A 72,089-nucleotide genomic window follows, 5' to 3' on the forward strand; every position below is an offset into this window, starting at 1 on the left:
AAAAAATGAATGGTGCCAGTGTCCATTTCAAACCATCAAGAGTTCATTGCACGCTTTCAAACCACAGGTATTGAGTGATATCTTGCAAAACTTGATAAAATAAAGATTACGACCCCTTCTAATGCCCCCAGGGGTGCTTTCATGAGTACTGAAACAGTCGGAGCAGACAGTAATCCAGACCTGCAGTATCCAGACATCTACAGTGACCTGATCGACTTGTCCTATTCTAGAAAACCTACAAAAGGTCGGAGGGTTACACATGGACGCAATCTGGATTTGGGATTAATAATCCACGTTGGGGTCGACTAGCTAATAATAGCAAGATCTTCGCTAGGAAGGAAATTGTCACTTTAGCTTGCTGAAGTTACTGAATGCGCAGGGCAACGTTCGATACTGAGATAGGAAAACATTTAATCCCCAACCTGAAATCAAGTGACACTGGTTTCACAGCGCCACGTGTGCTTCTGCAGTCATGCAGTTCATCTTTCAGGTGTGAAATGTTCTCCCCTTCGCATGTCCTCGATTGTTGTGGCATCTCAGTGCGCAACAAGTATTCCCTACAGTCAGTTTTAGTAAACGAAGCAGGCGATTAGACAAGTTAGCTGCAAGGATCGTTTGGCTCGCATCGATTTAGTTTCATTTTAGGAGACGGAATATGAAAAACAGGAGACCATAAGCATTTTTTAAGCTATTTTTCATCAGCAATGCGTCTATTGCTCGGATGCAAATTGCCACTGTTCAACAAGCTTTGAATCCTTACAGCAGGGGTGTCCAAACTTTTTTCACTGTGGGCCACATACGAGAAAATATACAAACAGACGGGCCACACAGTGGAGGTGATAGTGTGTTAAAGTTAGCAAAATCAATCAATTGTAGGTTAATTATGCTTGATAATTGAATATGCTTGAAGAAAAGGAAAAAAACACAGCTTCCCACAATGTTTTCTTCATTTATTTTCTTTCGAAAAGGGTTGGCAGCTCATTGTCAAAACAACAGGCTCAGATTGCTCCTTAGTCAGGATGGTGATCCCCTTCACAGCACTGAAGGAAAGGGGGGTAGGGGATGAGGATACTTCAGGCTTGTTATGCAAATAGGTTATTGGGCTTATTAGCACACCAACTAACATTTGTCAGAAAATGTTATCGACTTTAATGAATGAGTACGAATTCATTAGATAATAAGGCTTACTAACATATGAATTATTAATTAATTGACCCTTCCCCCTCTGACGCAGCTACTTCACACATTCCTCATGCAAATCAGGCTGCTGACTGGCAGGCAGAAGTAAAGACAAGCAAACGACAGCATTTAAAACATAGCACAGCCTATTATTTATTGTTTGTCCATGAACACGCATCTGGAACAACTGGATCGGTCACTCATAGCTCCAAGTCTGGGTCCACTCCTGCAAACACTGCTCCATGTCTGCCCGGTCAACCGCAGGTGTCCGAATGTCCGAAGCGGACAGCTGAAGCACCATTTCAGCCTCTTCCTCTGCCGAAAAATCACTTCCTGGCCATCTTTTCTCTCGCTCTGCCGCGTTCACCGGGTTCAACGACTACAGCGCTGCTTGACGCAGCCAAGCTAACTTTACGCACCAAGCCTCCTGTTGTTGCCCGTGAAACCTGATCCCCTCATGCTCAGTACCCGTTTTTTTCGTCTGTTTATTGGCTAAAAGAATATCTACTTTATATTCGGAAAAAATCTCATAGGCTGGTGTCAAGTGTCAATCAAGTGATGCATGGTCCGCTTTGTAAACTGGGTCTGGTTGGGGTTTCAGCCCTGCGGCTCAACAACCCAGGCCCTGATTGGCTCAGCCTGCTATCGATGTGTTCAGCAGACCGTCACCGTGACTGAGAAGGAGTGTCGCAGAGACCAAACCAATACTGGCTGCTGATTGTAGGGAGAGAGAGGGGGAAGCTAGCGAGGCCACTGTGAATGAGGAGTAATGCTAGCACTTTAGTAACTCACTGAAAAAAAAACTGAAAGAATTCTGCAGGGAATACTGTGCCTTTTACTTCTTTGGAGTCTTACGGATTAAGTTAAGTTAAATGCTGATAGTTTGATGGTGATGACGTTGGGAGCACAAAGTCAGTATGTGGGTATTGCTTGCCGGTTGCCTAGCAACATTTTAACTCAATTCCGGCTACAAGTAACTTTATTCATGGTGATTGGGTGTATCTTAATCGTTACACCACCAGGTTTCGAACGAGGTATAACATGATCGGATACATTGTTGCCGCTAAAATCCGTCGTATTCCGACGTTGTTTATGCGCTGTACCGCCACCGCTACAGTGCTGCTTAAGAGGTAAAAGTCAAGTTCCATGTGTGGGCCATATTCCATTATATTTGTAGAATATGCTGCGGGCCAATTAAAATCGGACCGCGGGCCGTAGTTTGGACACCCCTGCCTTACAGCAAATAATGTTTCACATTCTTTCACATTCCCTGCACAAAGAGCTTACACTCGTCAGCTAGTCTGATGGATCACATCTCATCTGCCGTAGTCCTGAGTTGTAGTTCTAGTTTCTCATCACACACTCGAATTTTTATTTGCCTGCCATGGCGAACTATCAGATCAGCTCCTCTCCTCGCCCCCCCCCCCCCCAAAAAAAATACAGCAGCTTGTCCTCCATGTTTTTACCAAAAGCACCAAGGCAAAACAGATTTCTGAGTATGTGCAATGGCAACAGCTGACACAGAAAGGAGGCTGGGATTTGCCTTTGAGAAGACACGCAGACAGATAACCCAGTTTCATGAGAAGACCGTCTTTCCAGAGGCACATTCTCTCTTTAACCCAACCAATAAACCTCTGCCAACCAGATCTAAACAACTTGTAGGTTGTGTAGCTGTGGGGAGTCATACATCAGCCTCCCTACTTGGATGTAGTCCTAGCTGGACAGATAATTTACCAACATTTTCCCTTTGCATTGTGGTGTAAGTCATGGCACGGAAGGGTTAAAGCCTTTGGGAACAGGTCTATAAGCTACAGCCTGATGTTTGCACACGAGTATGCCAGCTTCCTACTCGGATAATTTTTGGACAGAACCCAGAGGAAAAGACGGAAACTTTGTTACTGTCAAAATTCCCTCCATTTATCCCACCCCCCCCCACCCCCCCCAAAAAATGCGGTTCCCATCAAGACCCCTTAGGCTATTGTTTTTTTATTTACTTTTCCATTTGTGATAAAATATCCATGCTATTCACCAAAGGCCTACTGGCCTCAAGTTGAGATGAAATTAGAAATCTATAATTCAGTTCATACTTCAGAAAGTGTGCCCAGCAGAGTAAATGTTTGGTGAGAGAAACGAGAGACACACAGAGGGGGGGATTTAATTTCCTATGTCTCAGCCGATCATGCTGCTTGTGGCACAGTAAAGTCTGCAGAAGAAAACACAAGCCTTGAATAATATACTATACATTCATCGCAATATAGTTGACACGAAAGTTGCAAAATTAAAGAAATAAGAATACACACCTTACAGCGTGCATAGCATAACGCCCGGAGAAGTGGTCAACGCTTGATCTCCTGACATGATTTGCTGAGATTATTGCTGATAGAGGGAACCGTTAAAAACACTGCACACATCCAACTGTTTGGTTTTTTTTTCTCTTTCCCCAAGCTTCTGCCGGTTGATATACTCAATTCAAAGATCCAACTTCGTGGGATGTTATTGAATTTTTGTCGGGGGGCGAAGGAGGGAGAGAGCTGGAAAAGATATTGCTCAAGAGTTTTTCACCCACACTCAGACCAATATCATCAGATATTAACCACGGGGAGAAATCACACCCTTTGAAGAGCAGAGAGAATGAACAAAGACGGGGAAACAGGAGATCTATTCCCTAGGTTGTTGACGGAAGGGCGTGAGGTATTTAAACCAGCTTTGCACAAACCCTATAACTTTTTGTTCGGCGCGTGAGGTTTATATTGTGTTCTGTTGGACTTTTCGTAAAAGATTCACTGCCGGATGAAAGTAAATTGAGCTCCTGTCTTCATAGACACTGTCTGATAATAAATTGTTTTCTTCAAAAAATAATGAGAATCTGATGATGGGCCCGTGGTGTGAGTAGCCTTAGGCGTGTAGGTTTGCAGGGAGAATCAATGTCAGTATGGTGTTTTCTACAGCGTGATGTGTGTGGATGTTTGCAGCTCCTGCCACAACAAAGTGGTATCCATATGTTGCAGGGTGATTGTATGTGCATTGCTGTTCACCGTCTCTTGAGGAGGTTTCCTGTGATCCACTAATTACTTGTCTTGTACTTACACTTGTCTTGTACTTACACTTACTTGTACTTACACATTTGATTTCACGAAGGAGCCATGTTGGTATTCACTCGTTTTCCATCAGCTAACAGCTGATTCTACATTGCTTCATACACCTCAAGGGTATTATATCATCTTGAACCGCTCGGCCACCTCTGAGGACTTCGCCTCTCAGAACAAGGGACTAGTATTCTGGAGGTCCGGTGTGGTCCACGGATGTCCAAGAATTCCTTGTTCCATCCGTTGCTCATTGTTTACTGTCCATAGAGGATCTTGAAACATTTGCATGTCGTTCAAAGACAAAAAAATCAGAACAAATTGTTTCAAAAGGCAACATCAGTTTTGTGAAACCGTCAGCGGACCACAAATCTGTTGGAACTGGACTCCTCAAGGTCAGGCCTTTTCAAAACTTCACATATTGGATAAGAGTACCATCCTGAAGATGAACAAGCTGAGTTTGAGTCATTTTAGTCACTGAGTGGGTACAGGAAGGAAGCCTGCACAGGGATGCAAGGCCCACTCATCACTGCTGGCAGCTTTAATTAGGGCCCAAGCATGAAAGTGCCTGGAGCCAAACTTTTGCCTTGTAACAGGTATGAGCTCTGAGTTTTTTTGTTTTTTTGTAAATGTGTCTAGTAATTCTGACTGTGAATATGAGGGGGGGTGGGGAGGGGGGGTGGGGAGACACCTTTTTGCGGGGTGGGGTGGGGAAAGCTCATGGCTTGGCTTCAAAAACAATGAATACATAAAAATGCTACAAATGTCCTGACATCTCAGTCATGGCTTATACATATTGGACATATAGAATATAGTTCATTACTTTTCCTCAAGGAAGTAAAATTCGAAAAGCCTGCACCAAGAGATCCACCAGGCACGGAGCATCCCTTTAGATTATAGATTGTATTACACCCCTTTATATTCCTTTACAGAGGAAATAATTCACTTCTCTTTATGTGAAGCGGGAGGAAAGAGCAAGCATTATCAAATTGCTCGCTGGAAATTACGAGGTAGAAGAAAACAGCTGTATTCATCAAATGGCAAATGCGAATGTTAAAACTTTTGTCTGTCCTCAAGGACAGAGCCGCAGTGATCATTTTTTCATGTACTGGTTTTCAGCTTAATGATGGAGGACGGTGCGAGAAGCAATTAATTTCTGTATTCAATCACTGGAGACATCACCTCAAGGTTTTTTTTTTTCCTTTTTCAGATATTTATGCTCAAAAAGCTCGTACATTGCACCAAAGCGCCTCACAGTCCTAATTGTTGCTGATGTCTGTCGTTTGTTCAGAGCCTCTCAACGGCCCAAAGAAGCACCGAGGGCAAAAATCTTATCAGTCCGCGTTTCTTGTAGATACATTGGCTTGTGCTCTGTTCTCTTTTATGGCACTCTTCTTCTCTTCCCCTCCCTCTACCAGTCAGGCACCTGAGTGAAATCAACACTCAGGTGGAGGGAGAGGAGGTGATAAGAAGGACAGAATGCAGACACAGGGACACATGCAGGTGGTGAGGAAGAAGACCCCCCCCCCCTTTTCTTTTTGTTCTTCTCATGCAAATCATGTTCCTACATACACATCCAGGCACTGGGGTTTTAGTTTGTTGTGTTAGTTCAGGCTGTAGACAACTGGTGGTGGTGTTATTCATCCCTTTTGTTGCTTTAGGTTCAGTTTGAATTTCGGTTGGGAGTGACAGCCCATCGCGTGCTTGGCACCCTCCCTCCTTTCGTTCATTTCGGCCGGGGTCTGTGGTCCCCTTTCTTCGATCTTTTTCATGGATGATTTTTTTCAGCAGTTTGTTTTGCCAATAAAGCTTGTGGGTTTAATTTCATCTTTGGTCCGGCTTCCTTTCTTCATGTTGCAGCCTCCTCCTCATTGAGTCTTAATTTTTTATTTTTTATTTTTTTAAATATATATGGAGGCCATAACTGTCTGTTATGAGATATGTATCAATGGAAGACTACGTTTATAATTCAGAAGTGAGAGCACAGTGAACGTTCACTTCATATAAGCTCTTAAGCACTTGAACAAATGACAAGCTTCCTACAAAGATTGGGTTCAGACTCTTTCTGAAGCATGAGATGTCTGCCCTTGGCATTTTGATGGACAGTACATTACTGCAGTAAATAAAAGAAGGAAAAAAAAACCCTGTATACCTCAGGATACAGAAGCAGGGAGCCAGAGACAGAGTGGTGAATGGATGAGGTAGTCAGGAAGGGTGGAGGAACAGAGGGAACACGGCTAAGTTTAGAGTCCAAAAAGTGAGGGAACAATTTGTATCTCCATCCATCCATCCATCCATCCACCCATTTTCTATACCGCTTATCCGTTAAGAAGGATTGCAGGGGGACGGGGGCTATCCCAGCTGACATTGACTGAGAAGCAGGGTTCACCCTGGACGGGATGCCAGTCCATCACAGGGCCATCAGAAGCAATTAGGGGCAGTATCTTGCTCAAGGATACCTCGACCTGGTCACCGGGGAAGGGAGAATCAAACCAGACGGCCACTCTAACTCTGAGCCATGCCCCCCCCCCCCCCCCACTAGTTTACCGACGAGTTTTTGGTCCCATTTTTACAAGGTTATTTGGAACCAGAGCGAAATTGACATATAAAGATGTTCATAAGACAGATTTGCAGACATAAAATAAGAACATCAAAGTTGTCAGAAAACCTTAAAAATGATGAAGCTGATGGGTTTGAGTTCACATTAAAATCCATGAATAATCACTAATGGACTGATACCTCACCGTCTCTGATATTAAATTGACATCTAATTCAGCTATTTAAAAGATGAGGTTCCTGGAATCCTTTCATCAAATCTGTGGAGGAACTCTTGAATTATTTAGTCACAAAACTGTACTACCTATTGATATAGAGATTCAGCTACGTATTGTGTTTCCGCGTCTTGCCTTTTGAATTGATCTGCCGTCTCAAAAGACAGTATCAGCAAATTTTAAAACACTCCCCATCAACTTATTGCCAAGAAATAGTGATGTCTTATACTGTTTTAACTTCCTCACTCTTGGTATACGACTATGATTTTAGAAATGTTATTATTTTTGTCCAACCCGCATTGTACAAGTAGTCAGTTGTTTGACCCTACTCCCACTGGGCAAGAGCATGACCATAGGCAATATTAAAGAAAAAAAAAAAAAAAGAAGTTCGGATGGCTCTTAATATCCTCAAGATGTCTGAAGTCAGGTTGGAAACAGGTGTTCAGACCGTGACCGGTCCTCGAACCCCCACACACTGCATAGTGAACGACACCTGATTATGCTGCAATTTGGCTTGACTTCAAAGTGAGTGAATCATTCAAGAAAAAAAACAAATTCAAAATCAAACCAGAAACAGGCTAAAGTCGATGAAGATATCCTTGTTGTGCAGCTCAGAGATTCACTAAGTTGGAGTTCACACTGTGGGTAACTTTGACCGTAAGCTGCCTGCAAAAATGTACTTGATCAAGCACGAAGGTTGAAAAGACAGATGATCCAGATGTGCTGAACCATCTGCTGTAGATCAGACGACAGCCTGAGAGGGTAACATTTTTACCTCTTGGAAATGTTGGTCAAGGTTGTTATCACGCAACTAGCTAACGGTACTGTGCAGAGGAAGCATTCCTTCAGCTAACTGGGATTTCTTTAAAACCTTGAATGTTGGTTGCCAAGTAGCAGCATGAGAATGTACCGGATCACTTTATGAGAGGATCTAGCGAATTCATTCTGAAGAAACTTAGCATTAATGAGGACACTATATTTCACGTATTTCTGCTGGTTTCATTTGTCTGCTCCACTGTCAGTTGGCAGGATTAGACAAAAACAAAAATGCACTGGGGAGATTTTGCCTCAAGTCGGAATTGTCAGGGCTTGGTTGTGAAATCCGGTTGTGATGAGAGAAGGTTATTAGCCACCTGTATTTGAGAGATGCAGTGTGCTTGTTTTGAAAGGTGAGGCCTGTCTTGGATGTGTCAGCTCTTGTGTATGATAAACGTGCAGATGTTTTATGAAAACAAATTTAAAATCTTTTTACAGCTTCCAGGTAAGACGGGAGACTTAAGAACATGGTAACCTTAAAGGAAAAAAGGAACTGTGTGGAAAAAAAACCCCCAAACATTTCTGTGTGCAGGACTGGAGCATTCGCAGAAAGTTAGTTCTTTTGATTTAGTGGCTGAAGAGGTAAACTTTAATGGGATGCTAAGAAATGGAATGGGTAGAGATTGCTGACCGTTAGCTAGATTGCTAAAATAAATGGTAATGGATGGGAAGCAGTAAACACACGGTCACATCCAACTAGTGTTGTATCAACACAAGCGTATTCTAAAAGTACACTAACATTTAAGTTGAATTCACTAAGTAGACACCAGTACAGAGTATGTGACAATTTACTTTAATGTACTTTTGATTTCGTATAGACTACCTGGGATTATTACTCGACCCCACTAAATAATTGCATGTTATCATTCCCTGTAAATTAGAATTTCTAAGTTTCAGTTACTTGAAGAGCAAAATTGTGTACTTGTTAAAACCATGTACATAGATTGCATGGACCCATAAATTATGGGCTTTTAAATTTTTGTTTGTACCGCCCCCTGTAAAACATCAGTTTGGTAATCAAATATACTATGTACAGGAATTTTTTTTTCCAACCGTTAAAACAGAAATTTGAATTTAACAATGAAAATCAAAACACCAAATGCTGACCGAATGTTGCAGTTCCGACTAATCATTAAAGTTAAATGACAGCAAAACACAAAACCGCATTTTAATCAAGGGAAGGTGTTTATTCCATGGACACATCTAGCATTTAATGTCTTTACAATCTGGTACAAAATTTCAATAATTAATCTGTACCGCTGTGAAATATTTCAGTGTCATGCCAACAACATCAGCAACACCGACGCAAGGTAAATTACTCCATTAAAAATCAAAACAAAAACACGTTGTGTCACACAAACCCGAAATATCGGCTGTAAAATTGTCATAACACACACTTCACAAACAACTTAGCCAAGAAATAACAGGCTGACACAACTAAATCACATAATTGCTGTTAAGTGCTTTAAAGTGCTTAAAATGACAGCTCACCCAAATATGAAAATTCATCATCTTCCCACAAATATGCTGAGGGAAGGCTGGGTAAAATTTTGGGGTTCGGGTTAGTGTTTTGATGATTGACCTTTCTTGTTTTCCCCACCTTATGGTCAAAGTAAGACGATGACCGACACTCTCAGTTGATATCTAGCTGTAAATATAAATATTTTCGTGTCAAAATTTAGAACAATACACATCGCAACACAAGGCTCTGTGTACATGAATATTTGTTTCATTTTCATTGAAAGGGAGGGATTCCTCGAATCGGTCACTCAAGGAGAGCACCTTGCTCCTGTCTCTGCGGGTCCTGGAGCGAGAATATTGCTCCTGATCAGTGCCAACAATTTCTGACTGATCAGAGTCCGAACAGATCAACACCTGCTCCACTGTTGGCTGAATAAAACCAACAATAATATGGTCCTGACTGTCTGACTCATTAGTGGGGACTGACAGCTCTTCTGTGGTGTGAGAAGATGGGCTGGTTGTCTCAAAGTCCCACCACCAAGTATCACTGGAGGGAGACCTGTATCCGTGGACCTGAGAGGGTTCCACGTTTAGTTGATTGAGGTACTCATCATCAGACACAGCCGGGCTGTCATAGATAACAATCTCTTCATAACCGCCACTCTGTAAATGCTCCCACAGTTGTGTGTCCAATTTGTTGAGGTTTTCTTCTGCCGTAACCGAATGGTAGATTATATTTAATGGCCGTTTACACAGAGGGCACTCATACTTTTGCTTGGACCATTCGTTAATGAAGGCAAAGCAGAATCTGTGAATGCAGGATTACAAGTAGCCAATGTTGCCCATCATGTCCAAACAGATTGAACATCTGGAAACGGGTGACGTAGACATTGTTACAGAGATTGCCGTCGGTCCCTTCTCTGTCTCTTCCCTGTACCTGAACTCAAGTTTGTCTTTGCGCCTGTCTTCGTGGTTGTGATCTTTCACAAAAAGCAGTGAGTGTTGTTATATACCCTGTCAAAATGTCAAGGAAAAAAAAAACAATCCTGAAATCAACGAGATCAAAAGCAGAGTCCCAAGATCGAAGTGAAAAAGTCTGAGGTCAAAGCCATAATTTAGTCAAAATCATATATACAGCATGAACGTAAACTAAGTTCAAAATCTTGCTAGAAAGTAACTATTCAACAGAAATGTGTACTAGACTTTTCCACTCCCTGTAGAAAATTTGCACCCGCCTGCTGCCTGTGCTCGTCATGCGTCTGTGTTTAGATCAAACCCCTTACGAACAATAAAGAGCGTGATCTGCCCTGTCATTGTCATTTTGAACAACCTGGTGGTGAACTAAGTCCCCCCACCCCCATGTTATGGAGGTGATTTATTGGGCGGTTTCCCAGGTCAAATGCGGAGTCATAGTGGAACTATCCCTTTAGGCTGGGAAAGTTCAGTCGTCACCTACTCACCGTCACCCTGATGGAGGGTTGTGCCGCCATGTTTGTAGCCTCCCTGCTCACTGTTGCCAGGAGCTCCCAGCCATGAACCCATGTTTCTAGGGAGGATAAGAACATGGCTCCAGGGATGTTTCTCTGAACTACTTGGCACTTGGATGACTTCAGACCAGCGGCATGGAGCAAATTGTTTTCAGTATGCATTCTTTTACGTGTGAACAATTGCCACCATGACTGAAAAACCCTTTTTGTTGTTGTTGTTGCTGTTTTTTGTTTTGTGAAACTCCAGCAGTGTTTTGTGAACTAAAAAAAGGTTCCATCAGCACTAGGGTGAGTAGATAATGACAGAATTTTTGTTTTTGGGTGAATTTTCCCATTTTCTCTTGTGACTTCATCCAGTAAGCCTCACAGTAAGACAGAGTAATGGCTCTTGCAGCACATCGAACATGAATGACTGACTTTACACTCACAATCTCAAGCCATAGCGGTCCTCCCCTCTCCCAAGCCCTGCATCACTCTTTGAATGAAGTTGAATGTGTTCCTCACTGATTTTGGGTGGTCTTGGTGTAATCTGAAGAGCCCAATCTGGAGGGTTTGAGGCAACTCCTCAAAACTGTCCGTCACAATACCCAAAGATTTGAAGAGCGAGGCGCATCTTCATCGATCACCGTCAGCTTCCTGCTGAAACATGTTCCCACTCATTTTCATAGTCCTGTGCAGAGCCCTCCATCTATTTGCCCTCAGCACTTTCTCTGAAAAGAAAAAGATTTTGTTAATCATACAGAAGGTTCGCTTATCCAGGTTCTACATTAAACTGCAGGTCCATTTATCACTATCATGTTATTCCATTGTGCATTTGAGATCAGGTGGGTCTGCCGCCTTCCGAGGTTTACATGCAGGTGTTTTGTCATGTTGATTTGAATTTTTCTTCCTGAAGTTTTGGATCAACTGCTAACATAGATGTAATCTAATCTGGTCCAGTGCACACACAAAGCTGTTCAGTTATAATAACTTGTGTTAACTTCGCACATCGTGCGTTCCATCTGGTGAGTGTCATCAGCTCAAGATAAAGATCTATCATCTGTTCAGCGGGGTTGTCGCCGTTATCATTTTGCCATCTGTTTGTGTTGTCCGTGTTTCAGGATAATATTCGTTCAACTTAAACTACAGTATATAACCACTCATGAATTGAGAATTCTTTTATTGACCTTTATTGAAAATAAAGGTTCATCAAATAATACAGGATAGACTGTTGTTTTGAAGATATTTTAAGTAAAAGCCAGGCAGGAAGTCCCCACGTGAACAGCACAGTTAATCGGGTCAATTTTCAAAATAAAAGACCGTGGGTAGACTCCCAATTGAAGAAACAGACAGAAAAGTACACATTGAAACCATGCATGCTATGCTAACGTGATGGAAACACAGGGGCAACCACAAAATCAACAGAATCTCATCAAGTTCACAAAACCGGTCAAAAACGCAACGTGTCTGGACTGTAACAACTGCATCGCCAAACATGACGGAAACAGACTGGATGGAAACCCCTGGTAATCCCTGGTCTGTCACAGGAGGTAAAAGTTTGTTTCAGGTGCACACACAACCCCCATCCCCAAAGGAAACCCCGTTTTATATTTGGGACAATATCTTTAACCTACCAGATGTCTGGTGTACGCTAAATGAAGGGTTAAGCCGTTTTCGACGCAAGCTTCTTTGAGTTGTTTCGTGACCTCCCTCATACATCTGTGAACGGAGGCTGCCATTTTAACAAAAATAGCCCCTATGCAAGTGCGTCAAGATGGAGGACAAGCGCGGAAAGGACTGAGCAACAAATCAATCGGTTCGTCATTTATAAGGAACAGTACTTATTTTGGCGGATTTATGAAAAGGATAAATCCAGATGTTTCATATGAATTCCATCACTCTGCATTAAAATAAAATTCCAACCCGTTTAGCATTTTTAGTTCGAATGAGGCGCTTATGTGGAAGGTTTTTGAATGCTGGATCCATTGTCACTAGGAATTTCGGAATTTCATGAAATTAAAAAATACCCAACCTTGCAGCCGGCGCCCATTCAGTTTGATTACTTGGGGAATTATAAATTTATAATATATTATATACAATATTTTTAACAATTAATAGACTTAACCGTTCGGAACTGTTGAAGTGGTTTTCCAATTATCTGGCAGGGGGTTCGAAAACTGCCAAAACACATCTGAAAAAAAGTTGTCCCCATGATCAGGCAGTTCATAACTCGGCTAACACTGAACAAAGGCAAACTAACGCTGAAGTAGCGGAAACACCTGTAAGATTTCTTACCTTAATGTTCCACAAATAAAATGACGCTGAGGGAATACAGCCGAGCAGCTTCCACGCGTTTGTCTGCATCGCCCAACTTCTGATGGCGAGACTTTTCAGGCGAGCACCCACTTGAATGACAATGACTTAAAAAGAAGTCGTCAACTGGAAAAACAATTGAGTTGTACCCCCCCCCCCCCCGCAAATCACTGGTCGTCACTCTGAGCATGTTAAGAGACCTTACAAAGTTCTCTTCTCTCGCTCAACTAAAAGTTAATTTGTACTAAATCACCTTTGCAATTAAACGGTACTTAATGGAACCCAGGAAGAGGAACATTTCGTTGATGACTGAGTCATGACAGCTATTACATTTTACAGCGTAGCTTGGGTTCGGGTGCTTGGTTTGTCCAGAGGTAATCCTCCTCATTCTCCCACGTAAAAAATGAGCGTGTGTGCCTGTGTTTACAAGAAGCACGCAACAGATAAAGGAGTGGCTAACAGCCGTCTATATTCGCCCCCTGTCTGTAAGACTGAAACGAGGGATAAGAGAAAGAACAACTTTGTGCTCGAGAACATTTCAAGAATGCATGCCAACATTATTCTGTGCAGTTGCTCTGCCATGTCTTCCATCTGGGGAGAGCATCAGATAAAATCTAATAATCTCTGCCTCTTTCCCCACCCCATGTACCACATGTTCAACCAGTGATAAATCAGATTTGAATCTGGAAGCCGTGTAACATCATACTATGAAAGCGAGCAAGGCTGTTCAATAAGCTGTCTAATGTGATTGAGCTCCTCATTTGTACAGCCTTTGAGAACCTTTATAAGGCAAACGCGACGTTATATTACAAGTGCGAGGCACCAATTGTGACAATTTGTCTTTCAATTGTGATTATGTGCGTCATTTGAAATGCTGTGGATCAAAATGTTACATGACAAGGAGGCTAAGTGAACAATGGGGAAATCTGATTCAGAACGATATCAAACTATCAACAAAGTGCATTTGTTATTAGGTTTCTGTGAAATGTGTGGCTTGCTTCCCACAGCATGTCACATTGTCTTTTAGCCGTACATCCAATAGCTTCCCCCTTTCACCGGAGAGTTAGCGATCTTTTCAAGGACTGTCATTTGTGGTCACTCTTGTCAATAGCAGGCTCAAGGTCTGCACACATGGCTGGATATGCAAGTACACCACAATGTCAGCGGCCGTTATTGATACAGTCAAGCACTCATGTACTTGGTCTTTGTGCAGGCCCACACGGCTCTCTCAGCTTTTTTATATCTCTGAAAGCATAAAGGTATCATGTGTTTGGATTGCCTGGCTGTCCCATTTCTTCTTCTTTTCTTTTTTTTGTCGATGCGATATACTTCGAATACCTCGGAGGAATTTTTCCCATGTGACCCCCCACCCAAATGTCTCTGATGTTCAAAGGTCAAGGTTACTGTCACCACGTCAACGCAATCTCACCGGGAGGATTGAAGGGAATTTCCCCAAATACGCCACAAAGATCCACCGGGATTTAAGGATGAGTTTAAAAGACACTTCGTGGCCAAAGGTCACTGTCATCTCAATGCAATATTCTTTTTTGACGTAATCCCAGGAACCCCTTGAGGAAATCGCCACAAATATGCAACCAGCATCCACTGGAACTCAAGGATGAACCAAAAATATTTCGGTGGTCAAAGGTCACTGAAACGATCTCCCGTGCACTTTGGGGAAATTTCTCCAAACTTGGCTCAAAAATCCACTGGGACACAAGGATGAACTGGAAAGATTTTGGTGGTCAAAGGGCACAGTTTCATATTTCTAGTTTCTTTCAAATCCATCCTGCCAGCGGGGCAACGTAAAAAAAAAAATCAGTTCCGAGCCCTCGCAAACATCTGGCAGTGCTGCGTTTACAGATGCACAAACAACTGCTACACACTTAACAGCTATCCCTCGGCTACGCCTCGCCATCCCGAACCCTGTGCTAACTTTTCCCAGCAACACCAGTTGATGTTTGAAACGATGAGAAGCGGCTGTTATCACATGCCAACCACGGTGCCGTCGCCAGTAGCGCAGCCGTGTTAAAAGCCTCTGTTCAATGTCACAATTACACGTTACAGTGATCTGTGCAAGTTTTTCACAGATTAAATAGCATTCCCTCCGTAGCTGACTGATTTTTTTTTTTAAATGTTATTTATTGTCGCCATCTTTCCCTAAAAGCCACTTCTATTGGGGAAAGACGTTCTTGCAGAACTGCTTTTACAAAACGGATCTCAAGAGGTGAGCTCCCTGATAACGGCCAGTTTCCGGGTGGATAAATAAGGTTGGAAAAGATTCAATATGCAGATTTTCTTATCTCGCTCACACACTTTAAGCACGAGGTTGAGTGGAGAAAACAAAATAACCTTCTTCCCTCTATGAAAGTGTCATGAAGGGACAAATAGCTTTGACAGTAGACCGTACACGAGACTGATTCAGCCAAGCCTGACCTCATTTACATAACCACGGATGATTGGCATGTGACAGTCTGATAATTATGCAGCTGTAAGTAAAGGATGATTTCTAATGCAGCTGCGGCACCACAGGTGCTCATTTTGTATTCGAAGAACGCACAGGGTGGAGGACTTTCGCACGTTTGATAATTTTTTTTTTTTTTTTTTTAAGATTAAACTGGCAGGTAATACACAGAGAATGACCTTCATGGAACGCTACCTGCAAAAGAAAAGTTAAATAAGTTAAAACTGCTGTTCAATTCAGCTCTTCGAAAGCAGAGCGTATGCCTTTTCTTCTCGAGTAAGCCTCTGACACTGAGTCACAAACATGGGCTGCAACCGTGGAGTTCGACAGAATTAACCTCGACGTCAACATCCCAGGGAAAGTCGGTGATGTCATCATCAGTAGACTAATTTTAACACCATTTTCTGTGTGTGGGTGTTAAATTTCTTACCTGAATGTCTACACATACAGACAAATATGTCATTCCAATTGATTTCATTCAACTTACTCCAGGCGCACGCGTCTATCACAGCATCCGGTGTCTTGTTTATTCAATGAAGGGCCTGTAATGGATTATCCAGCACTGTGAGTGGGCATAAAGCAGCACTCCAGCGCTCTTTTATGTCAACTGCAGATGAAATGACAGAATATAATCCCGATAACCTCAATGCGGTGACACATGAAAGAGTTTCACTGAAAGATTTGCCCACGATGAGGTTAATGTTCGCCCGCATGATCTAAAATAAATCTTTTTTCTTTTTTTTTTTAAATCTAAAAACACCATTAATCACAGTTTATTTGATCTTCCCTCTGTACGGTAACTGTTGATTAGAAAAGTCATCGGAGTGATGGGACGACAGTCAGTTGGGTTTATCTGGATGTATATTTTTGTTTTCCTGGTTTTTCTTGTTTCAAAAACAAGTAACCCCCAACCCCCACACTCTCTCTCTCTCTCTCTCTCTCTCTCACACACACACACACAAAACAAGAAAAACAATCACAAAACCATCATGTCATGGATGCGCCTTAATTCGGGAAAACATGCAAGTCGTGAGTTAACTTTGTCAAAGGTAGAGGCTTGAATAATTAGTCTGTTAATTCAGAAACTTTAGCATCATTTTGCAACCTGGTATGAAGGCTCATGAGTTAACAGCACCGTGGTTTATCGTGCAACAACGCTGGAATTACGAGTTCCAAGGCAGTCCAAAAAGGAACGTGTACTATAGCAACGTCTTGCAAAATGAGGCTACACTGCAATACTGCAATAATTCTACTATGCTGTTTTTATTTGAATAATTGATGCAGTTCTAACATTAGACCCTTGCTAAGTATATACTCAGACCTTTTCGCTACGACTGCCTCCTGCATTTCTAAATACATTTAAGACAATCAGCCGTCGTGATTCATTTGATGGTCATGCGTATCGGTGCTCACATCATAGTGTGGCAGCGTACATGTCACGGAAACACAATGTGGTGGACAGTACCTACGCACCCTAGAGGTGGTGTCATGTAAACAACATGCCAGGGAGACTCAACTGGGTGTCACATGCAGGGGTCGCTGGCTTTATTCAAAGGGTGGAGCTAAATTTTGTGTTCAGGAAAGCCTTTTGCGCAAACATTATGTGAATTTGGGGAAAATATCTGGAATCGCTGCTCTTTCTGAATTAAAAAAAAACAAACAATTTCTTTGTTAGAGAAAGGATCTACTTTTGGTGCGTATGCGCTATCAGCTATATCTGATATTTTTTCAATCCAATTAAATCTGATGTCACGTGACTTTGATGTCATCGAGCAAAATTCGACACGATTCTACACAAAAACCAAACCATGGAAGTTATTAATTTGGGAGACAGCGAGGTGTCAGACCTCTTCAATGTTTGTGGCGACGCTTCAATCAAAGTAAAAGATGAAGCCTCATCTCGTAACTGTTACTTCTGCGAGACTTTTTCCTCCCCTTGAGGGTCGACTGGTGGTTGGCATTACTGCCCCCATCTGGACTGGATCTTCTACAGGACAGAGTGCAGCGTATGACTTTGTTCATGTTCATCTGCGTATGCGGGTCATTTTAGACCGTGACCAGTTCGCAGTGGAATCCGTCATGCGCAATGTTCAGGGGGTAAACGTGAAAAGAAAGAAGAAAAATTAAAGCTGCAAGCAGCGTTGTTAGGGCCTGAGCCCCCGCGCGGCCTACGGCCGCGTCCTTCACACCGGCCCCAATCCAACGGTGTAATCGGCAAATCCCTAGGCCTTGTAGTTTAGGAGATACGAGCCTCAGTGCGCTGCACAGTGTGACTGCAGAGCTGAGAGCCGGCCCTTTAAGAGCCCCTCCCTTCTCTGCTCGCTCTCTGCCATCTCTGTCAGAGCTGAGAGCAGAGCTGAGAGCAGAGCTGCCAGCTGGCCCTTTAAGAACCCCTCCCCCGCTGCACTGTGTCTGATCTGTGCTGGAGTGGAGAGAGTGGAGGATTAAGAGAAATATAGTGTGTAAAAGCTGAATAAGTCGTCATACGTTGGTCAAAAGTCACACAAAATACCATATTTTTGTAGGGATTTTTGTCAGGAATACAGTGTTGTGTTTTTAAAAGCTGTGGAATGTATGGTGTAGATGTGAGAAGCATTTGTTTGAGAGTATGTACCCTGAGAGGACACGCTCTCCCCATAGACTTCCATTGTAAGGCGAAAAGTGTCTCCCCCACTTTGACGGCTCATAAAATCCAAACCGAGCGCGTAGTATATTAGCCTTTAAAGATTTTTGAAGAGCAGTGTTGGGAGAGTAATGTGTGAAAGTTTGGAAGCCCTGGCATTTACGGTTCAGGAGGAGATAGATTTTGTTCGGGGCGCAAAATTGTCCAAAATTAGACATTCGTGTCCAAATTGTGGACATCCTGTTACAGTTAGGTCAGGGGTGTGAGTGTATGATTTATCCGTCTTGATGAGACGAGTTCAATGGTGTTTGTCCCATGTCTGTAGGACATTCCTACAGTCTGTGGCGTGGTTTTTTGTGTATGTAGGTGGCGCTATTGAGTAGAGCGCCTCTTTTTTTTTTAATTATCGAATTTTTCGCCGCACCTGATGTGCTTACCAAATTTGGTGAGTTTTCATGCATGTTTAGGGGGTCAAATTTACTTTTGAAGTGGCGAGTGTGACTTCGAAACATAATAGGGTCTTCGCCAGGGACTGGCTCAGGCCCTAATTTTTGCCACCATAGGTTTCAATGGGAGACCTCACCCCCCGTCCCCCCCCGGACCCTCCTGTGATGTTTTTAGAGGCCTGTGATGCTCCTAAGTGTGTGTTTTTACTGCTTTTAGCGCTGACTTCGTGTCTCTCTGACTTCGAAACATAATAGGGTCTTCGCCCAGAAGTACCTTCTGGCTCAGGCCCTAATTAAAGCTGCAAGCAGCGTTGTTAGGGCCTGAGCCCCCGCCTAACCGCGGCCGGATCGCCGGCCCGAATCCAACGGTGTAATCGGCAAATCCCTAGGCCTTGTAGTTTAGGAGATACGAGCCTCAGTGCACTGCACAGTGTGAGTGCAGAGCTGAGAGCTGGCCCTTTAAGAACCCCTCCCTTCTCTGCTCGCTCTCTGCCATCTCTGTCAGAGTGGAGAGCAGAGGAGGATTTGGCAGTTTTACTGACAAACACAGTCATAACTCTGCATATGTTGGTCAAAAGTGTAATGTAAAGACATCAGTTCGTAGAGTTTTTTCTCAGGAATTCAATGGTGTGTTTTCTGAAGGTGTGAGTGTTTTAATTTAGAAGCGACAAGTGTTTGTTTGAGAGTATGTACATGAGGGCAGAGAAGTGCCAATTGTGGTTTCCATGACTACAGTAAACAAATCTCTGCCATCTCTGTCAGAGCTGAGAGCAGAGCTGAGAGCAGAGCTGCCAGCTGGCTCATTAAGAACCCCTCCCCCGCTGCACTTTCTTTGATCTGTGCTAGAGTGGAGAGAGTGGAGGATTCAGAGAAATGTAGTGTGTAAAAGCTGAATAACTCGGCCTACGTTGGTGGAAAGTAACACAAAATACCATATTTTTGTAGGGATTTTTGTCAGGAATACAGTGATATGTTTTTAAAAGCTGTGCGATGTATGGTATAGACGTGAGAAGCATTTGTTCGAGAGTATGTACCATGAGAGGACACGGCCTCCCCATTGACTTCCATTGTAAGCGTGAAACGTGTCTCCCCCACTTTGAGGGCTTATAAAATCCAAACCGAGCGCGTAGTATATTAGCCTTTAAAGATTTTTGAAGAGCACAGTTGGGAGAGTAATGTGTGAAAGTTTGGAAGCCCTGGCATTTACGGTTTAGGAGGAGATAGATTTTGTTCGGGGAGTAAAAAAAGTCCTGATTTTGACAGTTTTGTCCAATTTGTGGACATTCTGTTGGAGATAGGTGAGGGGTCAGAGTGTAAGAATTGTTCGTCTTGATGAGACGAGTCCAACGGTGTTGGTCCCATGTCTGTGGGAGTTTTGTGTGAGGAGTTATAGCGCGCGAAATTAAAAAAAATTATCTTTTTTTTGTGTGGCTCCCTAGGTGGCGCTATAGACTTTTGTGGCGTTTTTGTTTTTGATTAGTGAATGTTGAGACATACCGAACGATTGTGCGGAAATTCAGCGAATTTCATGCATGTTCAGGGGGTCAAATTAGATTATGCGCGTTATGCGCATTATGCGCATTATGCGCATATAGCGCGCACTCATTGAGAGCAAGAACAGTATAATACCAGGTTTTGAATGGGTGTGTATGTGAAAACTGGCTCCGGGCCGTCTGGCCCTGTTGCCTCATGGGTGTTGGGGGGGCCTGGGACACTGTTTAGTGTGTGTTTTTAGTGTTTTTAGTGCTGCTAATGTGTTGCTCTGCCGAGCAAACATAATAGGGTCTTCGCCAGAAGTACCTTCTGGCTCAGGCCCTAAAAAAACCTAATTTGAGCAAAAATCTGAATTTAGCATAACGTCTTGTACTGCGAACCCAACTTTATTTGCATGTGATGTCCAGACATCCCTTAAACTATGGACAAGAAATAACTTATCCGCTTATCCGTTCGGGGGTGGGGTTGGGGGGCATCGACATTGGGTGAGAGGCGGGGTTCACCCTGGATGGGTAGCCAGTCCGTCGCAGGGCCATCAGAAGCAATTAGGTGCTCAGTATCTCGCTCAAGCACCCTTCCACAAGGTCACTGATGGAAGTGAGGATCGAAAAATACATTTTTTTTTTTGGTAAAATCAGTCTTTAGTGAACGATAGGATACTGGGGGGGGATCGGACAAATTCTTCGTCTTGGGTTTAAGAATGAAGTCTTTTTGATGTTGCATGATTGATAATGAAAGGCTTCATCCGGGTGTCAAAATAGAACACAACATGACATTCATGACTTATAGGTGTGGAGGGAGGGTTAGGCAAAAAAAAACTGACACAAAAAAAAAAATCACAAAAATCAACCGTACACAAATGCAGTGAAATGCACATTAAAAAAAAAAAATCATGAATTTCAAAATAACATCATGTAATCCAAATCGTTTTTTCCTTCATAAAATCTGCTTCAAAATTCATGTTCATATATCAGACGAAATTTTAATCGTTCTCATCCTGTGTGCCTGTGATTGTTTCCTTTGGGGTTTTGTTTTTTTTTCATCTTATTTGGCGCGCTTTAGATTGTTTTTATTGTGATTGAAAATCTGCTTTACACATAAATTTTGTTTCACCAGAATTTAAAACAAAACAAAACAAACGAACAAGAAAAGGGGAACTAACGATGCTGATATATCCCGTAATCCAATAATTTAGATTGACACAAGTATTGCTTTTGTATTTAATACAGGCTGAGCTCGTTTTGACCTTCTCGGAATCTTCCAACCAAAACACAGTGTCAGCCGTGTACAATTAAAGGCTTTTTAATGTAAGTATCAAGACTCAAAGCACCTTTCGCTGGCATGCAAGTACCAAAGGGAAATTTTTAATTAAAAGGCACCGGACTGCTCTTTCCTATTAGTAAATGCCATCGAGTCAGCAGGGGCACAAAAGAATAAGTGTGAAATCTTTATGAAAAATATACCTTGCATCAGCCTTTCCAGAGCCACAATGGCTGTAAGTTGCAGGATGATGTTTGTTTCACTCAGCAAGATACACACACACACACACACACACACACACACACACACACACACACACACAAAAGAAAAAAAAGAAATTCTCTCAAAATGGAAAACATGAAATTAAAGTGCAGTGAACATGAAGTTTCTAGTTAATGCCAGGTTGAGTCCGCCAGTTTAGATGATTTAGTTTATTAGGTTCCCCGTCAGTCATTAACCAAAGCTGCTCTTCCTGGGGTTCAACAAAAACACGTACGGTACAGAAAATATATAACAGAAAAGAACGCGAAAATAATTATAACGTTAACGTTACAAAAATCATAAAAAATAATGATTAAAAAAACAACAATGCAAGTAAAACTTAGCGCCATCTCTGACCCTTCCATCAGGAGGCTAACTCAGGTTAGCAACCCCAGCCACAGATCACTATGAAAAACTACAGAAACATGGAAGCAATAAAATGTCTGTTTTACTGTCCTATGGCAATACGATTATTCATGAAACAATCACTGCAACCTTATTTCAACCATCTTTACCTTCATTCACCTCTTTAGGAAGCTCATTTTTTACTAGCAAGCTAATTACAAAGATTTAATTTTAGCTCTTTTTAAAGTGCAGTCTGTGACCACTTTTTTTTTATTACTGCGGCATGAAAGGAGTTCATTTATCTTTTTAGTTACCAACTATGCCATTAGTAAGCTATTGCTAAATACCAAGATGTACTTGAAGTAGTTTTTGAAAATGCATTCTGGGATCACATTTTTATGATTGCAGTGAGTGCCGATTATATTGTTATTTTTTTTTAGTAAGCCATTGTATTATTAGGAAGCTACTGACAAACAAACAAAAAAGACAAAAGTGAAACCAGTCTTGTCCTTGAGGCCATTAAAGCTCGATGCTAAAACCTGACTGTAGCAACTAAGGCTAAGCTGGAGGAAAGAAGCCAGTTTCAATGTTATTCTCCGCTACACTGCCACCACAACAAAAATGATGATGAATGGTTAAGATACTTTCCTTTATAGTGGGAGCCCATATCGCATTATAAACTTATTTGTTGTGCATGTATGGGAAATTTCAGCATAAAAAAATGTATAAAGCGGAGTTGCAGCTCAGGTGGCATTCCATTCAGCTGAGGAATGATTTGCGTGCACCTGCGTGACCTCCTGAGAATCAAACCTACGCCACATAGACCCAAAGCAGACAAGAGAAATGTAAGCCGGGCTAGACGGTAACATACCTGCTACAGTATACTGCATCAACTCCCATTCTGACCATCTTTTTTTGCAAACTTAGGACCTCTCTTCAAATAGGATGTATGAGCAAAGACCTTGGTTATCCTGAGTCTGCAGCATATGCAGACCTTTGGCATAGCGGACACGCTAATGTATCTTTTTAATGGCTTCACCCGAAGTACACCTATTGCATAATTGCGGTTCCACTTTTTGGACCAAGCAGGGTACTTCAAAAAAGAGCTTATAGGGTTACTAAACAAGTGCCAGTGTGTGTGTGTGTGATTGCTGGGGTACAGCAATGGTTGCTCCAAATCCATACTGATGCCCTCAATTTGACTCACATATCATTTGGAGCAGACTCGTTCAGTATTCTCGACACGCTACTGTCTCACTATCACACTAATCTTAAGTTTCTTTCCATACAGGATTCCATACTGGTCTTTTTTTTTTTTTTTTTTAACCAATTATTTTTAATATGTTCAACATTTCATTTTGCATTGTCTTTTGTTTGTGTGTTTACCTGAATATGACGTACAAGGATGAAGACACAGCCACGTAAACAGCATTTCCTCATAACCTAAACCAGATAATATTCCTACGCCAGGAAACTCATCCTACAAAAACCTTCAATGTGAAAGATTTTTAAAAAAAACCTGAAAATATGACAGACTCCCACACACACTGTAGTTCCTATAGTGCATGGTGTGCAATGAGATGATGTATTCCATCCAAGAATCAGAATCTCGACCCTCAAAACTTGAAATCTCGTACGGTCAAATGCGAAGTTAAACGAGGCTAGCTGTTAGCGTCCATTTCGGTTGCAATTTTCGGTCCAACTCCTCTCCTTGTCAGGTTGATTGTTTTTGAGGACACGCCGTTTGAACGGTCTCTTCCACAAATCAATCGAGTTAGTCCTCCATTTCAGAGGCCATCGTTGTCTTGTCATGTCAATATTTGTTGTACTTCCGTCGTCAGTTACCGCTTTTCCCCAATTATTTTTGTTCCGACCCACGTGACGGTCGGCCGTCCTTGTGGCTCCCTCCCCCACAAAAGATTTCTGATCGTTAATGTTGAACATATCAAATACTGACTCTCTCACATCAGGGCAGTCCCGATCGTCCTCTCAGAAGATCGGAGAAGGTACAGTCACTTTTTATATTCAGATCATTTTGCTAACTTTGGTGAGGATCGAGGGAGGAATCGGGCCAAAAGTCGGCCTGATTATCCTGTAACGTGTACGCTGCTTTAATAATATCATCTTACCGATAATAAACTCTGACGACTGCAGTTCTTGTAAACATCGCCGCGTATCACTTATGTTAACGTCACTGTTGAAATTAACACCAACTGAATTAGCGGCGTTGTTGTTTTGGCTCTTGAATTTTAATACAAACCTGCTTCCTCCAGGATCAGTGAGTCTACCTTGGGGAGCCTGTGTGATGATGTCACTGGGTTCAAGAATTCCCTGCACAGAGCAATTTGGCTCAGATTACACATCATGTCAACATTTTCTTGTAAGGCATATCGGTAATTTCATCTCATTAAACCGCTATTAACAATGCTTGGTCAACTGTGAGTTATGAATGTGCAAATGAATGAGAAAATAACTGGGCTGGAAAACACATTTTCCCATATTGCTCCCTTTTCAACTCTGAGCTCATGTAAGGGAGAACATGTTCTCTAAATGTGCACCAGGCTGTCTTTAATGAGTCAAAGAGACAGAGGGAAACTTTGAAACGGGGAGGAACATCCGATATGTGACAGAAAGCACAATTCAGTTTGTCTAATTGGTGTGTCCGCGTCTCCAGCTAAACACAGTCTCTGCTTTTTAAACTAACGTCAATACGGTGACTTAAAATCGTGGTTCCTAACAGTTTAGAGTGTTCTTACAGTGAGAATATTCCAACTGAGGTACGGCATTCTGAAAGGAAGTAGTTCCTTTGAGAATTTTTCAGTGACAGATTCCAAAATACCTGTCCAATTACAATCAATCATTTCTTTAGGATCCACAAGGACCTCCAATTCCGGACGAATTGACGGATTGATAGCAATGTATGTAAAGGGTTAAAGCCCGGCCCCAGAATAAAATCTCAGTTGTGATTAGTTATTTAGCTAAAAGATTAAAAATGCGCTCTTACCAAACATTGCTACATGTCCCATTTAGGTCAGGATAAATAAGAAACCATCATTTCTCTTCATGTTGGCATTTACTGATGAAAACTAGAGCCGGGGCTAAGAGGGCGTGGAAAAAAAATATTGAAAAGGAAGAGTTTCTGATTCGGCAAGTTGAGAATGAGGGCAAAACATCAAGGAAACAATAAACAAATACGATTTCAAATCATCAAAATGCGAAGGGTAAACACTCCCTTTCATTCAACAAACAAAAAGAAACCAACCCCAACTTTGCCTCATTTTCTTTCTGCAATAATACTCAGATATTTTCAATCCCAAGAGAGCTTTTTAATTCTGTGGCATAGAAATGAGGGTTAGATCTTTGGCATATTTAAAAATCATTAAGCTAGCGTGACTTCCATGTGCACGCGATCTTTGCCCTGAAATAGCTGTGCAGGACTTTAAATTACAGACTTTCTCTTATGGCTGACAGTGTGTTTGCCCTGGAGGCTGCGGAGTCAGTCAGGCCACCATGAGGTTCCAGCTTTGGGACTTTTGAACGATTTAGCTTCTGTTCTCAATCATGAACCTTAGGAGATATGATCTCTGAGGACGGGGACGGGGTGGGGGGTGGGGGGGCACTTCAGTCCGATATAATTGTCCGTGACAAGCGAGTTCACAGTTGTACTTGCCACCCTCCCAAACTCGGCTGTCAGCACGAGATTTTTTTTATTTATTTATCGGAATGAAAAAAACAACAACAACAACACAAAGGGATTTGTTTTAGAATGGAAGATAGCCAACTTACCTCAGGCGAGGCCTTCATGAGGTTACCTCTCCAATCTAAAGGGAGCTAATGATAGCATCGGGGGGGGGGGGGGTATACACCCCTGACTTTTCCTTTCCTGCCTCCTACTCTTTATCCTTTACACAATACACTCACTCATTCATCTCAAAATTATAGATCAACATGAGTCAAAACACATTTGAAGCAAGCTGGCATTTTGGAAGTGGTCAGATGAATTAACAGAAAAATAAAAATATGCAAATCTGTTTAGCCCCATAATCCAACAGTGATGACAAGTGGCACTCGAGTGGTGGAGTCATGGAACTACCCCTCTCGAAATGGGTATGAACAAGAGAACATACCAAATGCTTCCAGTCTCAATACAGTGACTCATAAATATCACCTTACTTCTGTGTGAACCAAAGTGAATATCAGATAGAAAGCAGCACAGATTCACCCACTCGACTTTTATTTATATTGCATACTTGGCAGACGTCCAGCTATATTTTTACCCTTTCTAATACTGAATAAAAATAAGGCTTAAAGAGTGGGATCACATTTTCTACATCCTCTCCCAATTTCACGACGTTTCTGCCGTCTCTTTGGTAATACTACACGGGTTACGCTGAATTTTTTTTGCAAACCGAACGAGTGCGTTCAATTTATTTGTCTCAAAATATAACCGCAAAGATGTCAAAAGTAAAAAAAAAAAAAAGAACCCACAAAATTGATGTCCATTTCCTGAAACTCGTTACAAAGCTGTGGATCGAGTGACTCTGGATGGTTATTAAGTGTTCACAAGTCACCACACATACACAAAAGGTCAAATGCACTTTTGTAATGCAGCACACTTTCAACCATCTCACACAACCGATCAATAAGGAAGCGAGGTCAATTGCCATACTGCCATACAGTCTGAAAATATAATAATTTAATATGTAACACATGTCTGTACATATTTCTGTGCACATTCTCATTCGTCCGGGTCACAGGTGTCACAAGGAATTGGATCAGGTCAAATGGATGTAGTTATATGCCTGGAAGCCGTTTCGCCCCTTGTTCAAGTGGCTTCATTGGTTCATGCTGTTACCACAGACCAGCCGCCGAGTCCAACTAGATGGTGACGAGCTCAGGTACTTCAACCTAAGTGGGTGTACCACCCAAATGTGGCTCGTTAGTGCTCCGTAGAGTTTTGACAACCGTCAGGCCATGCGTTTGCTCAGTGGTTGTTTGGTTTCACCATCGTAAAGATCATTGCATTGTTCGCTGCATTGCACGGCATACACTAGGTTATTTTCTCAGTTCGTGGTGTGCGGTCCTTGGGATGTACCAATTTTTGTCTGAGAGTGTTGCTGGGTTTGAAACTTCCAGGGTTGTGGTGATGGTTATTGAAAATTCTTCTGAGTTTCTCAGGTACCCCAGCCACATATGGGATGGTGATGTTCCTGTGTTTGTTATCCGCAAGAACATTTCCATCCCGTCATGCAGTACAATGCAGCGAACAGTCAACATGAAGCTAAGAAGATGTAAATACCCTTTGACCCCTGTTTTGGGGGCAAACCTTGTCTCTGCTTTAAGTCAACTACCTTCTTTATGTTTTGTTTTGTTTTTTTCCCCCTTCAGGGCACATCATGATGATAGAAGAAAATCCTGTTAGTATGCAGTCAGCTATCTTGACCTTGAAACACATGTTGATGCATCACATCACATGTAAGATGGTCCATTTTAAGAAATGGATGATAAATGGACTGTATTTATCTCGCAGTTTTCTCCAAAGATAACATTTTTGCCTCAGTCACACTAATATTAGAGACTGGTATGCAAGGTGACAACATATGGAGCAATTATGGTTTGGAATCTTGCTCAGGGACACTTCTGAACAATCTCGGGGATCAATCCAGTAAAGTTTGAGTTACTTGAAAACTAATCTAACTTCTGCATCATGTAAATGTTGTTAAATATCTCCTGAGTAAAGGCTGCTTGTGAACTAGATATATATATATATATATATATATATATATATATATATATATATATATATATATATGTATATATATGCAACCACTCCCCATACAGACTCCCTTGAAACTTCCAAAATAGGTTCAATAAACTTGATCCTCATCATTTTTGCTGCTGCTGCTGCTAACCTTCTGTGGCAGCCATATTGGATTATTATTGGATCATGTCTCTGCCATGCATTGATTTTTGTACGCTATGACATTTTATTGTTTCCCTTTTTGTTTTTACTCCCCTGGCACTTGCCGGCAAATGACCATTCTAATTTGTCTTGCATGAATGTTGATTAACAGATTCTGCTTATCATTTATATACAGAGCCTGTAGGCAAAGGAGAAAATGTTGGGACAGGGAAGCTTCTGGTTTCCGTTTGAGTAGCTTTCATCGATCATGTTGACTGGGCTTCGGTTGCGTCCAAGTGAAACGTTTTTGCGGAGTGTAAAAAGGGACAGAACGCACTGGGCGAAATGCTAAGTGAAATAAAACAACTTTAGTCTGAGGATTCAACAAAACTGTTGTCGTGGTTTGAAACTGTTAACTTAGTTTAAATTGGCTACTTTTGAAACCACACACTTGTAATCTTCATGCCATGCAGACGTCTCAATTTGCTGTACTTCCTGTAAACAATGAGTGGTGGACAGAACAGACCCGAGCGACATGGCACACCCTAAAATACTGGTCCTTTTTCCCAGAGGCAAGTCATCAGACACAGCCGATGGGTTCCAAGATTGGCCTTGCATGGATGAGCAAAATGCTATGAAAAACATGCTCTTAAAAAAAAAAGGGATTATGTATGTTCATCATCCTATTTTACTACTTTTGTTCTGGACGTATTTCTTTGCATTCTAAAATACTATGCCAAATGATTCTGATCTTGACATTGCTGGTTATTTTTTTGTTGTCCTCTTTTAAAACACATAATGAGTGTAATCTTGCTATTTGCACCGAGTTCCCTCGATAGCCGACATGAGCAGGACAAAGGAGTCTTTAAAATGTGCTCAGCTCAGATGTGTTTACTGTGGCCGACGCCTCTTCAACTCATGTTGATATCAAAGCCCCTGCGCGCAGACCTTTAGTTTTGGAATACAGGCCCAGCATTCAAAGACTCACCCATGAGCGAAAAGAATTCTCTGCTGCACGTTAAGACCACACAACAGCAGAACTGGAAACTGCAATGTTGTCCTCCTGAGCAATGTCCAACGCACACACGGTTGGCAGCTGTACAGAAGATGATGGATGGAACATGTGTCCGAACATTCAGTCCAGCAACTGTGCCGAGGAGTCGTTGATTCTCCCCGCAGACTTGTATACCTTCAGGGAAGCAAGAGCTTGTGTTCATTGCCCCACAAGGACTCTCGGTGGACAATTACTCCCAAAATAGTACAAATATTGCTGTAAAAGCTCTGCAACATTCAAGGATGCTTCGAGTAGTTTTCATGCAACGCTTTTTGTTTATTTTTCCCGATGAGACTTTTAACGATCCGCTGACATTGCTATTTGATCGCTGGTTCGGTTGCCCTGTCCGGTTTCAGGTCTGAGGTAAATCTGTCCGAAACCCATCTGTGAACCCAGATTTTGGTTTAAAGTATGCATTCATGTTGAGGTACCAGTTCTGGAACAGCTGGTGTGAGATTCTTTACGCTCTAACAGGTTTTGTTGCCACTCGAAAAGTGGGTTGAAACATTTCGAGCCTTAAAAAAAAAACCCAAAACCTGCATTACAGAGCCAATCCTAAAACCTCGGGCAGCACTTTCAGTTAGGACTATTACACGCAAAAGACGTGTAGTCTTACCAGCAACATAGACATGAACGACGGATTTTGAGACTGTCCTTAGCGACATTAGATACACCAAGTCAAATCACCAAATGTTATGTCAGCAAGGTAGACTGAGTGTCTACATAGAGCAGGGGTCGCCAACATGGTTTCCCCCGGGCACCAGGTCGACAGCAAGGACCACATGAGTCGCCCGCGGGCCTGTTCTAAAAATAGCTCACCATAGCGCCACTCAGCAGTTAGCTGCATCTAATTTTTTTTGTTTCTATTTCGTAATCACACTTGCAAATGACAATTTGAAAATGACAATAGGCCTGTCCCAGATTTATCGATATATTAAACGGGTTTTTATATATACAGTGGTCCCTCGCTATAGCGCGGTTCATCTTTCGCGGCCTTGCAGTTTTGCTGATTTTTTTAAGTGGAATTTTGCATTTTTTTTTTTTTTACAGCCCATTGTGTTCTGTGTCCTGATTGGCTGTAGACCATAGTCAATCAATCTCCTCCCTGCCGTGTCTCCTGTACAGAACAGAATGCGTTCAGCTTGCCAAACGTACATAAATCTTCGATCGCTAGCAGTGTGACTCTGAAGCGTTGTCCAGCAGGTTTGCAAGTTTTCTCCCCAACAAACCCCACAATGTTGATGAAACGTTCTGCGCCGTCAAAGGCACCTGCGGTAGCACCCAGAAGGCAGAGGAAGATGCAAACCATCGCACAAAAAGTTGGACTTCTGGACATGCTAAAGGAAGGTAGAAGTTACGCAGCTATAATAATTGTAAGAAATAAAGCTGACTACTTCGCGGATTTCACCTATTGGTGGTTATTTTTAGAATGTAACTCCCGCGATTAACGAGGGACCACTGTGGATAAAAAAACAAATTTTGTATATATACTATATATATATATATATATATGCGCGTCAAACTGGTAGCCCTTTGCATGAATTGGTACCCAAGAAGTCGCTCTCAGCTTCAAAAGGGTTGGTGACCCCTGATATGGAGTATAGAGTTCTACGAGGACCACGTTGTCACACATTAAGGAACAAACTGACGTAGTACCGGATTCCACACAAAATAGATGTGTATTTTTCGCACGCCTGCAAAAACCATTTCTTTGCTCACGTCACGCATCATGGTTGGACCTGCTGTTTTTTTTGGCCTTATGTCTATCGATTTATGTGTATTGAGTTTCCACGAGGTCATCCTTGACAAATAAAAGTGTCATGGTTTTGGTGGCGTTTGTTGTCAACGCTGCTCAAGCAGCTACCTTTTTAGGAATCCTGAGACTTCGGTGGGCGGAGATCTGTGACATCTGATGTCAGATTCCGATCGAGGGCCATTTCAAACATTGAACTCTTGTTTAATATGATAATCCACATTTTCCAAAGATCTACAGCAGAATTCTTATGAGATGCCTACAAGTGTTGCGTGAAAATCATTGCGCACAAGCAACATTCAGGTCGAAGATAGACTGGTAACTGGGAATTGCATGAGGTCACTAACCTTGACGTACAAGTAGGAATGATAAAGGTGAGACATGTCCTGCCCTGACAGTTGTAACAAGGCAAACAAGAATGTGGGAAGATGTCAATCAGTCTGTACATGTTCACAAAGTCCTGAGGAAAAAAAAAAAAAAATCGAATCAGTCAAACACGAAAACACACCTGCTGTGTACCACATAGCTTTTCAAATATTTACAGCGACTCCAATATGTCCGCAGATGTATTTCTCGAGAAATGTATTTTCCATGTCGAGCCATCAGTCTGGCACCTCAGTCACACCTGAGTTACAACTCGCTGGGTGGCAGCTGTTGCCACAATGCTGGCTCAAAACTGTGATAGATAGAAAAAGTATATATTTGAACATTTATTGTACACTAGTGAGGCAGTTTATTTTGTAACAGTAATAATACATTCTAACTTTTTTTTTTTTTACATAAAACTGTAGAAGTTGAGAAAGGCTGTACTTCTATTTTTTTAAGGCTGTTATTTTGTGATAACGATTTGATTTGTCTCATTATCAGAAGATTACAAAGCTTGACATCTTGAGGTTACAAGATAATAACATTATAATTATCTATTTATCTTCAGGTAACGTGTTAAACGTCCCATTATCTCACATCAACGACAACATAACTATTTTCTTCACTTAAAATACAATTCTTTTGTTGTAATGAGTTATTATCTCATTAACCGTAAGATAAGTATTAAATTATTAGGATGATTAGTATTAAAATATTAGAGAAGTAATTATATGTACTGGGGGGTTTCTAAAAAAAGAAGGGTCGTGGGTTTGATCCTCACATCCCTCGTTAAGCAAGATACTGAACCCCTAACTGCTCCTGATGCCGACCCGTCCAGATTGAACCCCACCTCCTGCCCAATGTAAGCTGCGATACCCCCCCCCCCCCCCCCCCCCCACTGTGACCCATGATGGAGAAGCGGTATAGAAATTCGATGGATGGATGGATGGAATTACACGTATAGCGTTTTAAAGCTCCTTAAAAAAAACATGATAACCTTTTTAAAGCAACACACATTGTTAAAGTTTTACGCTGTCTATTTCGGGGAATAAATGCTCAAATAATCAGAAATGTATATTTTTAAGCGCCCATTTATGTTTTCTTTGAATATCATGATTTTCTTTATGACCTTTCTTATTAAAATGACTAGCATGTGAATATTATATTGAATTTTCTATTTTGACTTCATCCAACTTTAAGATGTTTAAAAACAGCTAATTTCCGCATCATCTGTTGCTGTAAATTCTACCTCTGGGACTGTGGTGATGATTCCCATAAGTGAGAACGTGAAGGGATTCAAACAAACCCAGCGTCTTGGCTCGGGCACGGGGTCTTTCTGTGTGGACTGCATGTTCTCCCTTTGCCTGCGTGGGTTCCCTCCGGCTTCCACCCAAACAATTTCCCGATTATTTACATTTAAGTCATCTGGCTGACCAACCATGAAAGGATCTCTGAGGCCCTGAGCCAATGTAAACATGTAAATATCATGTGTTATCTATGTGTTGTCACCGACTGCAGGGACTCGGAAGTTGCCGGTTGTTGGATTGACCAGAGAAATGGCTCAGAAACGTAAAGGTTCATTGCAGTATCCCTCTCAAATACAATCAGACCAACATACCGGTTCATCTCTGCAGTGGTCTAAGCTGAAAGACAAAAAGTAACTAAAAAGCCATGCTAAGGTTGCCACTTTTCTGCTGGACAGGGAAGCTAACGTATGCTAACGTCGTTAGCCTCTAAAAGGTCATGAAATGTATCGCGTTGAGACAGTTGAATTGTCTGTCACATGAGCCCTAATCCAAGTCTGATCATATGTGGTTAGTTCCCTTCGACTGGCAACTAGTAGAATAAAACATTGAGGCTAGAGTGAGTGCAATCAGCTGCTGACTGGGAGGTGTCTATTCAAGTGACCCAGTGTGAGAGTGAGCTAGCATGAGCACAATACCCGGACTGAATCAGCTAAATGAAATTCAGGGTTATTTATTTCATTATTTACACTCCGTGCGACATGTCATAATGTTCTCTTGACAAAACATCCATGATAGCTTCACCCCAGCTGACTCTTATTATTTATGATGGGACTTTAATTTCCTCCAAACCCCTTACAACTCCATGCTATGACTCATACAGTCACCAGGTGCAAGTACAGAAATAGTTGGCCTCCACCTCAAGTCTGATTAACTTGACATTTGACACACATCTAATGGGCTCAATAAAAAAAAAAAGCCTCACGGACAATGAAAGCCACCATAATGGACTTTTTTTTCTCTCTTTTTAAACAAGTGTGCAGTTTCTTGTTGGATTTCCAAGCTCATATTTTATCCAAAAATCAATGGTCTAAATACATGGCCACTTGATTAATATAAATTTTAAACAAAGGGGGGGGGGGGTGGTGCTAAGCAGGGAATTATCTATAAATCAACTGTTTTCGGCACAACACGTTTAAAAAATAAATAAATAAATGCCACAAAAATGAAAAAATAAAGTATCGTGAGGAAAAAGACTCCATTGATTTTCATTGGAATTGTTGTCAGGGTGTCGGTGGTATGTAATGTGGTTAAAAACGGGTTCAGGACAGTGGTTTTTCATTTATTATGAGTGTGATCGCACTGGAATTCCTGCACTTCAAGGAAACTTGTGTTCTTCATATCTGATCAAGAATGAGCAAATATAAGCTCATCAGCTTGTCAATATTTTGGGGGGGGGGGGGGGGGGGTTCACCCTGGACGGGTCGCAAGTCCGTCTCAGGGCCATCAGGAGCAATTAGGGGTTCAGTATCTTGCTCAAGGACACTTCGACATGGTCACCAGGAGAAGTGAGGATCGAACCAGAGACCCTTCAGTTGCCAGACGGTCAATTTATATCTCGAGTTCTCAAAATATCTTAAATGAGGGAACACCTTACATCTCATGGTCTCCAAATATCTTAACTGAGGGAACAACTTATATCTCATGGTCTCAAAATATCTTTACTGAGGAAACAACTTACATCTCATGGTCTCAAAATATCTTCATGAGGGAACACCTTACATCTCATGGTCTCAAAATATCTTAACTGAGGGAACATCTCACATCTCATGGTCTCAAAATATCTGGGGAACAACTTACATCTCATAGTCTCAAAATATCTGGGGAACAACTTACATTTCATGGTCTCAAAATACCTCAACTGAGGGAACAACTCATCTCATGGTCTCAAAATACCTCAACTGAGGGAACAACTTACATCTCATGGTCTCAAAATATCTGGGGAACAACTTACATCTCATAGTCTCAAAATATCTGGGGAACAACTCACATCTCATGGTCTCAAAATACCTCAACTGAGGGAACAACTCACATCTCATGGTCTCAAAATACCTCAACTGAGGGAACCACTCACATCTCATGGTCTCAAAATATCTTAACTAGGGGAACAACTTACAGCTCATGGTCTGAAAATATCTTCTCATGGTCTCAAAATATCTTAACTGAGGGAATACCTTACATCTCATGGTCTCAAAATATCTTAACTGACGGAACAACTTACATTTCGTGGCCCAAAAATCAAAGTCAAGAAGATTTAGGGAGCAAATTCTATCTTGTAGCCTCGATTGAAAAAACAAACAAACAAGGCAACAACTCATATCTCGTCCCCTCAAAACAACTAAATTGAATGAACAAGTTACAACTTATGGCCTTAGTATAACAAAATTTTGGGAAATATATGTATATTTTTACGGTGCAATTTTCTTTCTTTCACTCTTGTCCCTGCAGGCCACCGTAGTTTAGTGCAGTAATATTAGTCTGTAATTATTTCAACCATATATATATATATATATATTAATGTACGATATCAACATGAGATAAAGTTGTCACGGTGTGAAATCATCCCCCGCGGCTGCTCCTCTATCTGGCCATCATGCGGCTGGACGGTGAAGTGCAGCAAGGAGAGCAGCATCTCATGTCTCCAGCCTCTTCCTTTCCTCCCTCCCTCGTTGCCGGGAGCAGCGTGTATATATATGTGTGTGTGTGTGTGTGTGTGTGTGTGTGTGTGTGTGTGTGTGAGAGAGAGAGAGAGAGAGAGAGAGAGAGAGAGAGAGAGAGCGAGCGGGAAGGAGAGAGTGTGTGCTGGTATTATCTGACAGCAGGCAGGAGCTGCGTTTCCTAAAGAAAGCTCCGCTCTCTCAGTTTTCCGCCCGTCTCTCTTCCTTCTTTTTAAATTTTGTTTTGGTTTTTTGTTTTGTTTTTGGGAGGGTGGGGGTTGCAGCGCTCATTGGCTTTGTCGACAGCGATAAAGCGAGCAGGTACCATCCTTCAATTCCGTTTAAAATTTACTGCGAGTTGCTCATTTTTTGTTGCTGTTTTGCTGCCACTGATGTTGTGTCAACACTTTTTTTTTGAGGGGGGGTGGGTCGTGGTGGAGGGGTGGGTGTGGAGGAGAGGAAGGTGGGGGACCTCCCGGTTCTAATGGAATTTGTTCTTTTTGGTCTCTTTCAGTTCAACCGGGGGGCCTGTTTTTGGAATAAGAAAATCATTGCTGTTTTCTGACTTGGAGGGAAGAAAGAAGGAACTCCTCTGGAATTTCCTCAGGAATTTACTCGAAAAGCCCCGGTAAGTGGACATTGCTTCCTTTCTTTATTCTGTTTTATTATTATTATTATTATTTTATTTTATTTTTTTTTAATCAAGAACGGCTACTTATCGTTATAATGGAATGATCCGACACGAGCGCATCCTTAATTATACAATTCCTCTCTTTTAATTACAGTTCCCGGGGCTTTGCACTCAACCGCCTGGGTTTATAGTAAGTAGACTTTTTTTTCCCCCCTCCGCCTGCACCTAATTCTCCTCTTCACAGTGGGCTGTATGTGTGTGTGTGTGTGTCTGTGTGTGTGTGCGTGTGTGCGTGTGTGCAATCAAGTCTTGATTTGGGCTCTAAGTTGTGTGTCGTGCCGCGTCTAGCGAGGAGGTGCCCAGGACGCAGATTTCTGCATCTCTCTGCGCTGCGCTACGGAGAGAATGTAACGCACACACACGCGCACACAAAACGTGCCGTTCCCCCAGATGGCGGCGAGATATTGACAGAATGTTTTGTTACCGTCACGCTCATAAGAGAAAATAGACCCGTCCTTTCACGGCAGTCCGGGGAGTTAAATGATGATTTGATTTGATGCGTTGGTTGTTGAGAAAGTTTGATGTTTTGGATGCTTTGACTCGGGTGTGTGGATGGTGGGTGGGCTGTGACTCACCCAGTTTACCAGCGTTTTTTGTTTTTTCCTTGTTGCTTTTTGGCTGCTGTCATCTGACAGGCTTTGATGTCAGATTTGACTGGTGATTGACAATGTGTTCATGTGCAGGAGTTTGTCAAGGATTGGACCACCCGCCTCCACCACCACCACCCCCCCCCCACCACCACCCCCACTGCTTCCTTTTTTAAATCCATCCATTTACACAACTCCCTTTGCCTGTGTTATTTGTCAGGACTACTCCAGACAAGTGATTGTATGTAGCCAATTACCCGTGATTTGCAGTCACACTTTGCGGTTCCAGAGGGGAGTGTGTTTGTGTGTGTGTGTGTGTGTGTGTGTGTGTGGGGGGGGGGGTTAAAAAAAAGTGGAAAAGAAGCTCGAAAATGCAAGATAATGAACCGAAAAGTTTGTGTGCCTCAGTGCTGTGTAGCAAGCCATTTCAAGAAGGGGTGGGGTGGGGGGTGGGGGAGCAAATGAGGACGAAGACAGCAGAAAAATGTGTCTTCCCCGGCTGGCTTGGAGTGACAAAGGGCTCAATGAGCACGGCCACTGAGGAGAGGTCATATCATGACCATGTGCCACAGATAGGTTACTGGTGTATGACCAAGAGAACCGAGCGGGAAACACGCTGGACGGAACAGGAGTTGGATGTAACGCATGTGGCACAATGACACGCTACTTGGCTTTTTTCCACGTGCATCTTCCACTTTTACTTGGGGGGGGGGGGGGGGTAAACAGCTACCCTGCTTTAAATGTCTTTATTTGCACAAGAAATGACAAGAAATATTGAAAGATGAGCTCAGGTACCTTCATGTGCGAGTGCAGCAGAGTGGATATTTTATCATTCGCTGTCAGCAAGTGAATTTATCGTATCATTTTTAAGGATTAGTCCCAGGTAAGAACAGTCTTCTTCCATCTTGAGTCATAGTCCCACAACAACTAGCCCCCCCCCCCCCCACACACACACACACACACACACAATCCATCAATGACTGACTGAGAGGATTCGAACGCCAGTGAGAAAAGACAGGTCTTCTTGCTCATGTTGCTCAGGTTACGCAACTTCTGCAAATCTTCCTGGCATTAATTATGCACCGACATAGGTTTGTTGTAGTGTGGCTGTGCTGACAACACACACCCACTTTTCCTCCGCCTGCTTGCTTTGCCTTGCCTCCTCGCTGCACCTCCCTGGAGAGTATCAGTAGTGAGCTGTAATTATGGTTTATAAACTTCAATCCGAGTGACATAATCGGGGCATGGCGGAGATGGTAAGGGGGCTGTCAAAACAGCTGCTAATAACATGTATTGCTGGTTTTGCCTTGCACCTTTCTTCTTTTCTTCTTTTCTTTTTTTTGGGAGACGGTGCAACGCTGTTGGTACAGTTTTCTTGAGTCTCCCTAATTCCAACGCGCAGAAATGAAATTACGGCTGAGTTTTTGGATGAAAAGCACCTACTGTATGGAAAAGCCGCAGCCATAGCATCCCTGGGTTTCCACAGTTAGGAACACCTTGATTGTGGTCTAAGGCTCGGCAAGCTGACTAGCCGTCTCCCAGGGGCCGGTTTATAATGAGGATGCGCTGTCAGATAATTAGATACACCTGGCGCAGGCGTTTTCAGGATTTTTTTTTTTGGATTCATCCAAAAATAAAATGCCTGTGCCTGCCAACATGAAAGAAGAAGAAAAAAAAAATCCGCTATCACATTGCTTCGCCTCTCACGGTGGCAATGTTTTATTTATTTATCCACATCTTAATGCTCTTTGGATGATGCAGGATTCATTTGTGCTCGCCTGTGCATTTTGCTGCCAAACTTTTCTCATCTCTCGCAGAGCGAGCCAGTCTCTCTCATAAGGGTGCCAGTGTCCCTCCATGGACACAGACTCTCTGAGACTGGATGTTCCGGCGCCTAAATTTAACGACTCCCATTGCTGCGTGGCACGAGACAACACAGCCTTGTTCGGATGGGGAGAAAGACAGCGGCGTGACAGTACAGATCACACCTGAAATAGCCTTAGATTGCTAGTCACGCCTCTGAGAACGGTACAGATGTGCATTTAAGAGTACTCATTCATTTTTTCATTCTGGGCTGACATTAATTTATTCAAAGTTGTAGGATTTTAAATTTCTATGGAGCCACATGGGAGCTAATCAGCTCTTTTCATGTACATATTGTATGGTGCAAGCGGTGAATGATTTAGTGAACTCAGTCCAACTCCCACACAGACATTTACACACAGTCGCGCACACCATCTTAAATACCTCTCTCTTTCCAAGCTGCGGATTAGAAAATGCAGCGTGACGTCAAAATCCCGCTCACCTGTGCTGCTTATTTACTAGGCTGCGTAGTTTCCTTCATAACTTGGGACAGGAGTTAAGTTGTTCCCACACCACTCTCTGTCTTCCGCAGCAGACGTCGACGCTATTAAGTCTGATACATGCGATACAGTCGGAAAGTGAACTGTTGCAGGCCGTTCATGTTTTCCAGTTATAAGGTTCTCGGATTTTTTATTTTTTTTCTAAATTTCAATGCTGATGTTCGAGGCTGTGCCAGCTATAAGATTATTAATAAGATGTAAACACTGAAGACTGAAAAGCCTTCTGGGTTCAGGGTAAATAAACACTACACTATACACTGTAAAACCCCATAGATAACTTCAACTTCTGGTTCCCTCGTCTTGAAATCGATGGGTTAAATTTGTGAGGTTCACACCAGCTGAAGATATTTTCTGTTTTTCTTGAAACAGGCGAGTAAATATGACACTGGGAATTTTTTTTTTATTTATTTATTTTTTGCGCCGATGTATCTTAAAAGTGGTGTTGAAATCACACCGAAAAACAGACGCAGCGCAAAGTACGGTAGTTGTGTCATCCGTGGGCAGTCCAGTTCGTTCGCAGCCCGCCGTTAGCTCTTTACCTAGCGACTGCATTTCCTCTTCAAAATCAAACAGGCTGGGAACGTTCATCGAGGTTATTGTGCAAAACAAAACTTGCAAGTCTCATAAACATTTATTCACCACTGATAATGTTGTTTTTTTTGGGTTAATAATCAAGTATCCAGTTAGCTTTTGCTAGTGGGTGTTGCCAACTTCTTGGTTGGCCTACAAAAATGCTGTAGTACTCTAAAGGCTAGCATACAGTCAATGGCAAGCTGAATGTTTTCAGCATCGCCCCAATACAAGTCTAGAATGACAGGATCCCGTGATTATCGCTGAAAGACTACTATTTTATTCCGGAGGTACTGCCGTCACAATGTGTGGAATGGTTTTGCTAGTACAGACAATTTTTAAAATATGTTTCTACAGCAAATAAGAAACAAAAACTTCAATTTCAAAGATTGAAAGTCAGTTCTCGGCATGAAACTATGGTCGACAAAAACACAACGCTAAGCTCTGGCTTCTCCTGAACGTCATCCTATCATCCAATCTTCCTCTGCAGATGGAGCTGTCAAATTTCCATATGCCATTACGACAATTTCACCTGCGGAGGAAGACTGGGAACAAGAATACCAATGGCGCTATACCTCGTCGGTTGCTATTTTTACAGTTGGGGATGAACTTTTAAAGTATATTCTCTGAAAACATCCAGCTTAAGTAATTATGTGGATAAATGAGGGGGAAAAAAAGCTTCAAAAAGAATCCTAAGTTGTTTGTATTTTACCTTTAACTGCTTCATTTGGACTGAATGTTTTAACTGCCACCGCATTTTGGTTCAAAGGCTGCTAAACGCACTGATTTATGACCTTTATCTACCACTCAGTGAGAAAAGTGAGGACAACGGAAAAAAAAACAAACAGAAAACTGTATGCGCATGTAAGATTCCATCACTGAGGAAAGAAGCTGCGGAAATAGATTTCAGGGCCTTTTAAAGAAACATAATTAGATGTCAAGAGGAAAAGTGCTGGTGCTGGTTGAAGTCATGAAGAGAAAAAAGACTTCCTGAAGTTCGATTCATAGAACAACACGCATCTCAGGTGCAGCAGAAGCTGTGGTTTTTTCTGTTGGTCTGTCAGCGAATGCAATGTCAGGTTATAGGATTCGATCTGGAGCATATTATTTGCTTGTGAGCCCAACAGTCAACTCTTCCCCGCATCACCAGTGATGCACAAAAAAACAACAACCTTAGAGTGACTGACATAATACTTCACGATCCGTAATTGTGCGTTCTACACCGGCGTAAGCGCGACACTTGGACACAGAATTCAAGAACACCTCCTGACATTTGCGCGCACACAATAATTGTCGGGACCGCTGTGTTTTTATTTCATCCGACGCGGAAATATTGCACAATGATGAAAATAGGCACGTTGTCATCGTGTGGTTTGGAGCGAATAAACCAAGCAATGCATGTTTCTGTCAGGAGATGGTGACAGAGGGAATCAACCAGCAAAAAAAACAAAACAAAACAAAAAAAATGACGAGAGGGAAATAAGTGTGTTCTTTCCCGCAAGTTAGTGGCGCGTTGCACGCTGTTTGAGGAGGAAGCTCATGCTCTTTCTAAGATGACCAACAAACAAAACAAAACACGATTGTCTTTTTTGACAGAATGGCACAATTTCTTTCGGAATTTTTTTTTCCCCCCATCAAACGAAGCCTTGCGTTCGTTTGCGCCGGCCATTGAAGTCATACGCCACAGTCAGCTTTTCTAATCAGTCACACGCCAACCGCAGCCATTCATTCAACAAGGCGGTCCATTCCAAAAAAAACCCCCAAAAGGCTCCCTCTGAAACACACACACATACGTCGCAGCCTATATTCGATGAGGTGAGGAAACAATCTCACCCATAATCCAAAATATGTAAAACGGCAAATTCCAAAAGGAAGATGAAGTGATTAGAGACCGAAAACATGGGGAATGGAGTGAGGGTGTGGAGTTGTACCTTCTTTTGCGGGGACTCTACAGCGGCAGCACATGACTGCGCTACCAGGTTTAGCTTAGCACGCCAACGCAAGTAGCATCAAAGAACGACTGCATTTGCATTCGTTGCAATAAAGGATACAGGCTTGAATGTTTTCTCATGGAATGCTTAGATATACATTATCGGAAAACAAACTAAAAAAAACCCAAAACAGCAACATATAGAATCAGGCACATCTCTGCCAGCCCAGGGATTAGCAGACACCTTACCTCCTGAGCCACAACTGCCTTCAAGTAGACTGGAATGCCAATACTCATCAAACCAGGGCCCTATTATTATCTCCCATTGCCTCACTTTTCTCCCAGGGTAGCAGGACATCAAACCTCGTCAGCAATACCTGATTTGAAATTCATCCCGGCGCTGCAGATGCCAACCCCCCCATCCCCCCTTCGCTCTGCTCGACTTGCCATATTGTTGTTGCCCAGAGAAAGTTTCTCTGCGGCCCAACATGACAGGAACTCAGAAAACGGATGAAGATGAGGAGGTGGAGAATGTGATGAAAATATGTGCACCGAGGAACACATTTATGATATTATATCATATTACAGTATATCATATCAGCTCTCGGGCTGGCCTGTTGACTATTGGCGTTGCAGTCGACTGGGATATGGAAGCAAAGAGGAAAACAGAAAGGAACAATGCAAGAAGCTTGGTGCCGGGCTCCTCTGTACTGTTCGATGCTGCTGAAGCCGGCATGAACAAGAGAAATCAATTAGACCTCCTCGTTTGCGATCCGAGGGAATTCCATCATGGGAAGGCAAATCAAAGTATTTGGAAGAAAAAGAAGACAGGAGAAACTTGAGTGGCATTTGTGTCGTAAACCTCGTCAGATTAGCAGCCTCCCACCTGAGATCACGTTCACTCAGTCATCCAAGGCGCGCTTATAATTCCAGGCGTAACTCGGATGCAAAGCACTTTGTGTCCTTTGAAGCCCGCCGTGAGAAAGTAGCCAGCCGAAAACATCCCTTATATCAAATCAAAATATGCTCAACTTACCTTTTGTTGTACCTTCATCCCTTAAAGGCATTTTAACAGCCACACAGAAGTCACCTTTCCATCCAGTATCGCAGATTTCTGAAAATAATAGAGCGGGAAGTTGGATTTTGTTTGGAAAACTATTTAGTTTTACAGAGGCAATCTGTATCGTCTCATAGGACTTAAAAATATTCTTCTTATCAAATATGAAAGAGTCTGACTATTGTGGATCAGAGAGGATAGTATCCACAGCATATCATTTATTAATAGTATTTTCACAGCCAGATAAAGTAAAGTCTCGCTATAATTTAAAAATATATGCAGTGCCAACATCAATGTAGATATCCCCTGAATCCTATATGTCCAAACATTGAAAATCGACATGTAGACTTCCTGAAGATCATGAGAAAATTATTTTGCATAACTGGCAGAGATGAACGAAAGAGACGAGGGAATACACGCCATGCATATTTCATTAAACGTGCCTCAACTATACAGTGTGTAAAAAAAATGAATACAAAAAATACAGGGGTTGAGAGAGTGCACAGCGTGGATTTCAGCAGACCGATGGGTCTCATCATCTTTGATCAGAGAGAAAGAGGACACCTTTGGAGCGAGCCCAACCTTGGACATTTAAATCAAACCCCTGACAGGCCCAGCGACTGGGAGGCTGCTGGGAGATAAGGTGTAATCTCTTGGAGAAAGTGGACACCCGTGGAAGTGTGCTCGACTCTATTATATTGTACATTCTGAAATCTCCCCCCCCCCCTGTTGATGAATATCTAGCGATTCGGGAGTTATTCTAGTGAGTGGAAATTCAATTTGACAAAAGACAACCCGTCTCTCTTTTAAATGCTTTTGAAAGCATCTGTACGGGTTCATGAACGAGAATCCAGAGGTTTTTGTTGTTGTTGTTGTTGTTGTTGTCTTTAGCTAAATAATCTGCAATGACAGAGATGTTTTCAGTGAGACAGATTCCGTGTGATTACGTGCTGATGAAATAATGACATTTTTAACAGCTTAGAAAACTGCAATCCTTCCATAATCCTGTGTGTACAGTTAGCTCAGTCCCCTGACAGAGCACACATGTAAACACAGTAACCCCACCTCCCACTCAGCCCTGCTGTAGGTTTGGCTGAGGGTGCTCAGCAGATCCCTCGGCATCATCGGAGAATAACAATGAGGGTTTTGGGAGGGATCAGCTCTCTAGCACAGAGCCATACTGGGTAGGGTTTATGTAAGACCCTGGCTTCCTGAGCTCTCCGCCAGTTTAAGACGACAAACAAATGGAGCCAAGGACTTGCCAAAGAGATGGGTGGTGTGTGTGTGGGGGGGTATGGGGGGTGGGGGGTTTGCATCCCCCTCACGTTACCTCCACTGCTTCCCTCTCTCCTCTTCATACTGGTTTTGTGTCGTGTGATATCGTGTCTCATGCGTACCCATGCGAGTTGATGTGTGTTTTTAAAACCTTTTTTTGGCTCAGCAGCTCTGCCGCCTACTTTGAAGCCACCCCCTTCCCTTATCCTCCTCTTCCTCCCTTTGTTTTCCCTTTTATACGTTCCAACGAAGGAAGGCTGGGATCTGTCAAAACCCATCCTTTCTTCTGTCTGACTTGTCAACTTTTTTTTTTTTTCTCCTGCAAGTGGGCTGGCTAGGAAATTCACTCAGCCCTTACACCCCAGTGGTTCTTAAAATGTCAAAACAGGTACAGACTGATGTGTTTGCCTCTTGAGTGATAAAATTTATGTGTCAGCTTTTCACATCATGACATGGCTCCGCTGATGATGACAATCGTTTCGCAGCAAAATCGCAGCTTGTTTTAAATCTTGATTTTCTGACATTTCTTTTGAGGCTTAAAAAAAAAAATAATTACAATTTTCCAATATTTGAAAACTCCCCCCCAAAAAATGAATGAGTTTAAGTCACTTTCCCCATCTTCCCCTTATTTTTAACGCCAACGCAAGGTTTGTGTTGTGTTTTTCAGCAGCAAACTTTAAAGTGCATAAGATATTAAAAGCCTCAAGTCAATGATGAAATGTGTATTAATACAATGAATAACAGTCAGTACAAATAAAGGAATGAAATCCAGAAGGAAAATCTTCTTACGGAGTTAACAACCCCTCTGAATCGCAAAATATTTACAATGAGAAGCATTGAAGTTCATGCTAAGAGAAGGAAGCTAAATACCAACCGCTAACGAAAGCAACCTAGCGATTCCAGTAGTTTCTAAACTTGACCAGCTGTAGTTAACAGTAATAAAGGAGTGAAAAAATGACACATTATTCATGTAATTTGTTGTTCGGTGACAATATGTCGCGTTAATACATCCTCCTGTCGTTCCAAATGTGTAGTGTCAGGAATGGAAGCGGAGTAATTGGAGGTGCTAAGCTGGGACAAGTAAGCAAGCTAACTGCTAACCAAAACAACCTTGGGATTCCCTCATTTTTCCTACACTTGGCCTGTTTCTTTCTTTTCTTTTTTTTTTTCTTCGCTGATAACTGCAGTTTAAACTTCACACTCACTGCTTCGGTTATGTTCTCTTTCTATTCAGGTCTTTGTATGATATTTAAATAGAGTCATGCACATCCTGTATTCCAGCAGAAAAATCGCAGTGAGATCCATCTGAACTGCATTCCAACTGTTGCAGAACTCTTTTTTTTTTTCCCTTCCTATTCCATTCAAAATTCCAGCTGGATTTTAGATACCATGCACAAACATCTCCAGATAAGATAAAGCTTGCAATCCCTCAGCGCATTTTTAGAAGTAAGTGTCTATCAACCTGCGTGTGTGCTGTCTAAATCTTGCAACCGAAGGGGGAGACGAGAGGACGCATGAATAAATACATTTCTACTGGTGAGGGTTATCATACTTGAAGAAAAAAAAAAACCCCAAACCCTAAGATCAAGTCAACCCAACAAATGCTGTTGAAAGGTGAATGTTGGAATATACAGCACCAACGAGCTGACGTGAAGAAAAGGGTATTTTCTCAATCATCTCCTCCCCCGGATAGTAAAGGAAGAAATACTGCATACTGTGTCTTCTGACATGTAGAAGTCAAGCAAAGCAAGCTCTCCTGTTATTCCTGCACCGCACATAAATACACCATAGATAACATTAGGATTCACTGAATTGGCAGTAAGGGGAAAATCGATGTAAGGTGAAAATTAAATTTGGCCCAAAGAGCCTTTAGGCAAAGTGCAATTTGAAACACACATCTTTTATTTCCCCCTGGGCATGTGATAGTGCTTGGCGGGAGATGGACGGTGGATCTAACCATCATGGAAAAAAGGCAGAGGTATGCTATGAGGGAAGGGAAACACCCTCATTTCACTCCCAATGTGCCTCTCCCCTTTGATTGTCTAATATGGTTAGGGCCATGCGTCCCTTATCGGATCATATCAAAGGTCAGAGGCGTCCTGTAGACAAATCAATCTCGCCGTCTGAGAAAGTGCAGAGGAAGCATGGATTGAGGGAGAGACGATCCATCTAGTGGGCCTAGAATGAAGGTGGATGCGGAGAAAAGGGGTGGGGGGGATGGGGTTGAGGGCGAGTAAAATTATGGCATCTGCTGCTCTGAGAGAAGTGGGCGAGGAAGGTGAGATTGAACTGTTGACTTGGGGAATGTGATATGCCCAGAGAGTTTGCATTATTGCTTACAAGATAAGTCTTCGAGAAGATCTGGTTGTATTCTGGCCTCCCCCATTGCCTGTTTTGCCAGATAGTCATCAATGGTTAGCCTTAGCTGGACCAGAGCAAATTTACACAATATCTTGTACCGAAACCAATTCCAGCTTCAGTGTAGGACTGGAAAAGTGATGACAGGCTTCTTCTCCTTCTTCAAGTGTGGTTTTGTCTTTAAAAGAAAGACAAAATAACACTCTCTCGGCTCACCGCTGACACCATAAGCTATGTGTATGAGTGAAGATAATCCTGGCTTTGTTATTCTATGCAGTCACTTCATACTATTAGACGACAGCGATTCTTTCTTTTTTGTATTGAGCTGTCTCGCCAGGTTTTGCGAGGTAAGCTACCTCGGATCCACAAGGTCACAATAAGTTCTGAATTAATTCATTCATATAATCGTTTACAGAGCGAGGCAAACCTACAATGTTCTCAAATAGCGGTGTTTTAAGCATGTACAATTCACATTGCCTTTTTGTTTGACTGTTCGGAATGTTGTTTTCTTAGAATTAGGATAAGAGAGGGTCCTATTCCTGTTCCTTACTGTCTTCCTGAGAAGTAGCTGCAAGTGACAGAACTGCGCAATGTCCTGTGTAGGCAGCATAGTGGCAAAAAAACCTGGATAAGATTTCCAGGACATATAGTCAGCATTTTGGGGACTTATACAGTATATTAATATTACATGGCATAGGATTTTACATACAGTGTACTCACAAACTTGCTGATACCAGATTCTATATTTCAGGCTGCGTAGGGGGCACGTCCAATAGGAATCATCACAACTTGGATGGCAAAAGGCAGCAAAATTGCCAGAATATTATGTTGGCATTGCTGTTGTTTTTTTCTAACCAAGAAAATATTTAAAATGTCAACATATGTGACAAGAGCAAAGGCAGATGTGATGGTGTGTATGTATATAGAACGAGAAATTCTGCAAATAGAGGCTGTTTTTTTGGTTTTGTTTGTTTTTTTGGTGGTTAAAAGTACTGCAAACACTAGATTTTTAACTTTTTTACAATGTGAGGGGGCATTTCCACTCCAGCTCCCTTTTCAAATCCGTTGTGTTCCACCAGATTTTCGCTAATTAAACAGAAACTACAATGTTTCCCAAACATAATCGAGCGATTTGTTTTGTTTTTTTCTGCCTGGATTTAACCAGACCTGTACCTTAAACCTTGCTGTGTTGTTGTCAAAAAAAAAAAAGATGTATTGTCCAAACGTGACATTAAAAGTCTGATATTAAGAAAGGCGCCAATAGTTTGCAATACGTTGACAGTTAAGTATTGAAGATATTGAAGCTTAAACAGTTCTCCATTCAGCTTAGAAATCTCTATTCATCACCTGTATTAACATAAAAAAATAAATAAACAGTGAATAATAATCATGAGCCTCAGCCTGCGAGTGATCATCTGACGTCTGTGGGTTCCATTAAATGCCTTTCGTGATAACCACCTCCATTTATCATTGCTCTGCTTCATCACATTGAATAGCTTTAACGATTATTATTGACCTCTTAGAATGTCCATTAACAAATAAGCAAAGTTAAGCAAACGATGTACGGATGCATGAGGGTCGGGCATCAGTCCTGGGCAAAGTTTATAGGTGAGTATAAATCATCCGCGGTTTAATGCCAACAAGCTGTTTCATTTGGTCCCTGTGAGTGAGTAATTAGTTAAATTAGCCTTAATCATGCTCATGCAGAATGGCGAGTTGCCCTGTGGTCTCTCTGCGTTGAAAGGCAACAGTATATTTACCCCTGTAAGACTCAAACACACTGTTTAATAACTCACCCGAGCCTTCCCTCCAGACACCGCTGCAAAGGTTCGGTGTGAGATAATGTTTGCTCAAGCAACCCTCAATGAGATTCAGCGCTCCAGTGACACCATTACTCTAAGCTCATTGCCGAGTCGGGTTGGGTGGGTCTACCCTGCCTCACAAAGTCGAAGCGTACAGCCGCCAGAAGAGAGAGCACCTCTCGAGACAGATTACATGTCTGTGGACAAGCGTATAAGCTTGCACTTCACCTCTGCCTCAGACAAGCGCGTTATTATCTTTTTCTGTTTTTGTTTTTGTTTTTTCATCCTCTTGCCACTCATGCAAGGAATCCAGGGCAAGTTACTTGCTTGGCAGCTGGAGAAGGTGGACGACAAGGCAGCTTACACATATTTTGCTAATTGGAGGCAGTCAGTGAAATGATATCTGAAATGAAGATGATGGCACAAGCCTGCAGAGGAAGGCAAAGCAGCCTAGGCCTGAGCCAAAGTGTTTTAAATGGATTACACCAGTGTGTCATTGCGATTACACGCTCCTTGCAGGGACCGCGACAAGATGAATTGTATTTTATGGCTTTACAGCAGATCTTTTTCTTTCTATTCTGCTCCAGCTTGAATGCATTTTTTCTCTCTCCCCCTCCACGATGTAGCGTGGTCTGAATGTGGGATTGTTTTTGTCTTTGAAACACCTCACAAACAGTTTATCTGCTGGTTTTTCCTTCAGGGGACATTTTCGGTTTATCTCAGATTGGAGTGGCTGAATGGGAAAACACAGATATGTATACATTTTGGGGGTTTGTAAATTATCTCTCAGAGTTGTGTTGGCTTGATTCATGTGGTTAGAACTGTAAAAGTTTGCAATGAGCTTCAAAATGTTTCTCAGTAGCAAACCTCAGAGGACATCAGTAAACATATACAACAGTTTTTCCCTTTCCTTACTTGATATGAGACCAACTCCGCTTACTTCTTACATAAAGTACATGTCATAACACTGATAAAACTGATTCCACAGCGCCTGCAAAAATCAGCGGAAAGGAAAGGTGTGTGTTACGTACCAGAGGAACCCATTACTTGTGGAAAGGGGCATGGGGTTAAATGCATGACAACTCCCAACGTGATTCACATAAACATTTGTCTGCGCGCAATCTCATTCCACCTAATTTTCTGTGTTAGATGTATCACTTATCATCACCGCAACCTCATCACTCTTGTAAGCAGCTTTGTCCTCCCTGTGAGTGACACTTGTTGAGCGTTGTCAGCTCGTGTGTTACATTTGGGAAATGTGGACTGGACATATCTCCTCGTACGGCCCAGTCACACACTGTGCAGCCAACAGACATAAATGTGTTGGAAACAGGCTGGAAGATACACGCCAACAAGGGGCCTGCTGACAATGGATGGTCCGTCGTTTGCGGAAGCACGTTTGTCAAGGTTACCTGGTCTTGTCTGCCGTAAGAGAAAATTGTCATGGATGAAATCTATATTAAAATGAACACCAAAGTCTGGTTAGTTTGACTTGTCACCTGATTACCCAGACTTGGTACGCATTCTTGGCTCTGTAGCCAACTGGAACAACTTCAGCACGGGACAGCTGCACAAGCACTGTGCGTGAACGGCGCCTGCCTTGTGTGTTTCAGCTGTACATACAACAAGCAAGTGAACTCCGGGAGAAGGAGCACGAAAAAAATTCTCCCAACAATACAGCCTGCGATTTCGCAGCATGATGGATGTTTAAACAAGAGAAGTTACACTGGCGCTATGCAATTAATCCGAATTTAATCAGAATTGTAAGAGGACCTACTGCAATTATCTAATTGGAGGAAGGTGCGATCTTTGTTTTTAAGGCTGATTGTGTTTTTAAAATTCAATTGTAATTCTTCAGCAACATTGCTCCTGCTGCAAATAAATCAGCGGCAGTCCTGACCACATGTACAGCGAAGTGACGACACATGTCCAGAGCATTTCACGGACAGACAGTCATGCTTTAGCATGGTACAAGCGCACCGGTTCAAGTTCGCGTATCCGTTTCATGTACTGTCCTTTTAAACCTTTTTAAAGCATTTGATGATAAACGTAAAATTCGGGGAAGGTTTTTTTTTCGTCACAAAAAGAAGACAAACAACAAATATGAAGTTACTTCTATGTATATTTATGCTGTTCAAACTGAACTGTAGTTTAAAAAAAAATAATCGACAGAACGCCCAAGTCACAACCAGTCGAAGTAGTCAGGCACTGGTTGGTTGCAGGGACATTTTGGTGAGAAACAAGATCGACTGCTGCATACTGAAGTTCTTCTACTTTGACTTTACCTGTATTTTTTTCCAAGTTTATAATTTGTCATGTATACATGCACCACTGAGGTCCCATGACATAACAGACTCGTTGAGCCATTCGCATTTGGGTCACTTCTATCAAGCACCTGCCTCCTGCACTGTACCCATACACATAGGTCTACGTATAAGCACGCTAATGCTCCTTCTGCTTGCGCGCTAAATCTAAAATTAATTTAAAATTATTCAAAGGCAGGTGTATTGTCCAAGGTCAGCGTTTATCCATGATCTGCTCGGGTGCTGAATCCAAAAACTGAGCTTGGTACGTTACCTGTGGCTCTACAACGCAACAAGTAAAACTGCCGCCTCCTTCTGTCGAGAATGCCCTGCTGTGCTTCTTAATTGATGACTTTAAGATGTGGGTAATATTCTGAGTGGATAGTAAGACAGCCAGAGAGTTAAGAGGTGGTACTTGCGCTTCTCCATGCTGTAATGATACCCTACAAGGACAGCGTTTAGTGGTTCCATGTTAAGAAAACAAGTGGCTGAAGCAGTAATTGAGCGTCTTCGTTAAAATCATCCACCGACGACCCACTGATGTTTTTCGCAGGGATGCTCCTTTGCTGCCCTCGAACTGCACCAATCTCTCCTCCTCAAGTGCTTAAAGGCCTTAATGCTCTTACTGGGTTTTATATCAGTGAATACACTTGTTCTTTAAGCTAATCATCGGACTAGCATCAATAAAATTTGATCTGCCTGAAAAATAACCATTGTACACTCCTATCGAGTACCATATAAATGAGCCCCTGCGCTGGTGGCCAGTGGGACAATGTATTCTGCTGCCTTATCACATCTTGCCTCAGGCTACTATTAATCTTGTGGACTGTATGGGATGAATTAATACACTGAGGGATTTGTAAGGCTATGGATATGGATTACATTGTCTAACAGTATATTTGAATTAGTCTCTGTATGTAATTCCAGCGGACTGAGATTAAATTCAGCCGATAAGGGTCTGCTGTAACAAACCACATTATTATTGCTCTTGTCATTCTGCTCTGCAAAATGAAGCTCTCATAATCCAGCTCATCTTCAAGAGTTCTGATTGATTTTCATAGGGACAGTTGATGGTGGATTGGATATCTTGCAACTTTGCCAGGCTTTGTGATAGTGAATAGACGAGTCATAAAACAGAAAGAATTAAATCCAGGATAGTTTCTGTGCCTGGAAGGACGGGGATATTTTAACCATGTCGAAAACCGCCTGAGGAAAACTCAGGAACGTCAGGCACTTTAAAAGTGATTGTTGCTGCTTATGTCCGAGGCGTTGATTACAGGGAGGTGCCTTGGTGCACGTCATAGCGTGGAGACAGCCCGCTTAAAAGTCCTCCTCACTTTTTTTTTCGTCTCGCGACAACATGGTGTGTGTCGGCATTTACTGGTTTGACAAGGAATTTCATCTGGCATCCTTTGTTTTTCACTTTCTCAGGCTTGTTCTCATGATTTGTCTGTTCGAATAAGAGCCGATCCGACGCAGGGCCTTGACTTAGGTCTGGTAGTGAACCTGCAGGTGTCTTCAATGAGTTCTTTGTCAATCCTAACTTTGTCGCTAGAACACCTCCTGATAGTGAAGCCGACACACAAAATGCCAGCGTTGTCGACATGAGTAACTGTGTTCGGACTACGTGACGGTCACACCTGTGCGTAATGTTCCGATGAGGTATTTCTGATCGTACCCAACGATACAAGTATGACTGTATATGAGGGAAGGAGATCGGGGAGTTGACTTGACCTCATCTCACAACCTTGTTCATCTGTAATGGAAATCCATTAGTATGTGTGTTGTAAGATTCCAGTGTAGCCATCTCTGAGTCTCCAGCCTGTTTCTTTTGTCTGACGAATTCCTTCATCACACAAAATTCCTCTTGCGCTTGAATACAATTTGGGAAATAATGGCTCTGTCTTTAAAATAATTCACCTCGAAAATAGGTTTCAATCATTGGTTCCAGAGTTATGTGTTCAATTAGAATTCTCAAAATTTGGAGGAGTGCTGCGTTGTAATGCTCAGGGTGCTCGGACACAAACAGTACGAACTCTCCCATTTCTGTTTTCACCCCTGCTATCCACTTTGCCCATCCCCTTCAATTTGATTGGCTGCCTGCAGCAATCCTGACACAGAGAAGTCTGAGCGGCAAAACAAAATCTGTGCAAGTTCACGTGGGCAGCAACCAACATTTGGTTCTCCTGCTTTGGTCGGAACTGCTTCCCCTCTGCTGCCCTTCCTTCATTGAAATGACTGGATTTAGAGCGTTACTACACAGCAGTGCGAAAAGACCTTTAGACCATCCAGAGAAACATTCAAGCAGGCTACCCACAGGCAAAGATAACCTTTCTCACACTATGTTTCACCCATTTCAACTGAAACTGCCCCAGTCCTCCCAAAGGGCCACTAACAGCCAAGAACGTCTCGCTTCGCAGACATGTGCAACGCAGCCCTGACACATGCAAGACGGTGTGGGCTTTAGTGCTGCCACACACGAATGTAAAAACAAAACAACAAAACAAATATATTGTCCACGCATGCAGACAGCAGGCTCCTTGTAATTCTCAATAGAGATTAAGAGTCTCCAAGTATTTTCCTGAGGTTATGAGGGTTGACATGAGCTGTCCATGGTGCTGAAAGAGCTTGCGGCACATTTTTTTTGTGAATTTGCAGTGGTTCCAGACACGTTGGTCACTAAAGTGAGTTGAAGTAACAAATTATGCAAATGTTGGTGAAGATTCCCAGTCATCCGGGTCATGGTATCTCTTCAAGTGCTGTGTCATAGTCAGCTGGACTTTTGCACTTTCTTTTAAGCGGTTTCACCTTTCATCCCAGAGGCTTCATCAGTTCTGAATCCTCTCCTTTTTTTTGGCGGGGGTGGCGTGGGGGTGGGTGGGTGGATGGGGACGCTTGAAACCAGCCCTGAGATTATCTTGCTGCTGCATGACATAAATGACCAGATTATACGGCAATTTCTCTTAATTGTCTCCGCACTCTAAAATCACCGCTACACTCTCTGACACACTCACAACCCTAAAGTGATTTTATTTCGCCTCATAATTGAAAGATGATGCTCTTTAACGACTCATTATTGTGAACATTTTCTCCCACACACCTCTTGTTTATCTGACATACACATTCAGAGAGGTTAATGTGTCGTTTGTATTTCCAAGCATCTCTTCTCAGCCGAGGCGATTTTTAAACCCTTTTTTTTTTTCCCTCTCCCAGACTGGAAAAATCGACACCTTGGGTTTCGACGGGTGAACAAAGCTTCCACCTCTGCAATCAGTGGATGTAATTCTGGCATGTCCCTTTCACCCATGCTAGTGCAGGCACGACAACAAGCTCGTAGCTTCTTCTGGCCTGCAAGTGTGAATTACCAGCTATGATGATTTTCAAGCCAGGCAAGATGAGAAAATAAATTAGCATTCAGCTCCAGGCTGTGCCACAATCACAGTGGAGTGTCTCCACAGAAGAACACTAGCATCCACATTTAAACTTGCATATTAATAAAGTGTAGTAGTGATTCACCGACGACACTTCCTTTTCTCCCTTGCACCACCGTCTTCCTACTTTGGAAGTAAATCGTTTGCTCAAACACATGAGAAACGGTTGTTGTCATGACATAAGGGGAAACAAGAATCAAGCATTCGACATTAAGCTTGCGATTCGCCCCACTGAGCCAATGAATTTTTTATAAACTGTCCCCCTGAGGTTCATAAACATTGAGAGACAGAGAGAGAGAGAGAGAGAGGGAGGGAGGGAGAGAGAGAGAGTGTGACAGATACAAACATGGCGGGGTGGAAGGGGGTCCCGCTTCTGGGTTCTAACAAGATGTTTTGTTACACCAAGCATGGCCAGACACCTGCTGTAGCTGAATTTTACAGATAGGGGGTAGCACTTGCTCTCCAGCAGCTATAAACAAGACTGCATCATTTAGAGTTGACCCCCGCCATCCATTTAGCTCTGCTTTATGATTACCATAAACGCCTGGATTGCCTGCATAAAAACCTGGAGTGGAGACGAGAGCCTCCGCTTCCATTAGTGGCCTCCTTTTACGGGAAGGGCCAAGTGCGTCCCCTGGGTAAGGCCAAAACTCTCACTGTCATCTACAGTCTGTTAGACGGACTCTGTAATCAAGGACTGTGCTGCTAAGTGGATGACTGCACTGATGGCAATGTTTATAAAATGATTATTCATAGAGAATACACGGAGTGTGCGTTAGAGAGGTAATATGAGGCCAGAGTGTTTCCTCACAGACAGATCGGGGCTGGAATATTAAAACCCAATCAATGAAAAACGTTCGGGCGGTGCTATTGTTTGAAATATTGTGACGCCGTTCGAGATTCGGAGCTGCTGACAAAAAAGAAGATTCGTTGACGTGATATTTCGCTTACGCATCACCGCCTTCGTCAATATCTAAATTATCATCAGCATACCGACAGAAGCAGTAACTCAATCCATCCTAGAAATATGTGAAATGGCCACAACCTTTTAACACTGCGTAACATGACATGGCAGTGGTACTATTTTGTGTATTTAAATTGAAATGCTATCTATATGTTTATGTGTAGATGACATGGAAAAAAAAAATCTATATTAGCATTGTAGCCCCACAGGAATGCTGGCGGGAAAAAAACCCTCTAAAAACATGGAGAATCTAGGGATCTGTTTAAAAGCTATTTTATGTATAGGCTTTAGACAAAAGTATGTATGTTTGTCTTCGTGTTTTTATCGGTTTAAGTTTTAGATTTGTTCCGGTGAAGTAAAATTACTTTTTTGCCAACATTAAGCCACATTAGAAAGTTCACGGCAAAGCTGCAAAAGCAGCACTCTGTACAGTAGATTTCGAGTTTTTGTTTTTCTCGATGATATACGTTTGCTTTTATTCAGCCATGAGAGCCGTCCATTTCACTTTGTCAATGCCTCACTTTGGTACACCCGTCTTCCACTGGTGACTGAACCACATTAACCTTGTTTGGAAAAGGTCATTTTCTCTTATTGTTCTTTGATATAGGCAAGTAAACAAAAAAACGCATTAAGATGTTGATTTTTTAATTCTCCGGCAAAGCATCTGCACTTTTTTCAATGATATAAAACTAATGAAGGGAATTATATTGAAGTACAACTCTGTCCTCTACAGTATAGGCACATGGTCCACTCTAATACCCCGCTCATAGATTTTTCAGGTCATTTAATCACTTGGGAGTATCAGTCCAATTCAGTTTTAATATCAGCAATTGTGCAGAAATCTCCAGGTGGTGCATTGGGTTTTAAGGTCCTACTGAGGCAGTACATAAAATTAGATTGGTTTGTCTTATTCAGGGATTTGAGATCCAATTTGATCTCATCCTGTTTGTTTAGAGAAAGCAACTTTTTCTCGAGATAAATCTCAGTGAGGAAGAAATATATGGAAATCCAAAGAATAATTCCGTGGCACAGCATACAAATTCATAACCATCTGAAAACACATTCAAACTAGCAGGGCAGCAGCCATTGTGATTAGCAGAACGGCGCATTTGCCTTTTCGTAAAGTGGAAAGATTAAAATGTGAAAGCAACTCCCACAGGGGAGCAGCGTAATATATGCATGGTGGTGGGATGGGGTGGTTGTGGGGGTCTATTATGAGGATGATGACAAGAGATCAATGTTGCCTCTTATTCCCAGTGACAGTCTGAAACTAATACACTCATTAGCGTTAATGCCACCATGATATAAATTGAACGGGATTAATTCCTAATAGTCCTGATACTGTCTGGATTGGGTGAAGGCTGGTATCGAGTGAGACAGATCCGTCATATGCCCTCAGGTATTTGCGCGGGGATTCATGCTACGCCTCCCCTCTTGAAATGTAACTTTATTTCGCTCTACGTCCTCACTTTGAATTATTGTTGGTGGATGGAAAGAAAGCGTTGGGAGACAATTTTATAGCAGTTTTGATGGGCAACAGCGGCACCTGTTGATACCAAGTGGTTTCATACAGGACGTTTTAACCTGTGTGAATCGGTAGAGTCCTACGCTGGCGGAACATCCGAAGTGAAACCGCTTAATGTTGGCAAGATTAGGACTGAGAGAACATACCTTCGCACGAGGTTCTACCATGACCTGTTTTTGTGCTCATGATACAACCACATCCCTTGTGGGGTTGGGTATTAGCAAGGGCCTCACCATACAATACTTATCACGACACTTGACATACTGATGTATTGTGATGTATCAGAATATATCAGTATACCACGATACATTGTGGAATATCACAATATATCAGTATATATTGTGATATTCCACAGGCAGAGGTGCGTTGTCTTGTCTGTAGGTGAGTCGGCAAGTTGGTTGTGTTCCTTGAATATCGAATGGTGCCGAGGCAAGGTTTGCAAATTGCAGGTGTATAAAAATATAAATATACAATATCAAATATGTGTTATCCAAATTATTAAAATGTGCGCTTCTTACTTCTTTAAGACCAAAATTGTGCCTTTGAAAGACCAAATAAACATTCATCAAAACTGTACCTTCAAGCAATGAAGGAACTGATGTGCAGAGGTCAGGCGGAGGATTTTTATTTTTTTTTTTAATTTACAATTAACTCATTTACTGGTTTTCCTTCTAGACGTTGTTTCCGGTAATGGTAAAAGCAAATTTATGCGGTTATATATGAGCAAATGAGTCTCTTAAACAAAGCTGCATGCAAAGTGCGAGCTTTACAGGTCCCCTCAGAGAAGCTCGGTTTACTATCCTTGCAATAATCAGGCTTAAAACACCTTTCCTTGTGGCAAGAGCTCAGTAGCTTCAGGCCTTATACATAAATTACCGGTCCTGGTTGGATAATTCCGCCTCTTCTCTCACACACTGTTACTTTTGTTCAAAATAATCCAGCGATGCAACTTGACAAACAAATTAATAATTTCTAACATACAGCTGTTGTTTTTTAGGATGATTTGTGGATGCTAATCTCCTCAAGACTTTTGCAACGTGGGATCAAATGTCAATTGTTACATTATTGATCCTTGTCGAGTGGGGGGGGGGGGGGGTGCGGCAGCTGGAACAAGAAAGTTCAACTGATGATGATCATTGCTGCTTCTGCTGAAAAAAACCAGAGCAAACAAAAATGTTCCAGATACTCATGATGTAACTGTCGATTGTATCAGCTGTCAGGTTTGTTCTGCTTTCGCTTTCCAGCCTTTTTGACGCGTTCCTCTCAATCATTCGTCATTTTCAGTTTTAAACTGGCACATGAACACAGGACGCACACAAAGGCGATGAACCCGTTACGTCTGATCAACCTTTATTTTTACATTCTACCGATTCTTCATAGTAGCAAATAATTATATACTCGAGAAACTTTCCAAACCAAACAACCATGAGTGACTGCTGGGGCCTGTAACCCCTGCTGCCAGCCCAAGACAAATAATCTATAGTCACACCTTCCGACATGTGACTAGAATCCACTGCCGGCTCAGTTACTCTAAGCCTGTTTCCAGATCGATAAGAGTCCACCACTGCCTCAGCCCAGTGCTGCATCCTCTCTCACAAAGCTATGCACCCACTCTCTAATTACACATGAATTCTTTGTTTCCTCACTGTCCATTTCTGGGCAACGAGCTTATAACCAGGGCTAAAAATGCTTTTTAGTCCCCCCCGTTTTACTCAACGCTAAATGACATTATGAAATATTAATTCAGTCGCGGCAAGAATGCCAAGTTTTGAATGTGACAATATAGAAATGAAGGGGGTTGTGTGATGGTATGCTGTGGGGAGCTTCCTGCTTCATCATGAAGTGCTCGTGTCCGACAAACGGTACCTGAGCTGGTGCGGGTAGATGTGGAGAGAAATTAGGAACAAAAGGAAGATGGAGGGCGCGTGAGAGGAGACAAAAAGGGAACAAAGAGAAGACAAGAAAGAAGGAGGAGGAGGAGGATACTGTATTTATGTGGTGATGAATTATTCAAATGTCTAGAGGAGTATGCAAGCAGATGATTGGTGCTTTTATATTCTAAATTTTGACTTATTTCCCCTGATTTGTGACTTGTGATAATGGAACCTAAAAAAAAAAAAGGTTATCTTCGCAGGAGATCAAAGGAAGGAAGACAAGTTGAGATCTAACATCAGAAAACCTCGTGGAGGAGATTTGTCATGAACTTTAGCCGTCATTTAAACTCTGCTTCACCTTGAAAACTGTAATGTGATCATATTGGGGCTCTCTCACAAGCGTTTTTCAAGTGCTCTGTGTTAGCGCTCGAAAAACGATCACAAGTTTGGTTGATGATAATCTTCTTTGACGTCGTTTTACAAACAAAATACTGGGTTGTGCAGAGCTGTTAAATTTCTTTAAAGGACCCAAATATGCCCCTTTTTTCGTGTAGTGAGAGAAAAAAAATATCAGCGGACACATTGCGTGTTTTGGAGCAAACGCACATTGAGCTATACCTTAGCAGCAGGGGGTTTTATTTGGCTGTAAAAACAGTCACTTCAGCTCCTGTCATCACCTTTAAAAGCAGCTTTCCCAAAGAGCCCAGAGGCCATTCAAGATTGGCTCCTGCTGAATTAAAAGTCATCTCTCGACTGGGATTCGCAAAGTGAGCCTCCGGGGCACATACATATATAGTACAGCCCGGCATGCAGGACCACATGCTCCGTATACTGTATGTCATGTTGTACATTCAGCTGATGATTTGCGTAGTGAACTTGAGAAATATTTCGGGTACAGCTCGGTTGAGGCTCAACGTGGGACAATTTATTGACTGCAAAAGCCGGTGGATTCCTCACTTTAATTCCTGAACGCCTGAATCATTTCACCTCTTTTGGTGCACCTCCCAGCAACCTCCACAGAGGGCGCTACCCCGATGAGAGCTTACATTTAAGCCATATTTGTAAGCGGGGGGGAGTATCGGCAAGGACCTACGATACGTACCGCGATACTTGGGTCACGATACCACAGGTAGAGGTAATATTACTGGCAAATTCCTTGACTGCTTCACTCACTTCTACAGTAAATGGTGCAAAATGTCGGAGCTGGAACGCGACACCTACCAAAGCAGAGGTGTGGAAGTCTGTTGTCTGAAACATGAATCATAACTTGTGAAAGTGCCTCATTTTTTTCCAACCCAAGAGGAACCGCACACACTGGCGGTGCATCTGCAAAAGCCCCACCCTCAGGCCTATTCTGCCCCCGATTGGCTCGTATTTGTTGACTACTTTTTATGTGTGCAAATCGAGATCCCATCACAATAAGAGAAGGGGCACTCATTTACCTTTGATGAAGGATTGCGAGAGGATGCTCCAGATTTTTTTGAAGTATCCCCTGATCCAACTGTGCGGACAAATCCACCAATGCTGACAAAAACTCACGCCGTTCACCTTGATGACATCGTTTAGCTGAAGGTTCTGATGCCACATTCACAAGCTGCTACGGGCGGCGCTAACATTAGCTCGATGCTGCAGCTTTGCCGTTAGCCCTCGTGCTTGTGGCTATTTTGTACATACAACTTATGATATTTAAATTTCTGAATACATTCTTAATAATCATATATATTCATAATATTGAAAACGACAGCTTTACAGCTGCATAAAATGTACATTGCGTCATGTAGCTACCCCTTAAATGTGTTTACAGTGTCTGGGACTGTACCCATAATGTTTTACAGGTGTGTGTGTTAATCATGTGAACCCTGTCTGGAGTTCAGTTTGGAGGGGTTCAGGGCGACGGGTGTGTGTGTTTGTGTGTGTGTGTGTGTGTGTGTATGTGGGGGGGGGGGCTTAGATCTGGAAAGTGTCTTGAGCTGAGCTAGAAAAGAGCAAAGCAGAGCTGGAAATAGCTGATTCTTCCATATCATTTGGCAAAGCTGAGAAATTGGGCCAATGAAAGTGAGGAGAGAAGTAGGGAGGGAAGGAGAGAGAGAACATGGAGTGAGGCGCACGCACGCACGCACACACACACACACCCTCCAAACAAGATTTTAATATTCACTATATAAGGCCTCGTAAATTTTACAGCTGGAAAGCATCCCAGGTGCCAGAAAAACGGATGTTCCTGCAAACCGCAGATACGTCGAATCTGAACTAAAAATATGTTTCATTTTTAAATTCCTGACAAGAGGGAAAAGCAGTTATGTCCAAACAGTGGATAGAACCCACAAAATTCACAAGTTCAACCTGAACTTTGTGGGTTTTTTGTGTGTAATCAAACTTTAATCTGCGTGTATTTCCTTTTTCAGCGGTGGAGTAACACACCCTCTCTTCATATAGATTATGGGTTTGCGGACTGCATGTACCTGTACCGCATCAAGAATAATAATGGCACAGTGGAAGAAAGATTAAGATTTTCTTTACATACCACCTCCTGGCAAACTCTCTGCAAGTTTGGGAGTTTCTTATAAAAATTTGGGAATACTTGAAGGAAGTTTCTCCTCTCCCTGTCTATTTTTGTCCGAACGCTGAATTATTTCCTCCCTTCTCGCCTCTCTGATGTAGCACAAATCTATCTAATTTATCGCCTCGGAATCTGTCAACACAGCGACTCGGTGTACCCACAGCTCACTCAAACGCGTTGCTATAATTTTCACCCGCTGCTTAATCTCTCCGGTGCTTTCTGTCCTCCGTGCTGTCACCTTCGAGTGAGGTAAAAAAGATGGGGATGGGAAGGAGGAGGAGGTGGAACAGGAGGGGAGGGAACGAGGTGGTGGTGGTGGGGAGGGTTGCTGAAAAGGTCAATGCCACGCCATTAACTATGGTGGGTGATTAATAAAGAAATAGATAAATAAAAATAGGCCCAGGTAGTTAGCGGTGTAATGAGACAGCTGCAGCCATCAGCAATCGATGAGCTCCAGAGACAGTAATCACTACAGCTTCCTTAACCGTGCTTTTAATTGGGCGTCAGTCATTCATACCACTGTCGTGACCATCTAAATGCACCTTTGTGCGGTATATGTTTATTATTAATGTGTCCTTTGCTTTTGTGTACACTCCTTTAGCAGTCATTAGCATTGATTTTTTCCAGCAGGGGGCTCTGTGTTGACACTCCCCGCCTATTGCTTGCAAATAGCTATAATTTTTTTGCTCTCATGGTGTTGGACACCGGAAACTCAGACCTCCTGCGGCGTAAAAAATGGCAGTCATTGATCGGGGGCATCCGGACACCTGCTCCACAAAATACCGCCCCCACCCCCCTCCCACCCCACACGCACATGCACACGCGCACGCACGCACACACACACACACACACACACACACACACACACACACACACACACACACACACACACACAAACCCACCCCGTGAAGGATATGTCTGTCAATTGTAATTTCAGGTAAGTTACGAGCACGTCTGCACAGCGTCCAATTAACTACCGGATTCGATGCCGCACAGCCAGCCGCTGCCTCTTTTCCCTCCTTGTGCATTTGTCAGCATCGAACTCCAAGCTCGCTTTTGGATTAAAAAAAACAAACAAACAAACAACTGGACGAGGAGAGAGAGAGTATTTGTGTATGTACAGTCAGTTACAAAACACCTTTTCACCGTGAATTGTCACTCACAAGCATCACGACTGAGTAAAAATAAAAACAACCCGCAAAAGTATCGGCTGGCTTCTTTCTAAGAATCATAAATGCACAGCCTGTTGCTCAGCACGTGACCGCTCAGGAGAAATCGGACTCAAAAGTAATCTCACCTAGACCAATTCCGCAAAGTCACTGGGTGGAAGGAATAATGCTTAATGTGATTGTCCCTGCTGAGCACAAATCCCAGTTTCACTTTCTGTGCTGAACGACAATGCAATTATTAGAAGTCTGTGTTGATTAAATATTGAATGACATGCTGTATTAAATCAAATCCATTGTGTTAAGCAGTAACTCGTAGCCAGTCTGTGTTTTTTTTTTTTCCTGACATTGAACATTTGTACTCACAACTGTAGCTTCACCTCAGCCAATCAGATCGCTAATAAAGCCAAGAATAATTCAAACCTGTCTCCCGACAGAGAATATTTGCATTTATGCATATTAAAACAGGCTTTGTATGCAGTCGTAAGGAGGAATTATCAGGCAAAGACAACAAACAGCGGATCAAAGAATGATTTTAAAGAAAAAAAGCGCCACAGCCGTGTGACAATGAATATTCCGAGACCAGGCTCAACTGCCACCGATTATTTCAAGTGTCATTGTTTTTGCCGCCAGTGAGGAGGCTTAATCATTGTCATAATTTAAGGAGTAGAAGCCTGACAATTTTTTTTTTATTTCCCTCTGTAACAGGGCCAGAGATGTTTTCAAACCAGAGTGCATTAAGACCCGATTTTCTTCCTCTATATCCAAACTTTCTCTGCCTGAAGAAATCCTAGGAATCTGACATGTTTCCAAGCGGCTACTGCTTTATTTTTTTTTTCATTTCTCCTTTTTTTTGGGTATATTTTCAAGCCCCCTCCTCCTGAGCCCCCCACCCCTGAGCCAACCATGCCCACAGGAGAAGATCTAGCAATCCGCATCATTTGAACAAAATAACATCAACAAACCATCTCATTCAACGTAGAAGCTGGGCTGCTGCGTTTGTGTGCGCGCGATTGTTTTTGTGTGTGTGTGTTTGTGAGAGAGGCAGAAGACAATCCTCTCTTTCACCATCGCAGCTCTTTTTCCTCTCAAAAAAAAAAAAACCCCGTGACGCTACGACTTCAAACAGATCTTAATGGTCGGATTTGACGGTTGTGCAACACAGTGAATATAAACTTTACCTGATTTCAATGGCATTTTAGGTTATTACTTTAAGAGGAAAACGCCAGCGGCAATGTAATCAAACATTTTTTTTTAATGCCTTCTTTTTGGGAATTTCAGCCCACGAGGGTCCCAGTTTCATCAGCTATATTACAGCGCTCATTACAGTGACCTACATTTTTAGCCACCGCTGCTCTTTCATGAACTTCTTCTGCCCTGAGCGTTGATATCGTCAGATTTATATTGCCTTCCTATTGTCCGTGTAGTGTTTGAATGCCTCACTGGATTTGGCATACAACGAAGCTCATCATTTATCAAGAATGCATTTTTTTGATCATTTGTGTGCATGCATTAGTAATACGCAGCCTTGAATTAATAATTTGCGCCCTTGTATTAACTTGATAACTTATTTGGGCTGATAAATCATTCAGAATATTATACGGAAAAAAAGAAAAGTTCCACCAGTGAAACTATCAATAGCCTGGCCAGTGTGAGGAACAGCTGCTTCCATACGAGTGCACACCATACGGACCATAGGGAGAGTTTAAGAAGCCGCTCTTTTCCCTCTGGCTGTCAATCATCCTCGCTCATCAGTTAAAAACCTATCACGTGAATAGCTCACACTTCAAAGGCCCTAATTAAATCTCAAATCCAAATGCAATCCAGCAAAAATATGACCTTGCGTCACCTCCCAGTGCGCCTCGGTTTGAAATCCCTGAAAATAGACAAACCGAATGAATGCACGTCCCATGCTGCCATGCTACCTGTGGTGAATCATAAGATTTCTTGAGGAGGCGTGTATGCAGTGTGCTCCTCTTCCCTAAAATAAAGCCAGTCACCCAACGGTGACGATCACATGACGAGATCAGACGCTTGGTGAAGGCTCCCCAGGTTGGTTTTGGGACACAACGCACAATGACTGAAATGCGCATTTGGTTTTCTTTCGTAGAGTACTCTAGTGGATTGTACATATTTTGAGGGCATGACCTAGCAGCATCGCGTGTGAGTCTATCTAGGTCCAGCTTTGTAACCGCACACACACTCACTCTGGGAGCCAACCCTTTCCCAGCAATTATCTCCAAGTCACAGACTATCCGGATACATTCATAAAAACCCAGCAACCCAGCCTGCAACAATCACTTTTGTGCTCCTGCAGCCTTTCTGCTTTTTTCCTCAGTGACAATGCGCCCAGCATGCGGCTATCAAAGGCCAAAACTTTTTATCTTTTTCACACGCAGCATAGACACTGACAACGTTATTCTCATGGTCTCTGGCCACACCACATTTGTCTCAAACATTCAACTTGGTCGTAGATGAAGTGTTGTCCACAATTTGGTATTCACAGTAGACTGTTTTTTTTTGGGTTTTTTTGTATTCGCAGGATGTGGGGTCAGAGATGTGGGACGCTTTCACAATGAAATAAAAAGCCGGTGGGAGATGGCCAGTTAGGCTTGATGTGTGCTGACCGATATGCAAAAACCCCAAATATTTATTTCAATTCCTAATTTATCAACAAAACAAACATGTACATTTGTTTTTACCCACTGCCTGCCCCTCGTATAGTTTTTATTTTACGTGTTCCTGCAGCCGTGAATGGACACGGCTGCCCGAGCGACTACAGGACTCTGCTGTAGTCTTTGCTGCGTGTCCCGCATGTTTGCCCTTGTTAGTGACCTTTCTTGCCCATTGATTATATTGAATTGCCGTCACAGGTTGTCGCTTTGAGAGGTAACTGTCTTGGCTGGTCAGTGTCAGTGAAATAGTGCACAAAAGAGAAACAGAAGTAATCTGCAATAACAGACATTGGAAATCTCTGCTAATCTCTGTGGCTGGGAGGGCAGGGAGAATGACCACTAGCTAACACGCACCCCCGACTCTTTGTCAGTGACAGGCCCGAGGCGATCAATGAAATGATGAAATCAGTTTTCATGGACAGCAGAACCTCGACTAATTCTTGCATACAGGTTTATCCCATTCACGTGCGCGTATGTGAATATTCACATTCCTGATCCTTAATTTCTTACACAATTAATGACTAACTACCTTGTCGCGACCAAGGTCACCAGGAGGGAAGAAAGTCATCAAGAAAAAAGGCTCAGAGGGCCCCTCGGCATCTGTGTACTTCGGTCCGACCTCCTCCTCTCAGTTTTTCCACTTCTTTTCTTAGTTTTGTCACACTCACAACACATTCTCTGTGCCTCATTAGTTTTGATCCCTCACACTTTACCCTACTTTTTATACTCCCTGCTCTTTTACTGTCATATTTCCTTTTTAATATTTATAGATCTTGTGCATCAATGGTTTAGTGCTGGGTACCTGAATCATGTGTTTTGTTTTATGGTTTAAAGCATGTGCAATCAGATTTGGATGGGGTTTTTCGAGAGCCAATCAGCCGTGGATGTTTTCCTTCTTTTTTTTTTTTTGGTGAGGGAAGCCAGTCACAGAAGCATCAGAAGAGCTTGAAGGAATATAAAGACTGAATGCAATAAGCTATTGTGAGCGTAGAAGCGTCTTACCATTGGGTTGAAACTGCAACGGCATTCAAGCAGACGTCTGTCAGTCATGCAGATCCGATCATACGTAGCGTTTCTCATTTGTCTTGTTCCTTTTAGGACCTCTTTCATTTTATCAGGTCAATCGTCATTAAACGCTGCCCAAAGTGGTTCAGACAAAGTCACCCAAAACTATTCCAACCAATTAGCAGCAGGGGGCGTCGAGCATTCTGCCAGTTTCTCTGCTTCTTCGTCCACATTGTCATTTTTCCCTCGTAATTACACGCCCGTATCACATGACTTCTCGTCATGTTAGCAGTCAGCATGGACACAGTGACGCAAGCTACTTCGACGTGTCCATGCAGATATTTTTATTTGCAACAGCAGCAGGAAGTGCCAGCGTTTACCCACTCAGGCATCTGTACAATCTTTGGTTGAGCTTTGCTGTGCCGACAAATCAAGCGAGTAAAGGTGCTCCAAGTTGCGGCGCTACCTCTCCAGTTAGTAATTTCTGCTCGTGTTTAACTGGTTTCGACAGCGTGTTTGAGCCTACCACTGCTTTGAGCTCCTCATAATCAGCACTATTTCCCTCATGCATGACTGCAAGTAGCTGCCTGTGCGAGTTATGAGGTCACTGGGATGAGTTTGGGTCAGTAGCCCAGGTGGGAGAAGAGAGCCAGGCTACAAGCTCAACGAAAAGTTGCACTAACTACTTCTGACCATCCATTTTGAAACAAGGGACAGAGTGGATGTACAAAGACTAAATCTGCACCGCACCTTAAGTGCTTTGACTTTAGAATCGCTCTCTCATTTGAAAAACAAAAGAACAAAAAACAAATTCAGAAGGATCCAAATGTTGTTGTTTTATTCTGTATATTACTTCTTCTCCCACGGATTGCTCCATAATAATACACAAATCTAAATAACATCCGAGGGATAAGCCTGCAATTTTATTTTCTTCCATGCTCTTTTACATTTTGCAATAAACCGCATTTATAAACTATCACTCTTATGTCTCTGTTTATCTGTTAGCCCATTTTTAGTGTCGTTGCCCAGTCCATACACTTGGGGGTGGAGCTTCTTAAGGGAGAGGTGTGTTTATTTGGCTGTTGACTTTAATTAGTAATGACAGAAATATAAATCTTGATTTGTGACCATCATTGCAACAGGTTTGTTCATTTACACAGGTGAAGAGGCAATACCATCCCTAATTTTGTAAAAAAAAAAGAAAAAAAAGTTCAACCTTACATGAATGGATAAACCGATTATTTGGCCAAATTAGATATTTTTTAAAAATCTATATGGCTATCATTTTTGTGCGGCATGCACACGACTTTCCTTTCTAGTTTACAACAGTGTCGGAAATTCCAGAGAACTGAGGTTTTGCAGTCACTGAACAAGTAAAGGCCATTATCATAATGTAATCTATATTATGGTAATGCTTCAATTGTGCCCAGGGCCGGATGTGTTTGTTCCCCGCAATGAAATCTATTTAAATGATCCATCAGTGTCATGTATGTTCACCAGCAGTGAAACCAACGGTCACTGCAAACCGGAGTTAAACATCCCCTATTTTTAATATATATATTTTATTTTTAACTAAAAATTGTTAGTAGACCATTTCTTCAAGACACCACGCTCTCGTTTATTAAATTATTCATTCTGAAGGGAAATAAATACATGCAGATGCGAACTCTTGCAATGAGAATGCTCTGCTGTTGCTAAATTCCTCGAGGCAACAGGCATTTAGTCTCACTAACTCTTTTAAAAAGATGAAATTGCACCTTAAGCACCTTAATACTTTTGGGTTGTAATATAATATTGCCACACTGCCCCGTAAAGTTCACCCTCATATGAGCGGCATTTTCTTTTTTCTTTTTGTCGTATTAATATCTGTACCGATGTAGCGCTGGTCCTAGAATCAGAAAAAAAAGCGAGGAGTTAATGAAGGGTACTTGGGTGTTGGTGTAAAACATCGTAGTTTAACTTGGGAAGCTGTCAAATGGAAAGTATTTCATTAACAATCTGAGAAAGACATTCCAAAGAAAACTCCTGGTGCAAACTGTGGTGAGACATGACGGGACACAAAGCCGCAGAACATGTAGGAACAATCTGACTGATCCATCTGTGCACCAGTCATCAGTAACTGACGTTCCTTCAGATGACGCTTGACTGAGAGGAACGTCTCATTTCACAACGTTGTCTTTCAGTCGGGTTTTTTTTTTTTCATGTCTCATGTCTCTTCCTGGTGTTTGAAATGGAAGGCGATGCAAAGAAGAGACGGAAACTGAGATGTGTGTGTGTGTGTGTGTGTGTGTGTGTGTGTGTGTGTGTGTGGAATTGCACTGGAAGGATTTTAACTCCTCAGTTGCTGTCCAAGGTCCTGAATCTACAATTTCCCACAATTAATGAACTAGCGCATGCTTTAAAACTAATTGATTAAAACAGCATGCTTAATTAACTTAAAGTTTCGATGTGTGTAGCGTTTGGAAGACTATAAAGCATCAATAATAAACCCACATGATGGAGAATGGTGGTTTCCCTCTTTAAAGGTGCCATAGAGAGGTTGAACGGTTGTTCTGTGGTGTGATATGTTACCCCACAAAAAATGGTTGGGTCTGTGATGGCTCAGAAGCTTCCTAAAGGCTCTCTGAAACCGCTATGTTACCATGTTGGGTTTAGAATGCGTCGTTTCTGACCTCATCTGGCAACCTCATTATTTATGCAAGTGCATGAGTTGACGGCGATCGGTTGCCGTTGTTTATCTGGCAACCTCATGTCACTACTACTCGGTGATTGGCTGCCCTCACTGTCACTGAAAAGAAGGTACTCCCACTTTCTCGGCTAACTGTCGCCGGTGCTAAGTGTGACTGCTACTGTCAATTGACAACATTCCATATCATACAACAACATTCGTAAGATAAGATACCAAGTAGCCACGGCCCATTCGCGGATCCAGCCGTACATGCAGTGGCGGGGTGGCCGTCGGGACAACCGGGAGTTTACCCGGTGGCCTGGTCCCTTGGTAGCCTGGCTGGCTGGCGAGATTCCTTCCCCCTCAAGCCAGGCCAGGCCAGCTAGCGACAGACAGTGCAGATAAAACAAAGGTCTCAATTCATTCAATCAATCTGCTCAGTCAGTGCTGCTGCTGCAGGCTCCAGGTTGTGTCACGCGAGCGATGCATGGAGCTGCACTCACTCGGCTCGCTCGCATAATCGCCCCCCCCCCCCCCCCGAAATATGTCGAAGGGGTGTGTGTGAAAGGGGTGGGTTCAGTGTGTGTGAGTGTGTGTGGGGGGGCACTGACTAAACTGTGACGCAACACTTCAGCCAAAGACGCATTGGTCCACTTTCCCGTGGCGATTCAAAAAGGGGAGATACTTCACACACTGCCTCACACTTCGTGTGTATTCCCCACAACTGGGGGACGTTAAAGAAACACCAAAAACGATGATTTTCATTCGAGGTGACCTGTAATTGATATTTCAGAGGTGAAAAAAAAAACACCAAGTACACAGCGCTGCACAACTTTGGTGAAGTAATTTTGCACAATATTGCAATTTGTGATATCTAAAACTAAATGGAATCAAAGGTGGACTTGCTTTAAGTTAAAAATGCACAATGATAGTTTTGTGTTGTTTATTTCTCAACTGAAACAAACAAACAAAAAATGAATCCAGCCAGAGACAAAAAGTATGCGCAGTAGCGTTTTCTAAATACTCCAATCTGTGTATCAAAAAATGTGGACGTTTGGTGCAGTCGTGTTTTTGATAATAATCACATTTTAAGGTTTGTTTTTTTTGTGGCTGTAGAATTGCACAGGCGGACATCCCAACTGGGATTCAATTATCATTGGGCGCTAATTATTTCCATGTCTAATTTAAAGCCGTTGCCTTATCACACGGGGTCTGTCCATGGTCTGGGAACAAATTCAGAGCTTTTACATCATATCCTGCCGTTTCACATCAGCTCTCTCTACCCGTGGACGTGGACACCAACTGTGAGGCTGGGGTTGTCTGTCATTCTCTGAGCAGATCCACATTACCCCCCCTCCTGAGACCCCTCCCATACTCTCTCTGCCTAGAACCTTTCTCAGTGGGACCCCTATCGCCACTGTTTGACCTCCCTTTCATTCCATATCTTTCTGTTAAGAGTGCCATGCTATGGGGGGGGGGGGGGGATGTATGGATCGACACCCTTACACATGTAATCTGTTCAACCCCACCCCCTCCCAACGCCACCTATTGCAACTTGTACACGGGACTGCATGGAACCCTCACGTCAACCGTACGCAGCGGATCTTCTGAGTTTAACTAAAAAAAATATGCTGAATGGGCTTAACCCTATAATCCTCTCACACACTCGCGTGTGCCGTTTCCCGCATTACCTCCTCGCCGCTCATATTTCACATCAAGTGACGCTTCGTTTGTGTTTCTGCGTTAAGGTGTGCTAACACAAGGCTCCGCTACTTTAGTGAGGCGAAATATCCACCTTCATTATGCATAGGACTCTTGACAATCCCCTGCTAGGATTAGGGAGACTGTGAGGGTGCAAGCAAGAAGACGAAAGCTGAGAGGAAAATGGGGAAAAGTAAAAAAAAAATGCAAGGTTAGATTTTTTTTCCCCTCGTCTTCTCTCCCTCTCAACACATTTTCTATCTTAAGCTTCCACATCGAGCCAACCCAGTGTATTATCCATTAAACTAAGTAATGACAGAGCCCAAGTATGTTCTAGTCAGCAATAATAGAAATGCCTGTAGGATTTTTTTCTTTTTCTTACAAGCTCTGCGTGCACAAGCGTATTCAGAAATGTGTGCTTTCTTTTTTTTTTTTTTTTTTCCTGGTTGCTCTTGAAGGTGAGCACATAATGACTACAAATCAGGTTTGTTTTTCTTTTTTTTTCGTGCGATGCAATAACAAATGCTACAGCAGATGGTACGGGACATGAGCACCGACGGCTTATTTAAAAAGGCACACGTGTCCGAGAATTTCCATACAAGTGAAATTAGGTTGGTATGGTAATCTGTGAAGCTCATTTAGCTCGGACGTAATCTAAAACATTCTTACATTTCGCAATCATGGTTTTGCAAAATAAATTGACTTTTTCATTAACAACAACAACAAAAAAAGAAGTCATTGTTTGTGCCAGTTTTTTTTTTTTTTAACTTATTTTCTCTGTGGGGTGCATAAAGCAACCTTGCATGTTCTTTCTGGGTGAAAATTAAAATGTTGTCTCTTAACACCGTCTGCCTATAGACTTTTTGCCTCATTATCACTGCATAGATGCAGTCTCAGTTCTCTCTTTACAGCTCCGAGCGGGAGAGGCTTCATTAAAGTAGCAGCTTAATTATGTAGGTGTTGAAATGTGATTAATGAAACAGTGGAGCAAATCCATTACTCTGACATTTTTTTGATGCTTGTGGAAAAAAGAAAGAAAGAAAAAAAAAAAGCGGGAGATCTTGTCCCTTGAACGTTATTTTTTTCTCCCCGTGTCCGGGCCGATAGCACCTGTCCCACTCAGCATACACCTCGCCATCGATCATACGCTGCAGTGTCAAAAAAGTTGACGGCAAGATTCTCCTATTCCCAAACCCCACAGTCTGAGAAAAGAGCAGTGACAATGTCCTCTCTTTCTGCTGATGCGCGCTTTTTTGTCTGTATTTTTGCCAATGGGATTGAAGGAATAAAGAATCTTGTGCAATGACTCAGAAAGTATTCCCACCGAGGCTTTTAGAAGGATCCCATGTCTCATGAGCATACAGCCGTGCACAATAACACAGACACAAATACAAATGCATTCACCAGAATCCGACCGCAGGTGCCTTCATCGTCCCAGCAGGTGCCTGACTGGCCATATGCCCCTGCTGACGCTTGGAGAGAAACACTTTCTCAAACTGCACTGAAGTGACCTCCTTTTCCCTTGAAGCTGAGAACAATTCATACCTCACACTTACAGAACTTTGACATCGTTAGAACAGAAAGTGAAACTTCCTCAAAGTTGGCCTCTGAAGAAATCTTCCCTGTTGTTGCTTCAGCAGCAGCAGCAGCAGCAGCAGCAGCAGCAGCAAAAGCAGCAGCAGCAACAGCAGCAGCAAACACACACCCAGTATCCAGGTAAAGGATTACACAGGTGACTGATCCCTCTGAGAGACTCACTGGGCATGTTGAGTCACAGAATCATTCACTCACAAGCCCTCTTTAGTGCAGATCAGAGGTACCTTCGGGGCACCATTTGCCACGGCAGGTTTCCTCTGCGTCTCCTGTCGCTCAGGCTGCACGGCCAGCATCGCCAGCAAGTGGCTCTTGCACAGTCTGCGCCGCTGTGATCTCTGAGAGACAGAGGCGAACAGCGAAAGAAGTGGATGGGTGACTCTAAAATAAAATCATAAAATTGGAGAGTTTCCAGCTTCACTTTCCGTATTAAACCAGAGATGGCCCTAGGTACAGAAGTTCCAGCCAACAGGCCAGCTTAGTGGCAGCCATGCCTCCCTTTGATGTTGGGGGGGGGGGAAGCAGAAAGACTGGCATGGAGAGGGGGGAAGGGGTGGTAAGGGTGGCTAGGACACAGCTGTTTTGGCTTCTCCACTGTCACAGCTGACACAGCCAGAGCCAACGCTTCACCACCCCAATCCACCTCCAAGCGTATTCCCCTTTCCTTGACTGGGAGAATACTTGCGCGTCTACAAATTGAATGCACACAGATATAAATGGCACCAAAAAGACAACAGAGGAATAATAAAAAAAAGTCCATCCAGATTGAATGTAACGCCACTCTGGGTCAGTCTCATGCAGCGCATAAGCCATCCATGTGAAAATCCAATCACTGGCATACATCGCGGGGTAATAGAGGTAAAAATGAGTTTAGTTGAACTCTTGCAGTCAATTCATCGTATTGTATGGAAAGAGTTTTGAGTGATTATGCTTCAGAAAGCATTTGGATATTCAGCGGCAACACTGCTCTGTC

The 72,089-nt window shown here is 42.5% G+C and overlaps 1 long non-coding RNA gene across 1 annotated transcript; it reads right to left on the minus strand.

Moving 5' to 3' along the window:
* Positions 1-10,687: 10,687 nt before the first annotated feature.
* On the minus strand, positions 10,688-31,289 carry LOC147238636 (uncharacterized). Its single transcript, XR_015111717.1, has 4 exons — positions 31,039-31,289; positions 28,873-29,073; positions 24,243-24,313; positions 10,688-11,507 (listed from the first exon to the last, which is right to left on the minus strand). It is a non-coding gene; the product is annotated as an uncharacterized LOC147238636 (long non-coding RNA).
* Positions 31,290-72,089: the final 40,800 nt, after the last annotated feature.

Source organism: Aulostomus chinensis, chromosome 24 (genome assembly GCF_037954235.1).
Source record: "Aulostomus chinensis isolate RoL2024-O1b breed Wild chromosome 24, RoL_Achi_v1.0, whole genome shotgun sequence".
NCBI lineage: Eukaryota > Metazoa > Chordata > Actinopteri > Syngnathiformes > Aulostomidae > Aulostomus > Aulostomus chinensis.